The sequence below is a fragment of the Nycticebus coucang genome, chromosome 10, assembly GCF_027406575.1.
Source record: "Nycticebus coucang isolate mNycCou1 chromosome 10, mNycCou1.pri, whole genome shotgun sequence".
Lineage (NCBI taxonomy): Eukaryota > Metazoa > Chordata > Mammalia > Primates > Lorisidae > Nycticebus > Nycticebus coucang.
The window spans coordinates 27600994-27673082 of record NC_069789.1 but is presented as its reverse complement, the minus strand read 5'-3'; the positions used below and the strand labels follow the sequence as shown (position 1 = coordinate 27673082).

At 40.2% G+C, this 72089-nt stretch overlaps 1 long non-coding RNA gene and 1 pseudogene across 1 annotated transcript; one reads left to right on the top strand and one right to left on the bottom strand.

Moving 5' to 3' along the window:
- Positions 1–14634: 14634 nt before the first annotated feature.
- Positions 14635–67049, bottom strand: LOC128597447 (uncharacterized). The gene is made up of 3 exons (XR_008383259.1): positions 66770–67049; positions 62936–63055; positions 14635–14682 (listed from the first exon to the last, which is right to left on the bottom strand). It is a non-coding gene; the product is annotated as an uncharacterized LOC128597447 (long non-coding RNA).
- On the top strand, positions 22700–24445 carry LOC128597445 (serine/threonine-protein kinase RIO2-like; annotated as a pseudogene).
- Positions 67050–72089: the final 5040 nt, after the last annotated feature.

Here is a 72089-nt window from a genome sequence, read left to right as displayed (position 1 = left end):
AAGAACACAGTAAGCAGAGCAAGCAGACAGCCCTCAGAATGGGAGAAGATATTTGCAGGGTATAACTCTGACAAAGGTTTAATAACCAGAATCCACAGAGAACTCAAACGCATCAGCAAGAAAAAAACAAGGGATCCCATCGCAGGCTGGGCAAGGGATTTGAAGAGAAACTTCTCTGAAGAAGACAGGCGCACGGCCTTCAGACATATGAAAAAATGCTCATCATCTTTAATCATCAGAGAAATGCAAATCAAAACTACTTTGAGATATCATCTAACTCCACTGAGACTAGCCTATATCACAAAATCTCAAGACCAGAGATGTTGGCGTGGATGCGGAGAAAAGGGAACACTTCTGCACTGCTGGTGGGAATGCAAATTAATACATTCCTTTTGGAGGGATATATGGAGAAAACTCAGAGATCTAAAAATAGATCTGCCATTCAATCCTGTAATTCCTCTGCTGGGCATTTACCCAGAAGACCAAAAATCACAACATAACAAAGATATTTGTACCAGAATGTTTATTGCAGCCCAATTCATAATTGCTAAGTCATGGAAAAAGCCGAAGTGCCCATCGATCCACGAATGGATTAATAAATTGTGGTATATGTATACCATGGAATACTATGCAGCCTTAAAGAAAGATGGAGACTTTACCTCTTTCATGTTTACATGGATGGAGCTGGAACATATTCTTCTTAGTAAAGTATCCCAAGAATGGAAGAAAAAATATCCAATGTACACAGCCCTACTATGAAACTAATTTGGGACTCTCACATGAAAGCTATAACCCAACTACAACTTAACAATAGGGGGAAGTGGGAAAGGGGGGGGTGGGTAGAGGGAGGGGAATCGGTGGGATCACACCTGTGGTGCATATTACAGGGGTATTTGCGAAACTTGGTAAATGTAGAATATAAATGTTTTGGCACAGTAACTGAGATAACGCCGGAAAGGCTATGTTAACCACTGGGATAAAAATGTGTCAAATGGTTTATGAAGTGAGTGTATGATGCCCCATAATCATATCATTGTATACACTTATGATTTAATAAAAAAATTAAAAAAAAAATAAATAAATAAATAATGAAGCACAAGAAAAAAAAAATTAAAACTGGTCTGCTTGGGCAGTGCCTGTGGCTCAGTGAGTAGGGAGCCAGCCCCATTTACTGAGGGTGGCAGGTTTGAACCCGGCCCCAGCCAAACTGCAACAACAACAAAAAATAGCCAGGCGCTGTGGCAGTTGCCCGTTGTCCCGGCTACTCTGGAGGCTGAGCCAAGACAATCTCCTAAGACCAAGAGCTGGAGGTTGCTGTGAGCTGTGATGCCATAGCACTCTACTGAGGGTGACAAAGTGAGACTCTGTCTCTAAAAAAGAAAAAACAAAAAAACTAGTTTGCTGCCATATACACTCAAGACAAAAGAAAAAAAAAAACTTTCTGAAGCAAATGCTGAAGCCTTGAGGCATTTTACTCAAAATTTAAAACTTAGTTAGGCTTGTATAGGCTGGAGCCTTACATCCTACCCTGAACCCTATCTTCTTTTAATGTAATTTAATCCACAGTAATACCAGTTAATGTTTTGTCTTACTAAATTTAAGATGATACTCAAATTCTCTATTTTTGTCATTCTGAAATTAATCTTCTCCACTTAAATCACAGACACCATTTTCTGGAAAATAAAAACGTTCATATGGAGGTGCGGCGCCTGTGGCTCATTGGGTAGGGCGCCGAACACATATACCCAGGGTGCGGGGTTCAAACCCAGCCTTGGCCAAACTGCAAGAAAAAATTGCTGGGCATTGTGGTAGGTGCCTGTAGTTCCAGCTACTCAGGAGGCTGAAACGAGAATCACCTAAGTCCAGGAGTTGGAGGTTGCTGTGAATTGTGACGCCATGGCTCTCTACCGAGGGCGACATAGTGAGACTGTCTCAAAAAAAAAAGTTTATATAAAACCTCCATGCAAGTAATGATAATGAAATCAAATGAGAATACAATAATCAACTGCTGTACAGGGACTGTGTGTGAGTGACTAGAATTATATTTTCTCTAATATTGGATGTGTTACGTGCTTAATAGTGACAGTACCTGTTTTTACAAAAAGAATGCGTCTGTTGATTATGCTGAGATTTTTTTTCCTGTCGTAAAATGGAAGGCACATTAAAGAAGTTGCATTATGATCAGTGTTAAGGCCTTCACTGTTTGTGCTTTGAAACTGTTTCAGTGTTGGCCGGGCACAATGGCTCACATCTGTAATCCTAGCACTCTGGGAGGCTGAGGCGGGTTGATAGCTTAAGCTCAGGAGTTGAGATCAGCCTGTGCAAGAGTGAGACTCAGTCTCTAAAAACAGACAGATGTTGTGGCAGGCACCTGTAGTCCCAGCTACTTGGGAGGCAGAGGAAAGGGGATCGCTTGAGCCCAAGAGTTTGAGGTTGCTGTCAGCTATGATGCCATGGCACTCTATTGAAGGTGACAAAGTGAGAGTGTCCCCCCCAAAAAAAGAAAATGTTCCAGTGTCACGTCTAGTCTCACTGTGAATCTGTCCAATAATTATTCAATGCTCTTATCCCTTTGCCTTTTCGATACACCTTTATGTAATTATCTTATATTGGAGTATAATTTAATAACAATGATGTTATCATTAGATATTATTCTACTTGTTAGTAAAAATCAGAAATGAGCACAATCAATAGTAATTCATACTGAATTCTGTAGTGTTTTATCTCTCCTTTTTTTTTTTTTCTGAGACAGGGTCTTACTTTGTTGCCCTCAGTAGATGGCCGTGGCGTCACAGCTGACAGCAACCTCCAACTCTTGGCCTTAAGCTATTCTCTTGCCTCAGCCTCCTGAGTAGCTGGGACTACAGGTGCCTGCCACAATGCCTGGCTTTTTTTTCTTTTGTTAGCTGGCCAGTGCTGGGTTTGAACCCACCACACTCGGTATGGGGCTGGCACCCTACCCACTGAGCCACAGGCACCGCCCAGTGTTTTATCTCTTATTGGTAGATCTAATCCCACAGCTAAACTCACAGTGGTATTCTACTCATTTCTCTATTAAGGAAACATGTAGGGCATTGTCAGTATAGTAGTCTGAATAAGAATTATTTATTGACAGCCAAATAATTTGTGTTTGAATCCTGACTCAGGATAAATCCTAAGTCATATAAATTACTGAGGTGGCAGTTAAATGAGTACTCCGTGCCTAAGGCTCCTCATTACATGTAAGAATATCATCCCTGGTTTTGCACAGTTTGATATTCAGTCTGCAATCGCATGTAAACATATATAATAACTCTCACTCTAAGGGCCATATAAAAGATAAACATTGTGTAAATGCTGTAAAAAGGATAATAAATATACAAACATGATCCATCATTGCACACATGTGAACAGACTCCACACAGCTGAGCTGTGTATGCTTAGAAATGATTAGAAAGTGACAAAGATTTTTTTACTTGACCAAACTTACATCAGACTCCTGAACCTTCTACTACGCCTATCTGTAGACTTCCTTAAATCCAGATCTAGCAAAGAACCATGTTCAATCTAGCAAGAATCTCTTATTTAGCATCTTTCAGGTCTCTGGGGAATGAATGAGGAAGTTGTCTTCATTGCTTCTGAGCCATGGAGGTCCATGCCTGGAGCAGAGCAGCATCACACTCAGTTCTGACTCCTCAGATGCTTCATAAAGTCTGACAGCAGGAAGTTGTCCCTGTGATGGATTAGGGCATACTGAGGGGAATGGAATCCAGTCTCTAGCCACAGCACAAGACTCATCTCACCAGTTAAAAGAGAGGGAAACACAGGTATGGAGGGCCCAGAATGAGACTTTTGAAAGGCTTGGCCAAGTAGCCTTCAGGGCACCAACGTCTCCATCTGCACCAAGAATTCCCTGAGAAGGGCCTCTGTGCCAAGGTGGCAACACTTGAATCCTTACAGGTGGAGTTGTGACTACACCTGCCTCTATCCTATGGGCAGATCAATCCCTGTGGGGTTCTAGCTGTCCTCATTCCTGAAATTAGAAACTCAAAACAAATGGGGTTAATTGTTACCAAAGTTTATCTTAGGTCATGTTTAAAGGCATTTACTAGAGCAGTGTTTTGCAACCTTTTCTCTCACAGCACACTTGATTTGTTTTTTCCACTCACAGCATGCTTGAACCTACAGTTAAACTTCTGTGACACAAATTATGTTGATCAAAAAGAAAAAAAAAGAGTAAGTGTGAAGCATGGTAGCTATAATCCCAGCACTCTGGGAGGCCGAGGTGGGAGAATTGCCTCAGCTCACGGGTTTGAGACCAGTCTGAGCTAGAGTAAGACCCCCATCTCTAAAAAAATAGCCAGGCATTGTGGCAGGTGTCTATAGTCTCAGCTACCTGGGAGGCTGAGGCAAGAGAATTGCTTGAGCCCAGGAGTCTAAGATTGCTGTGAGCTAAGACGTCACAGCACTCTACCAAGGGTGACAAAGTGAGACTCTATCTCAAAAAATAAAAAGAGTTAAGAAGAATATACTTAAACTGTGCTGTGAATGTCTTTCAAAAATAATGTAATTAATGATCTTTAAAAATTTTTGCAGCATACCAGTTGAAAATTACTGCTTTAGAGATTGAGAAATTAGTTTTTATAAAACTCAGATTTCTTTCTGGGAAATCTGTATCTGTCAGAGTGTTGTAATCCTCCTTATTTCAACTTTCCTATTATGGTCAGAATCTTGCCATGCATGAGGATAATAACAAATTTTTTCAAGTGAAAGACTAGACTAAGTTGGAATCTACATAGAAGGCAAGTAAACTCATATTGGTAACTTATTCCAAGAAATGTGGGATGGCAGCCCTACCTCAGCCTCCAGAACTGCTGGGGACTTCCGCACTTTGAGGATGGGTTACTTTCCCACTGACCACATCTTGCCTGGTGGCCAAATGCTCCTGTCAAAAAACCAGTGTTGGCTCGGCACCCACAAATCATTGATTAGGGTGCCAGCCACATACACTGGAGCTGGTGGGTTCAAACCCAGCCTGGGCCTGCTAAACAACAATGACAACTACAACCAAAAAATAGCTGGGTGTTGTGGCAGATGCCTGAAGTCCCAGCTACTTGGGAGGCTGAGGCAAGAGAATTGCTTAAGCCCAAGAGTTTGAGGTTGCTGTGAGCTGTGCACCATGACACTATACTGAGGGTGAAATAGTAAGACTCTGTCTCAAACAAAACAAAACAAAACAAAACAAAAACTAAACAATGTCCAGAAAACTTGTGTGCATATACAAATATTAACTCAATTTAGATTAAACTTAAATGTAAAACCTAAAATCATAAAATTTCTAGAATAAAACTTAGGACTCTCTGGATGTTGCCCAGTATTTATTACTGAGAGCCCAAAAGCAAGCAAAACAAAACCACAAATAAATAAATAAGGCTCAAACTAAAAATTCTGCACAACAAAAGAAATCAAATCATCAGCAAAGTAAATATATGTTCTATATAATGGGGGAAAAGTATTTGAAAACTATATGTCCAAAAATGAACTAATATAAAAAAATCTATGAGAAACTCAAATCAGAAAGGATAAACAAACAAAAAAAAGCCCATTAAAGAGTGAAAAACACTCTACTAAAGGTGAGAAAAATAAAACTCTGTCTCAAAAAAAAGAGTGAACAAAAAAATTGTTTTTTTTTTAAAAAAATACATACAAATGATCAACATATTAAAAAAATGCTCAACTTCACAAATCAGGGAAATGGAAATAAAAATGAAATGATACATAACTTTGCCTGTGTCAGATGGCCATATTTATTTATTGATTTTTGAGACAGAGTCTCACTTTGTCACCCTCAGTAGAATGCTCTGGCGTCACAACTCGCTGCAAACTCCAACTCATGGGCTTAAGTGATTCTCTTGCCTCAGCCTCCAGAGTAGCTGGAACTACAGGCGCCTACCACAACGCCTGGCTATTTTTAGAGACAGGGTCTTGCTCTTGGCTGAGGCTGGTCTTGATCTCCTGAGCTAAGGTGACCTACCTCAACCTCCTAGAGTGCTAGGATTACAGGTGTAAGCCACTGCACCAGGCCAAAATGGCCATTTTTTAAAATTGGGGGAAAAAGCAGTAACTGTTGTCAAGGATACAAGGCAAAAAATGCTTCTATACAGTTAGCGAGAATGTAAATTAGTACAACCTCTATAGAAAACAGTATGAAGAATTCTCATATGATCCAACCATTTTACTTCCAGGTATATATCCAAAGCATGCAATGTAAGAACTCAAAGAGATATTTGCACACATGTTTTTGCAGGATTAATCACAGAGGTTAAAAGGTAGAGATAATCAAGATATTCACTGAGGTACAGTTAAAGAAAACATGGCATATACATATGATGAAATATCCTGCTATCTTCAAAAAGCAAACCTCATCACATTGTATAAAAAGAATAGACCTTCAGAATATTATGTTAGCTGAAATATGCTGGCAACAAAATGATGAATATTCCATTAATTTCACTTACATAAGCTATCTTAAGTAGTCAAACTCATAGAAAGAGAAAATAGAATGGTGTTTGTCAAGGGTGTTACTCAAGGGTTTAAGACAGGGTAAAATGAGTTTCTACACATTAGGTATTGCTTGGTAGATCTGAATGATTTAAAAGTTCTAAAGATCTGCATAACAGTAAGTAACAAATATACTTCACACTACTGAAATGTAGACTTCAAAAGATTTTTAAGACCGGCTGCAGTGGCTCAATCCTGTAATCCTAGCACTCTGGGAGGCCGAGGTGGGTGGATTGCATGGAGCTCACAGGTTCGAGACCAGTCCGAGTCAGAGCAAGACCTCATCTCTAAAAATAGCTGGTCATTGTGGTGGATGCTTGCTTGGGAGGCTCAGGCAAGAAAACTGTTTGAGCCCAAGAGTTTGAGGTTTCTGTGAACTATGACACCACAGCATTCTACTGAGCCAAGGTGGACAAAGTGAGACTCTGTCTCTCAGAATAAAAAAGATTTTTAGGAATACTTTTTGTTTTGTTTTGTTTTGAGACAGAGTCTCACTCTGTTGCCTTGGGTAGAGTGCCACAGCATTGTAATTGCTCACAGCAACCTCAAAATCTTGGGCTCAAGAGATCCTCTTTGGAAGGTGGTATTGGTGTGCTCCTACTTAATGGGCACAATGTATTGGTAGATGGCACGCCTCCTCGGTGTGGAACACAAGAACTCTATCTAACAAATGCAAACACTATAACCTAATTGTACCTCACATTAATCTGAAATTTAAAAAAAAAGAAAGAAATCCTCTTGTTTATCTTCTGAGTAGCTGGGACTATAGGCATGAACCACCACAGCTGGATAGGGTCTCTCTCTCCCACTCACTCAGGCTGGTCTTGAACTCCTGAGCTCAAGCAATCCATTACCTCAGCCTCCCAGAGTACTAGGTAGGATTCCAGGTGTGAATCATCCAGCATGATAATACCTTTTGTTATATGTTCTTTCAATAATACAATTTTAAAAAGATAACAAAAAGAGACAGTTTATAAATCTTTCCAAAAATTACCTTCAAATAACAAGTGTTTCTCTCACACACATAAAAAGATAGATCCATCGTTAAGCATATGGTGAAATTAAGACTATTTTTATGAGTATTCAACTAGATAAGATAAAACAAACATTAAAAACTAAAGAAGTGCTGGGGCTCGGTGGCTCACACCTATAATCCCAGCAGTCTGGGAAGCTGAGGCAGGTGGATTGCCTGAGCTCACAGGTTCAAGACCAGCCTGAGCAAGTGCAAGACCCCGTCTGTAAAAAGTAGCCAGGCATTGTAGCGGCACCTATTGTCCCAGCTACTAGGGAAGCTGAGACAAGACAAATGCCTGAGCCCAAGAGTTTGAAGCTGCTGTGAGCTATAAGGTCACAGCACTCTACCAAGGGCAACAAAGTGAGATTCTGTCTCATAAAAGGAAAAAAATCCTAAACAAGAAAATAAATATATAAGATAAATCATAAACAAAGTCTGTTAAGAAAAACACACACATATATTATTTGTCATATACATATGCCTAATATTTTGATTGAACCTTACATTGACTTAAAGTATATATATAGAGAGTGTTACACATTTTTATCTAACAGTATAAGACATAGGTAAACCAAACACACAATAAACTGATGTTAAGGAAACTAACCTAAAAAGAAACACAGTAATAAGGAGTTATAAAACAAGAATATTAGAAACATTAGCCCATAAAATTCTGTATGGAAAGTAATATAACATTAAAAAAGAATGTTTTTGTAGATAACTAGAAGGTTCAACTACGACCTATGATCTCTATGTATCTATGGAGAGCAGATATTTTCAATCACTGGCACATGGAGTATGAAAATACAATTTCACAGAAAATACACTATAATCAATAATAAAAGCCTCAAGTAAGAATATTTTAATGTATAGCACTTAAAAGGCATTAAAAATAATAGGTTTTGCCTGGACGCTGTGGCTCATGCCTGTAATCCCAGAACTCTGGGAGGCTGAGGTGGGTGGAGTGACTGAGCTCAGGAGTTCAAGATCTGCCTGAGCCAGAGCGAGACCCCCTCTCTACAAATGGTCAGGCATTGTGGAGGGCACCTGTAGTCCCAGCTACTTGGGAGGCTGAGGCAAGAGGATCACTTGAGCCCAAAAGTTTGCATTGCTGTGAACTATGACACCACGGCACCTACTGTGGGTGACAAAGTGAGACTCTGTCTCAAAAAAAGAGAGAGAGAGAAACCACAAAGTAGCTGGGACTACAGGCATGTATCCATCGAGGCTTTTCACGCTCCAGAAGATGCTCTGGTGAACATATGGCCCCTCCCACCCCCACCTAAATTACTCAGTGAACACCCAGCTATTTACATACACTTGGAAAGAGAAATTCCTCCTTCAATTCACAGAGCTGGAGCTAGAACTAAGGACACAGTAATACATGTAAATATGATGAAAGTGTGGTTTGATAAGTGTATTCTTAACTACGACGTTTTATAATTAAATATCTGTAACTATTGCATTTTATCTCATCCTGGACAATATTGCCTTATTGATTCTAGAAGTATTTGATGATGCAGGAACAGTAGAAATGTCCAGGGATGTATTTCAAATCAAGAATGGAACCTCTACTTGTTGTCAACAGGTCAGTTTTGTATCATTTTCATTTTAAATCCTCACTGTGGACTCTATTTGGGGGTACACCATTTCTCTCCTATGACTTATTTTAAGAAACAGAGAATACAACATGGGGGACTGGGGTTTAGTTTTTCAGATAAACTACTTCAACGTCAATGACATTTTGGCACACATGAAAGCCCTGGACGCTGTGGCTCATGCCTGTAATCCCAGAACTCTGCACAGCAGCAGTTGGGCCTCACAGTGTGGATTGTGCCTTCACTGGAAAAGTTCTATGATGCCTATCACCGTGGTTACATGAGAGTATATATCTTGGCCCCTTCTGCTGCCACTTGCCATTCAATATGGGAAACCTGAAAAGCTGATTCAAAGGTATGTTCATACTGACCTGTGGGATGCTATGCTCCTTCACAATGACTAGATAGAGTATTTCTCATAATATTTTACTTACAAAATTATCCTCTGCAGTTTCCCATGGGTGGTTATAATGTGTTTCTGGTTTTGTTTGATTCCCCAATTTATATTTGATACTCCTGTTAAGCAGGAGTTGCCCTAAAGTTTATCTCCTCCTTTCAAAAATAAATTCTTTTTTCTTATATCCTGTGATCCTCAAACATTGCTCAATTAGATGTCCCCTAAATTGGAAAATATGGGAACATCTATTTCCATGTCATTTTAACTTAACTAGCACCTGCTAAAACCATTCATTTTAAAAATTTGGAGGAAACTCAGAAGGCAGGAGATGACTTTGTGGGTTTTCACGTTAAAGTCTATTTTTTACACGTCTTCTCTCTCTTCTTTTTCCTGAAATGTGTGCTGAGTTCAGTTGACTTTAAGCATGTCATTTCTCTTCATACATTAATTAAAAAAACCAACATATCTCAATGTGTGTTTCCTGATGACACTATATAAAACAAAACACACGTTGACTTTAATTCTGTTGTGGCTGTTCAGAGAAGCAGTCAAGGAGGCTACCAGTTTATTTCAATAAACTACCAAAGCATCAGCCCAGATGGCTACTCTTCCAGTGAATTCTCCCTAGCTGCTTACTCGGGTTTAATGAGTGGTAGGAAAGGTTACTGTTTGAGAAAATATTATGAGGCAGTTTTTCGGAACATTCTACAGTCTGAGCACACTTGGGGGACAAGCAGACACTGGTCATTCAGTATGGTCACCTGAGGGGCAGCTCGCAGCATGGCAGTCCTGGGGGAGGAAGGCTACAGATGTGATGTCAACACCCTCAGAGGATTTCCTTTAGAGGGAACAGGGCCATATTAGGGATGGAAGATGTGTAAAGTAGAGAAGAGAGGATGTGTTGTGATCAGGGAAACCTCCTTATTCAGTCATGTCCTCTGGGGCATCAACTTGGATTCCCCTTGAACAATGGATAGGAATATTGGAGAAAGAGACTCAGGGTAGCTCTTGCATCAGGAGTCCAGGAGAGGTCCCAGTCTTCAGAGGTCTGTGCCTCCCCTGGAACCATGTACACTTCCCACGTCAGATCCATCACTCATTCATGATGTGATGCTAAAAGCCACTCAGCTTCCCTAACTGTCACAACCACTTAGTGGAAAAGAGGTGGTGCAGCACCTCCTCTGCCCACCCACGGGCTGATGTGGGGATCACAGGTCATAATGCCAGACGTTCCCTGAAGCTGCAGAGCATCATACCCACAGAAGGGATGAGAAATCACCCTCCATCTCCCACTGCCCTGGAGTGGTGCAAGCACTCTATCTGATGTCCGGTTTGTTCCCCCTGCCATTTAGGAAACACGAAGGACAACTAAGGGACCAGTCCTCTTTTTCATGATTCAACTGGATTGAGTCATTTTAACCTCCTCATGTCATAACAAATAAGCCTATTACCATTGCCATATGACAGTGCAGAGAACTGCAGATCAAGGGATCTCATGACCTTCTCAGGTGTAGGTGCCTGTCAATGGGCTTGGAACCCGTCCCTAACTCTGCCATCCCCAGCACCCTGCTCTCTGTCTCTCTGCTCTGTTGCCTTTCTGTGTGGTCTCATGTCCATGAAGGCATGACCCACACAGGCTCCCTGAATTCCATGATCTCCCTGAAACCCAGCTTTCATCAGATGGCTCTGCTTGGAAGTCAGTAAACAATGGGATCAAATGTTCAAAATCAGAATCAAATTTTACTAGTTCTCTCTGGACTTCTGTCAGGAAGATGCCTGCAGTTGTCCCTATTGTGAAAGCACTAACCGTGTTTTTTGCTGACAATGCCAACCCCCTACCCCCAACTCAGAGCAGAACTTTATACTGCATCAGTTTTGGTCACCTGGAAAACTTACTGTGGCCATGAAGGTTCTTCAGAATAGTGATTGGGGATTACTTGGTATTTCAGATGTAAGACAAACCTATGAAGAGTGTAAGATGTGTTTTTCATGGAGCAATATTTTAATTTTTCTAGCCATAAGTGCTGCTGCCACCACAGAATTCAATGTACATTTTCAAGTCAAGATTGGTTCACATTCGATGGCAGACAATAATTCAAGTTCATGTCTAGATATTACCTGGTTATTGACCATTGGCATAAAAATATCTTGCTGGACCATGCTTGGTGGGTGAGGCCTGTCATCCTTGCCCTTTGGGAGGCTGAGGCAGAAAGATCGCTGGAGCCCAGGAATTTGAGGTTGCAGTGAGCTATGATGACACCACCCACACTCTAGCAATCTAGCCAGGGAGGCAGAGTGAGACCCTGTCCTGCCCTATCCCTGAAAATATCTGCCTGAAGCAATGGTACTAAATGATTTTTTTTTTTTATTTAAAAAAAATTTTTATTTTTTTTTTTGAGAGACAGTCTCACTTTACCACCTTCAGTAGAGTGCCATGATGTCACAGGACTCACAGCAACCTCTAGCTCTTGGGCTTCCACGATTCTTCTGCCTCAGACTCCCAAGCAGCTGGGACTACAGGTGCCCGCCACAGCGCCCGGCTATTTTTTGGTTGCAGTTCACCCGGGGCTGGGTTTGAACCTGCCACCCTCGGTATATGGGGCCGGCCCTACTCACTGAGCCACAGGCGCCGCCCTAAATGATGATTTTTAATAAAGGCATCATCTCATCTAGCAGAGTTTGGGATTGACATCAAAATGAATCCGAGTTCTCTTATGATTCTTTCCTCTCTCCCCCATGTCCTATTGGCAACTATCAATAACATCTTCACTTACTGGGATACATTTGTTACAATTAATCTAAAAATTGATACCTGATTCTCTAAAGAGAATGATTTCCATTCAGGTTCACTCTTTTCACTGGGCATTTCTGTCAGTTGTGACACCCCAAAGCCCTGTTGTCCATTGTGTCCTCACGCAGTGCCCTCTCCCTGCCCTCAAAGGCCCCTTATTTTACCACTTTATCTCTGTTGTTGGTCCACAAATCCTGGCAACTATTGAGATTTGCACTGTTTTTATATTTTTGCGTTTTCCAGAATGACATGTAGTCAGAATGATATATAATGGAGCTGTTTTAGACTAACATTTCTCTCATCCATGTATATTGAATGTGCCTTGATCTCTCCATGATGGCTTGTGTAGATGTAACATTTCATCTGGCTTTTTATCTCCTTTGTTTCAGCAAACCAATGTTTCTCCTGCCCCTGCTGCCCTTCCGTCGTCCCACATTTCCCCCCCATTGCTCTCTATCCCCAGCCTGTTCCCCTGACCCCACTCATGCCACCTCCTCGCCTCTGGTGCCCCCTCAACCTATTTAGGTCATCAACCCCTTTCGAACATGGTCCCTGCCTGCCCCTGCCACTTCATGTCCCCTTCCTCGCCCCGGGTCCCTGCCCAACATCACTATTGCACGGTCCCTCCCCACCCCCCTGTTCTTCCCTGGTACCTCCCCTCCACAGCCCCCTCCCAGCCACATGTTCCTTCCTGGTGCCCTCCCTCCAGAGCCCCCTCCTAGCCCCGTCTTCCTGCCTGGTAGCCCCCATCCACAGTGCCCTCCTAGCCCCTTGTTTTTGGCTGGCCATGCCCCACCACAGCCCTCTCCCAGTCCTGAGCCGCTGCCCACCTGCAATTGTCTTGGGCCCCTCTTCTGGTGGAGATCCAACAGAATTGCCCCAGAGCAACCGGCCAGGCAACCCTCGCCACCTTCACACTGCCCACTTCGCAGGCTGCGTTGGTGGCGGTAGCCCCATTACAAGTCCAGGAAGAACCAGGATGTGGGGCCACCAGTCATTGCCTGGAATGAACTGGCCATGGACTGGAAGCACAGACAAGGACTTTACTCTGCAGTGTGCCTTTTTCTTGGTTGAAGTGAATGATACCCCTCAGCAAAAATGGGTCCTTTTCCCTGGGACCCAACATCATGGGTTTCTGTGGCCTCTGATGCTGCTGAGACAAGAGGCCTGTCCCTAGCTCAGGTCAACTTCCCCATGAACTTGTGCCTCCTCCTCTGAGGTATTCTTTCTCCTTGGAAGGTGGACTGCAGGCTAGCATCACTACCTTGTTTATGTTATAACCTTATCGATGGCCACCACACCCAGCCATTGATAAGGTTATAACATAAATTTGAGGTGACACAAACAGTATGACTATAGGAGATGTAATGGTAGAAAGACTCACCTTAACATTATTTGTTCTCCAGGAATTTGTTTTGGTGTTTCTCTTACCAGTAGTGTGAAATTGACTTTCGCTCAGCCGTACAAATGCTATGGAGTAATTTCCATTCTCATTAACATTTTGTGTGCCAATATTGAAGAGGGACAGCAGGGCAGTAAAGCAGTGCTGTTGAAAGTGTAAGGACAAGAACTCTAGGAGCAGACACAGTGGGTACATCTTACAAACGTGACAGTGGAGGTGCTGGTGTTTTATGCACATCAGTTCTCACTTATCATTGATAGGTCCTTGGAAACTGCAACTTTAAGCAAAATGACATTCCATATTCCATAGAAATTTAGCACTTATTTATATCAATTCATCTATAGTAAAATTGCTTTCCTTATAAAGTATATCATTTTGCTTAAAATCACAGTTACTTTGAACCTATCAGTGATATTAAGTGAGGACTTACTACATTTGTGTATATATGCATATAAGAATTTAATATATATGCATATACATTATATTTGTTATTTGGTTTAAATAATGCTGATGCAGTGTATATGTAAGTGTGTGTGTGCGTACACTGATTATATACAGTGAGGCATTATATCGGGTGTCCATAAAGTTTGGATGTAATTGCACACAAACTTTATAGACACCCTGTATTCTGAAGCATCATATCAATAAATACCTATATAATGCTAAAACTGTATGTATTTAAAACAATTTGTTATTGAATATTTATTTAAACAAGTGAAATAAACATCTGTGATAATAAAGATTTTGAATTTGAATTAGAAAAATAGAAATTGATACATTAGGATAATTCTATTTGATGACCATTTTCACTTGTGGGTAATAATTTTAAAATGACACATTTTGTGTCAAAATATACATACTATGGCATCTGGGCACCGTGAGTCTGGGGATATAGGACTCCAGGCATCTCTGGCTGGTGGGATCTGCCTATCATCACTCCTGAGAGGATACAGGGAGTCAGCGAGAGACTTCTGGACCCCAAGAGGAGGACTAAAACAGTGGAAAACCGGCAAGTGGTCGCGTGTGTTCAATCCGTCTAAACCCGCCCGCAACTGTAAGTTCAGTAGCAGTGAGACTGCAAACCAGAAAGGCCTTACCTGTGAACTGTTTTGGTGTCTTTGGACTTAGCACTCAGCTGAACTGCCTTGGGGAGAGCCTGAGCGGGAGTGCGGAGAACTTTGGCCTTTGTCTAGGGCCCCAGTCTGAGCCGCTGAGCCAGACGAAGCTAACAGTGTTTGGCTCTGGGTCACAGGCAGACATTGTGAGCGATCTGCCCCGGCAAGTTCCGCCCTCAGGGTTGCAGAGCTGGAATTGGGTGGGAGCTGGTAACCCAGCGACCAAGTAGCCTAAGGGCGGGGTCTGAGCCGCCTTGCAGCCCTAACCCTCGGGGGCAGAGGGAGACCAGTTTTGACACACAGGGTAAGTGGATAGCCACTTCAGCAGCTGATTCCAGCTACAAGCACTTCCCTGAGAAAGCTTCTGCTCAGTAAGTGAACAAGTTCAAAGTGCCTTTTAAGTGGGCTGAAGAGAGATTTAGGGTGTCTACCTGCTGGGGTTTGAGAAACCAGCAGCCTCCAGTCGTATCAGAACTGTGATTAACATCTCATACCCCAGAAGACCACGTGTTGCCCAGACAATATTCAATAACATATACATACTGCTTTGTTTTTGGTTGTGTTTTTTTTTTGTTCGGTTGTTTTTTTTGTTTATTTTGATGTTGTGGATTGTTATTTTGTTTTTTAAGTTCAACCTTTTCCATACAGATCCTTTTACTTTCTCAATTTTTCTAGTTTAATTATAATTTCCCATTGCTGCCTATTTCAATAATTAGAACTTCATTTTTGTTAGTGTTTCTACCACTATTATTTGGTTTTTCCAGCCAATTTTATCGCATAAAGTTTTCTGTTTGCTTGTTTTGGTTTGATTTATAGCATTTTTGTCTTTCCTTTGTCTACTTGGTGGAGGTGGGGTACTGTGTCTGATCAGGTTAGCAAAGAGCTGCTGACCTCAAGGGAACCAACCAACTGGGCATCCCCAGAAGGTGGCTTTTTTTTTTAAGGTTGTATCAAAGTACCCTACTGTACACCTATATTGCTCTGTCTCCCTCTTTCTGTGCCTCTCTTCTTTTTGTCAATATTCCTTTTACCCACCCCCTCTCCTTTCTCTAATTTTCTTTTTTTTTCCTTATCACTCGGTCCTCCTTTCTTTCATCCCTTTTTTGCTCTTAAACCTTCTCATGCTTCTGGTCCTGTAACACTTAGTCCACAGGCATGAGAACTTAAAGAGCAAGAGGAAGTGAAAGGAAAATTAGGGCAAGGAAACAGATAAAAGAAATCACCCATGAGGAAGAATCAGCAGAAAACTCCAGGAAACATGAAGAACCAGTCCAGAACAACCCCACCAAGGGACCATGAGGTAGCTACTGCAGAGGATTCCACCTATACAGAAATGTTAGGAATGACAGAAAGGGAATTTAGAATACACATGTTGAAAACAATGAAAGAAATGATGGAAACAATGAAGGAAACTGCTAATAAAGTGGAAAATAACCAAAAGGAAATCCAAAAATAGAATCAAGTCAGAGATGAACGATATGAAGAATATAAAAAGGATATAGCAGAGCTGAAGGAAATGAAACAGTCAATCAGGGAACTTAAGGATGCAATGGAAAGTATCAGCAACAGGTTAGACCATGAAGAAGAAAGAATTTCAGAGGTAGAAGACAAAGTTTTTGAGATAACTCAGATAGTAAAAGAGGCAGAAAAGAAGAGAGAGAAAGCAGAACGTTCACTGTCAGAATTATGGGACTTTATGAAGCGTTGCAACATACGAGTTATAGGAATTCCAGAAGGGGAAGAAGAATGCCCCAGAGGAATGGAAGCCACACTAGGGAATATTATAAAAGAAAATTTCCCAAATATCACCAAAAATTCTGACACACTGCTTTCAGAGGGCTATCGGACCCCAGGTCACCTCAACGCTAACCGAGCTTCTCCAAGACACATTGTGATGAACGTGTCCAAAGTCAAGACAAAAGAAAAGATTCTGCAAGCTGCCAGGAGTAAGCACCAGTTGACCTACAGGGGCAAATCCATCAGAGTGACCGCAGACTTCTCTAATGAAACTTTCCAAGCAGGAAGACAATGGTCATCTACCTTTAATCTACTTAAACAGAACAATTTCCAGCCCAGAATTCTGTACCCTGCTAAGCTAAGCTTCAAAATTGATGGAGAAATCAAATCATTTACTGATATACAAACATTGAGGAAATTCACCACAACAAGACCAGCTCTACAGGAAATACTTCAACCTGTTCTGCACACTGACCACCACAATGGATCAGCAGCAAAGTAAGAACTCAGAAATTAAAGGACAGAAAATAACCTTCACACTGATGCAAAAGATAAAACTAAGCAATGGACTCTCACCAAATAAGACGAATAGAATACTACCACACTTATCAATTATCTCAATAAATGTTAATGGCTTGAATTCCCCACTGAAGAGACAAGGCTGACTAGATTAAAAATCACAAGCCATCCATTTGCTGTCTGCAAGAAACACACCTGGCTTCAAAAGACAAATTAAAGCTCCGAGTCAAGGGTTGGAAGACAATTTTTCAGGCAAATGGAATTCAGAAGAAAAGAGGAGTTGCAATCTTATTTTCAGATACATGTGGATTTAAAGCAACTAAAGTCAAAAAAGACAAAGATGGTCACTTTATATTGGTCAAGGGAAAAAAACAACAAGAAGACATTTCAATTCTAAATATCTATGCACCCAATTTAAATGCTCCCAGATTCTTGAAACAGACCTTACTCAGTCTGAGCAAAATGATATCTGATAATACCATAATCACAGGGGACCTTAACACTCCTCTTACAGAGCTGGACAGATCCTCTAAACAGAAATTAAACAAGGATATAAGAGACTTAAATGAGACCCTAGAACAACTGTGCTTGATAGACGCATATAGAACACTTCATCCCAAAAATAAAGAATATACATTCTTCTCATCACCCCATGGAACATTCTCCAAAATTGATCATATCCTGGGACACAAAACAAATATCAACAGAATCAAAAGAATTGAAATTTTACCTTTTATCGTCTCAGACCATAAGGCACTAAAGGTAGAACTCAACTCTAAAAAAAATGCTCGAAACCACCCAAAGGCATGGAAACTAAAACATCTTCTGTTGAATAACAGATGGGTGAAGGAGGAAATAAAACAGGAAATCATTAACTTCCTTGAGCCTAACAACAATGAAGACACAAGCTACCAAAACCTGTGGGATACTGCAAAAGCAGTTTTGAGAGGAAAATTCATTGCTTTAGATGCCTACATTCGAAAAACAGAAAGAGAGCACATCAACAATCTCACAAGAGATTTGATGGAATGGGAAAAAGAAGAACAATCTAAGCCTAAACTCAGTAGAAGAAAAGAAATATCCAAAATCAAATCAGAGATCAATGAAATTGGAAACAAAAGAATCATTCAGAAAATTAATGAAACAAGGAGTTGGTTTTTTTAAAAAATAAATAAAATAGATAAACCACTGGCCAGACTAACAAGGAATAGAAAAGTAAAATCTCTAGTAACCTCAATCAGAAATGATAAAGGGGAAATAACAACTGATCCCACAGAGATACAAGAGATCATCTCTGAATACTACCAGAAACTCTATGCCCAGAAATTGGACAATGTGAAAGAAATGGATCAATATTTGGAATCACACCCTCTAGACTCAGCCAGGAAGAAATAGAGCTCCTTAACAGACCAACTTCAAGCACTGAGATCAAAGAAACAATAAAAAATCTTCCAACCAAAAAATGCCCTGGTCCAGATGGCTTCACAACAGAATTCTATCAAACCTTCAAGGAAGAGCTTATTCCTGTACGGCAGAAATTATTCCAAAAAATTGAGGAAGAAGGAATCTTCCCCAACACATTCTATGAAGCAAACATCAACAAACCAGGAAAAGACCCAAACAAAAAGGAGAATTTCAGACCAATCTCACTCATGAATATAGATGCAAAAATTCTCAACAAAATCCTAGCCAATAGATTACAGCTTATCATCAAAAAAGTCATTCATCATGATCAAGTAGGCTTCATCCCAGGGATGCAAGGCTGGTTTAACATACGCAAGTCCATAAACATTGTCCACCATATTAACGAGGCAAAAATAAAGATCACATGATCCTCTCAATAGATGCAGAAAAAGCATTTGATAAAATCCAGCATCCTTTTCTAATTAGAGCACTGAAGAGTATAGGCATAGGTGGCACATTTCTAAAACTGATTGAAGCTATCTATGACAAACCCACAGCCAATATTTTACTGAATGGAGTAAAACTGAAAGCTTTTCCTCTTAGAACTGGAACCAGACAAGGATGTCCTCTGTCACCTTTACTATTCAACGTAGTGCTGGAAGTTCTAGCAAATACAATTAGGCAAGACAAGGAAATAAAGGGAATCCAAATGGGAGCAGAGGAGGTCAAACTCTCCCTCTTTGCTGACGACCTGATCTTATACTTAGAGAACCCCAAAGACTCAACCACAAGACTCCTAGAAGTCATCAAAAAATACAGTAATGTTTCAGGATATAAAATCAATGTCCACAAGTCAGTAGCCTTTGTGTACACCAATAACAGTCAAGATGAGAAGCTAATTAAGGACACAACTCCCTTCACCATAGTCTCAAAGAAAATGAAATACCTAGGAATATACCTAACGAAGGAGTTGAAGGACCTCTATAAAGAAAACTATGAAATCCTCAGAAAGGAAATAGCAGAGGATATAAACAAATGGAAGAACATACCATGCTCATGGATGGGAAGAATCAACATTGTTAAAATGTTTATACTTCCCAAAGTAATCTACCTATTCAATGACATTCCTATCAAATACCAAAATACCAAGATTTGGAAAAAAGGATTCTGCGTTTTGTATGGAACCGGAAAAAAATCGCTTATACCTAAGGCAGTTCTCTGTAACAAAAATAAAGCTGGGGGCATGAGCATAACAGATTTTAGTCTGTACTACAAAACCATAGTGCTCAAGACAGCATGGTACTGACACAAAAACAGAGACATAGACACTTGGAATCGAATTGAAAACCAAGAAATGAAACTAACATGTTACAACCACCTAATCTTTGATAAACCAAACAAGAACATACCTTGGGGGAAAGACTCCCTATTCAATAAATGGTGTTGGGAGAACTGGATGTCTACATGTAAAAGACTGAAACTGGACCCACACCTTTCCCCACTCACAAAAATCGATTCACGATGGATAAAGGACTTAAACTTAAGGCATGAAACAATAAAAATCCTCCAAGAAAGCATAGGAAAAATACTGGACGATATTGGCCTGGGGAAAGTCTTCATGAAGAAGACCGCCATGGCAATTGCAACAACAACAAAAATAAACAAATGGGACTTCATTAAACTGAAAAGCTTCTGTACAGCTAAGGAGACAATAACCAAAGCAAACAGACAACCTACACAATGGGAAAGGTTATTTGCATATTTTCAATCAGACAAAAGCTTGATAACTAGAATCTATAGAGAACTCAAATTAATCCACATGAAAAAAGCCAACAATCCCATATATCAATGGGCAAGAGACATGAATAGAACTTTCTCTAAAGACGACAGACGAATGGCTAACAAACACATGAAAAAATGTTCATCATCTCTATATATTAGAGAAATGCAAATCAAAACAACCCTGAGATATCCTCTAACCCCAGTGAGAATGGCCCACATCACAAAATCTCAAAACTGCAGATGCTGGCGTGGAGGTGGATAGAAGGGAACACTTTTACACTGCTGGTGGAACTGCAAACTAGTACAACCTTTCTGGAAGGAAGTATGGAGAAACCTCAAAGCACTCAAGCTAGACCTCCCATTTGATCCTGCAATCCCATTGCTGGGCATCTACCCAGAAGGAAAGAAATCCTTTTATCATAAGGACACTTGTACTAGACTGTTTATTGCAGCTCAATTTACAATCGCCAAAATGTGGAAACAGCCTAAATGCCCACCAACCCAGGAATGGATTAACAAGCTGTGGTATATGTATACCATGGAATACTATTCAGCCATTAAAAGAAATGGAGACTTTACATCCTTCGTATTCACCTGGATGGACGTGGAAGACATTATTCTTAGTAAAGCATCACAAGAATGGAGAAGCATGAATTCTATGTACTCAATTTTGATATGAGGACAATTAATGACAATTAAGGTTATGGGGGGAACAGAAAGAGAGAAGGAGGGAGGTGGGTGTGGTGCTGGTGTGTGTCACACTTTATGGGGGCAAGACATGATTGCAAGAGGGACTTTACCTAACAATTGCAATCAGTGTAACATGGCTTATTGTACCCTCAATGAATCCCCAACAATAAAAAAAAAAAGAAAAAAAGAAACATTAAAAAATATATATATATATACATACCATTCATTGTCTTAATTTCCATTGTAATGTATAGAAAATAATTCAAACTTGAATCCCTTAACTAAAAGCCATATTTTGTTTTATATACTTTTTATTTCATAATTGAAAATGGCTGGTTTTAAATTTCATAACTTCCTAATCCCAAATAATACTTAAAAAATAATTTTTCTATTTCATGCAATCACACATTGGACATTTATACAAATATAAAATTATTTTTTTGGAACTGAAAATTCCATTAATAAAATCAAATACATTGTGCAAGTGGGATAAAAATGTACAGACCTCATCTAGCCTTCCCTGTGCAGCTGTATTTTTAATCATTTCTATCACATAGGAAGAGTTAATCATGGGGAGAATAAAACCTTATGGTGGTAATAATTTTGACTATAAAAGAACACTGATAATGTCTTTTGATGTTTTCAGATATACAACTCTTTCACCTTTAGTATAATGAACTTATTTTTCATTTATGCTCCCATCAAAAACTGCATATTTTTACAAACTGGTATTGGAATCTCAGCCAACACCTCTCTCCTCCTCTTCTGCATCTTCATACTTGGTCTGATCACAGGGTGAAACCCATGGACCTGACCACGTGTCACTTGGCCTTTGTTCATGTGTGTGAAGTTCTTCATCGTGCTATTATTGGGGTCTCAAGAACTCTTTGGGTCACTGAACTTTCAGAATAACCTTAAATGTGAGGCATTTTGCTATCTGAGCAGAGTGATCAAGGATCTCTCCATCTGCACCACCAGCCTCCTGAGCATGCTCCAGGCCTTCACTGTCAGCCCCAGCACCTCCTGGTTGGCCAGCTTTAAACATAAATCCACAGATTACATCATCCATGTTTGATTCTTTTTGTGGTCATACACCTTGTCTTTTAATCATAGCAGATCGCCTACACCGTAGATACTTATAATTTGACCAGAGAAATCTACTGAAGATAAACACTGCTCACTTTCCCCCATGGACCCTATAATCAGGGGACTTCTTTTTGCTCTGACATAACCAAGGCGTTTCTCCTTTGTAGGAATCATGCTACTCTCAAGTGCTGACATAGCGATTCTCCTGCTCAGGGACCAGAAGTGATACCAGCACCTTCACAGCACCAGGCTCTCCTCTAAAGCCTCCCCAGAGAAGAGGGCCACCCAGACCATCCTGCTGCTAGTGAGTTGCTTTGTGGTCATGTAGTGGGTGGATTTTATTATTTCAGTCTCCTCAACCTTGTTTTGGGCATATGGCTCAGTCATCAGGAACGTCCAAAAAATGCCACAGTTGATCCTTCGGTGCTGCTCAGTTCAAACAAAAGAACAATATTCTCCAATATATATAAAATAAGTGGCATAAAATAAAAATAATTCTCTGAAGAGTAGGTTTTTCTCTCCTCAGTTACCTTTTCATGTAGAAGATAATTCGTTTGATTTAATTACCATGTATAAAAATTATACTCTTATTATATATCATTTATTTGGAAACTGATGCTGTTTAAAAACTTTGTGATTGGACTTCCATCCGCTGCTGCCATGGGGAAGGTGAATGTGGGCACGTTGCACCAGGAAGGTGCATCTTGGCCAAGTTGTGGCCAGGATGACTTCAGGGTTCTGACTGCGATTCAAATGGGTATGAAGAACCATGAGATAGTTCCCTGGAGTTTGATCGCCTCTATAGCCAGCCTTAAACCTGGTGGCTGTAATAAAGTTTTAAGAGAATTAGTGAAACATAAACTCATAGCTTGGGAGGGTACCAAGACTGTCCAGGGCTATCAGTTGACAAATGCAGACTATGATTACCTGGCTTTGAAAACATTTTCTTCTAGACAAGTAGTTGAGTCTGTTGGAAACCAGATGGGTGTTGACAAAGAATCAGATATTTACATCGCTGCAAATGAAGGACAGCAATTTGCATTAGACCTTCACAGACTAGGAAGAACTTCCTTTGGAAATCTGAAAAACAAGCATGATTACCATAAACACAGGCATAATGTGTCTTAGCTTTATTGATCTCCTCTCTCTGCCTTGAAGAAATTTGCCCATATGAAGGTGTTATGTGAGAGGAAATTTCCAGTTCCAAAGCCAGTTGATTACAATTGCCATGAAGTGGTCATGGAGATCATAAATTGTTATCCTCTATGTCAGATACACCATGTTGAAGATCCTGCCTCAGTATATGATGGAGCCATGGAATTAATTGTAAGACTTTGGGATCATGGGCTGATGCATGGAGATTTCAATGAATTCAATCTCATTTTGGATGAAAATGATCGTGTCACCATGATCGATTTCCCACAGATGGTCTCAACTTCTCATCCCAATGCTGAACCGTATTTTGACAGAGACGTCAAGTGCATTAGAGATTTCTTCATGAAGCGTTTTGGCTGTGAAAGTGAGCTTTATCCAACCTTTAGTGATATCAAGATGGAAGGCTCTCTTGATGTGGAGGTTTCTGCCAGTGGCTACACAAAGGAGCTGCAAGCTGGTGACGACCTGCTGCAGTGAGTGGGCCCAGATGAGAGGGACACTGAGACAGAAGAGGGACCTCAGTTTTTGTTTTCTGATGGAGAAGTGTCAGAAAAATCAGAGGTTTGTAGTTCCAAAGATGAAAGTGAACAGAACTGTGTGGACCAGTCAGGTGGCTACAGATCATTTGAAGACCTGGAACAGATCAGGGAGGACAGTTCATCAGAGCAGAGTGCTGGTGCACACCACTTTGAAATGACTGACTTCAGCTAGGCTTTAGAAGAAATGAAAGGGCAGGTTGTTGACAAAAATTCCATACCTGAATTTTCTGAGGAGAGAAACAGAAATGAAAATTACCTGAGAGAATGTGGTCAGACACCTCAAGGAGAAGCCTCTGCTGACTCTGAGGAGTGTGTTGATGAATGCCCTCATCTAACTGCCTTCTGTCACTGAGTAAAGAATCCAGGTCTCTCAGAGATGAAAAAAAAATATGGGAGACATTAATTGGTGTAGAACAAGAACTCTGAGTGTTACTTCTCCTATGGGCCAGGGTTGTGAGTTGTTCAACAATTCCTCCGGAACTCGTGAAACAAGGTGAAACGTCAGTAGACAAATTAGCAGTCAGACGGTGATTACAGAAAGGAGAAGCAAATGTGTTTACCAAGCAACGAAGGGAAAACATGCAAAATATTAAATCAAGTTTGGAAGCAGCTAGCTTTGGGGGAGAATAATATATATTTTTGAAATTTTTTAAAAGTTACTCTAATCTGCGTTTAAGCCACATTTTATCTTCTTTTGCATCAAGGCTAATATATAAGTAGATGAATAAACCCTATTTCATTTATATAAAAAAACCCTTCATTTTATTTTATTTTATTATTAAATCATAGCTGTGTACATTAATGCAATCATGGGGAACCATACACTGGTTTTATATACCATTTGACATATTTTCATCACACTGGTTAACATAGCCTTCCTGGCATTTTCTCAGTTATTGTGTTCAGACATTTATATTCTACATTTAGTAAGTTTCACATATACCCTTGTAAGATGCACTGTGGGTGTGATCCCACCAATCACCCTCTCTCCACCCATTTCCCCCCATCCCCTTCCCTTGCTCTCCCCTTTCTCCTATTCTTAAGTTATAACTGGGTTATAGCTTTCATTTATTTATTTATTTGTTTGTTTATTATTGTTAAATCATAGCTGTGTACATTAGTGCAATTAAGGGGTACAATGTGCTGATTTCATATGCAATCTGAAATATTCTCATCAAACTGTTCAACGTTTGATGAGAAAATGCCTTCATGGAATTTTCTTGGTTATTGTATGTAGATATTTATATTCTGCATTTAATAAGTTTTGCCTGTACTCATTCTAAGATGCACCTTAAGTGTGGCCCCACCCATTACCCTCTCTCTACACTAACCTCCCCCCCTCCCTTCTGCTTCCTTGGTCCTTTCTCCCCATAGTCTTGTGCTATAGTTGGGTTATAGCCTTCATTTGAAAGCTATAAATTAGCTTCATAGTCGGGCTGAGTACATTGGATACTTTTTCTTCCATTCTTGAGATACTTTATTAAGAAGAATGTGTTTCAGCTCCATCAATGTAAACATGAAAGAGGTAAAGTCTCCATCTTTCTTTAAAGCTGCATAATATTCCATGGTGTACATATACCACAATTTATTAATCCATTCGTGGATCAATGAGCACTTTGGCTTCTTCCATGACTTAGCAATTATGAATTGGGCTGCAATAAACATTCTGGTACAAATATCTTTGTTAAAATGTGATTTTTGGTCTTCTGGGTATACACCTAGTAGAGGAAATATAGGATTGAATTGCAGATCTATTTTTAGATGTTTGTTCTCCAAACATCTTTCCAAAAGGAATGTATTAATTTGCATTCCCACCAGCAGTGTAGAAGTGTTTCCTTTTCTGCACATCCACGCCAACATCTGTGGTCTTGGGATTTTGTGATATACGCTAATCTTACTAGACTTAGATGATACCTCAAAGTAGTTTTAATTTGCAATTCTCTGATGATTAATGATGAGCATTTTTTCATATGTCTATAGGCCGTGCACCTGTCTTCTTCAGAGAAGTTTCTCTTCAAGTCCCGTGCCCAGCCTGAGATGGGATCACTTGTTCTTTTCTTTCTAATATGTTTGAGTTCTCTGGGGATTCTAGTTATTAAACCTTTATTGGAGACATAATGTGCAAATACTTTCTCCCATTCTGAGGGCTGTCTGCTTGCTTTACTTACTGTGTTCTTGGCTATGTGGGAGCTTTTTAGTTTGATTAGCTTCCAGTGGTGTATTTTTGGTGCTGCTTCAATTGCCCTCCTCATAAAATATTCGCCCAGAGTGATTTCTTCAAGAGTTTTCCCTGCACTTTCTTTTAGTATTTTTATAGTTTCATGAGTTAAAGTTTAAATCTTTAATCCAGTGAGAGTCTACCTTAGTTAATGGTGAAAGGTGCGGGTCCAGTTTCATTCTTCTAAGGGTTGCCAGCCAGTTCACCCAGCACCATTTGTTAAATAGGGAATCTTTCCCCCACTGAATCTTTTTAATTGGATTATTGAAGATTAAATAATGGTAAGTAGCTTGATTCATCTCTTGGTTCTCCATTCTGTTTCATACATCTACCTCTCTGTTTTTGTGCCAGTACCATGTTGTTTTAATCACCATCGATTTATAGTCTGAGGTCTGGTAGTGTGATTCCTCCTGCTTTGTGTTTATATCTGAGTAATGTCTTGGCTATTCAATGTTTTTTCTGATTCCATATAAAACGAAGTATTATTTTTTTGAGATCTTTAAAGTATGACAATGGAGCTTTAATAGAGATTGCATTAAAATTGTATATTGCTTTGGGTAGTATGGACATTTTAACAATATTGATTTTTCCCAGCCATGAGCATGGTATGTTTTTCCCTTTGTTAATATTTTCAGCTATTTCTTTTCTTAGAGTTTCATAGTTCTCTTTATAGACATCTTTCACATCCTTTGTTAGATAAACTCCCAAATGTTTCATCTTCTTTGGCATTACGGTGAACGGAATAGAGTCCTTGACTGTTTTTTCAGCTTGACTATTGTTGGTATGTATAAAGGCTATTGATTTATGGATGTTGATTTTGTAACCTGAGACACTGCTGTATTCCTTGATCTTTTCTAAGAGTTTTGTAGTAGAATCCCTTGTGTTTTCCAGATATACAACCATATCATCTGGGAAGTGTGAAATTTTGATCTCTTCTGACCCTATATGAATACACTTGATCGCCTCTTCTTCCCTAATTGCAATGGCTAAAACTTCCATTACAATGTTAAAGAGCAGTGGAGACAATGGGCAACCTTGCCTGGTTCCTGATCGGAGTGGAAATGATTTGAATTTAATTCCATTTGGTACAATATTGGCTGTGGGTTTGCTATATGTGGCCTCTATAAGTTTAAGAATTGTCCCTTATATACCAATTTTCTTAAGTGTTCTGATTATGAAGAAATGCTTGATATTATCAAAAGGTTTTCCTGTATCAATTGAGAGAATCATGTTTTTTAATTTGTTTATGTACTGAATTATATTTATAGATTTATGTGTATTGAACCAGACTTGAGACCCTGGGATAAAACTGACTTGGTCATGATGTATAATTTGTTTGATGTGTTGCTGGATTCTTTTTGTTAGGATCTTTTTGAATATTTTTGCATCTATATTCATTAGTGATATCGGTCTATAATTTCTTTTCTTGTAGGGTCTTTTCCTGATTTGGGGATCAGTGTGATGTTTGCTTCATAGAACGTGTTGGGTAGTATTTCTTCTTCTTCTATATTTTGGAACAGGTTAAGCAATATAGGTACTAGTTTCTCTTTAAAGGTTTGGTAGAATTCTGATGTGAAGCCATCTGGTCCTGGGCTTTTCTTTTTAGAAAAGAATTTTAGAAAAGTTCTGATGCTGTTTCAGAACTTGATATTGGCCTGTTCAACATTTCCACTTGATTCTGGCTAAGTCTTGGAGAGTGACATGCTTCCAAGTATTGGTCAATTTCCTTCAGATTTTCATTTTCTGAGAATAAAGTTTCTTGTAAAATTCATTAAGGATTTTTTTAATTTCTGAGGAGTCTGTTGTTATTTTGTCTTTGTCATTTCTGATTGAAGAGATTAGAGATTTTACTCTTTTTTCCCTGGTTAGGTTACCCAAAGGTTTATCTATTTTATTGACCTTTTCAAAAACCCAAGTTTTTGATTTATTGATCTGCTGTATACTCCTTTTGTTTTTAGTTTCATTTAATTCTGATCTAATTTTGGTTCTTTTCTCCTAGTAGGTTTGGTGTTGGAATGTTTTTCCTTTTCCAGTTGCTTGAGATGTCCCATTAAGTTGTTAACTTCCTCTCTTTCCGTTCTCTTGAGGAAGGCTTGCAGTGCTATAAATTTCCCTCTTAGGACTGCCTTTGCAGTATCCCAGAGGTTCTGATAATTTATGTTTTCATTGTTGTTCCAAAAATTTGGTAATTTCATTATTAATCTCATCTATGACCTAGGTATCATTCAGCATAAGGTTATTTAACTTCCATGTTTTTGTATGAGTGTGCAGATTCATGTTGTTCCTGAGTTCAACTTTTATTCCATGGTGGTCCAAGAAGATGCAAGGAATAATTTCTATTCCTTTAAATTTACTTAGGTTAGACTTGTGACCTAAGATGTGGTCGATTTTGGAGTATGTTCCGTGGGCTGAAGAGAAGTATGTGTATTCAGTTTTGTTGGGATGAAATGTTCTGTAGATGTCTGTTAAATGTTGGATGGTTAGTTTTAAATCTAAAATTTGTTTGCTTAGCTTCTTATTGGAGGATCTATCCAACACTGCCAAAGGAGTGTTAAAATCTCCGACTATTATGAAGATGGAGAAAATCAAGTTCAAGTCTGTTAGAGTTTCTCTTATAAATTTAGGAGCATTTTGGTTGGGTGCATGAATATTAATAATTGAAACCTCATCATATTGAGTATTACCTTTAACAAATATGAAGTGAGCATTCCGAGTCTTTCTTACTTTTTTTGGTTTAAAGCCTATTGTATCTGCAAATAGAATTGTTTTTTTCTGATTTCTATTTGCCTGAATTATGGACGACCATTCTTTCACCCTGAGTCTATATTTATCTTTTAAGGTAAGATGAGATTCTTGTATGCAGCAGATATCTGGCCTGAGTTTTTGTATCCAGTCAGCCCACCTGTGCCTCTTTAGAGGACAGTTTAAGCCATTCACATTAATGGAGAATATTGATAAGCCCGGCAAAATTTTGGGTATCGGGTTTTTCAAAAGTCCAGTGGACATTTTTAATCCTTTTGCCACTGTGGAAGTTGGAGTTTGATCAAAAGTTTCAGAGTGTGTTTACTTTTGTAGTAGAGGATTGTGCTGGTCATTAGGGAGGATAGGTCTGAGAATATTCTAACATCTGGTTTAGTTATGGCAAATTTCTTCAACATGTGAATGTCATTAAAGTATTTAATTTCTCCATCATAACTGAAACTCAGTTTAGCTGGATACAGGATCCAGGGTTGAAAGTTATTTTGTTTTAGGAGATTAAAAGTCAATGACCACCCTCTTCTTGCTTGAAAAGTTTCAGCAGAGAGATCTGCAGTCATTCTAATATTCTTCCCTTTGTGGGTTATGATTTTCTTACATCTGGCTGCTTTCAGAATTTTCTCCTTCATATTAAGTTTAGTGAAGTTAATTATGATGTGCCCGGGGGATGTCTTCTTCATGTTAAGTCGTGCTGGGGTTCTGAAACTGTCTGCTATCTGAATTTCAGAATCTCTTGGCATGTCTGGAAAATTCACTTTCATAATTTTTTGGAGAAGAGCCTCTGTGCCTTGTGAAGCCACTTCATCACTTTCAGGGATTCCAATGAGGCAGATATTACCCTTCTTCGAATTATCCCAGAGCTCGCTGAGAGAATGATCCATTTTTGCTCTCCATTTCTCTTCCTCTGAGAGTTTGGGAGTGTTCAAAAGGTTGTCTTCAATGTCTGAAATTCTTTCTTTTGCTTGCTCCACTCTGTTACTGAGGGATTCCGCTGTATTTTTCAGATCTTTGAGGGCTGCAAATTCTTGCTTCTATGTGTCAAAATCTTTGGTGGTTTTGTCTTTAAATTTGTTGAATTATTGAGACAACTTTTGAATTGCTCCTCGAATTTCTAATTCCAACTTTTCCTCCATTCTATCAACCTTGTTTGCAATCCAAATGCTGAATTTGATTTCTGACATCTCAGCCATCTGTTTATGAATGGGATCTTCAGTTACATCTGTCATATCTTTCCTTGGGGGGGTTGATCTACTCTGGTTATTCATGTTACCAGAGTTTTTCCACTGATTATGCCCCATTATTATTTTACACTGTTTGACTAGATGTGTGGATAAAGAAAAGTTGGGTTCGGGGTTCCAGGAATAGTGATTAACCATCCCTTTGCCAAAACGCTGGGACTGGTGTCTGTACCTTTTCACCTGGAGCTTTGCCAATGACCTGTACAGTGCTACGGCCTGAGAAACTGGGGACCTGCTTAGTGTGGTGGGGCTAAGTGGCTCTGTCTTGTTTTCAACTGGGGACCTGCTTGGTGTGGGGGGGCTAAGTGGCTCTGTCCAACCCTAGTGAATCAGTTACTCTGGGTTGAAGTCTCAGCTGTGGAGCAATACCAGCAATTAAGTCACCCCACCCCCCACAAGCAAAAATTGGAAAAGGAAAATCAAACCTACAACCACACACCCAGGGTTCCACTTGAATAGTCTTCGGGTGATTGGCCCAGTTCAAGAGGTCCAAATCAACTATTTCAGTCAGCACCTATCTCAGGTGGGACAGTTTAAAAGGTATCTGGCCACTAGATCACAGGTGTGTGCTGACAACTCAAATATGACTTGCTCCGGTGCTCTGTGAGGTCAGGAGGACCCACCCAGAAAATAGATTAGTCTGGGAAGGTTGATGCCTCCTTCCCCACCTTGCACCTCTGTCATACTCAGTCACTGATAACCCGGCAGGGCTGTGACCCAGTTGCCTCCAATGAGCAGATACTTCAGGGGTTTGCACCTGCCTGAATCACAGGGAGATCTATGTCAGCCAGGCCACTGCTCTCTGTCACTATCTGGCAGGCGGTAGTGAGGCCTGACAACCTGGCATGCTTAATGGAGGCTGGGGCTGTTCACTCAGTTCCAGCCCCACCCCTGATTGATGTTACTGACAGAACAACTTTGTGGAATTTGTTTCTGTCCCGGCTAAATTCTCCTGCAGAAGAGAAGCTTTTCTGAGTTTACAGAACCTGCGCCTCTGGTCTGTGCTGCTGCCTGGTCTCAGCTGTAGTTTGTATTTACAGCATGGTTAGCTGTCAGTTTTTAGTTCACAGAACCTGTTTCTCAGGTTCTGTCTGTGCTGCTGCCCAGTTTGGGCTGCAGTTTGTATTCCAGCCTTTGCCTTTCCACCTTTGTCTGGGTAATGATCCCCTGAGTGCTGGGTGTGTCTTAGGCTCAGTAAAGCAGTCCTCTGTGTAAGCCTTGCCTTGGGAATCTGCCAGCTCTCTGCATGCATTTTCTAGTCCCAGTGCTCCACTCAGGCCAGTACTGCCTCAGGCAAACCCTTTACTCATGGGGCCTGTGTTTCAGTCCCAGATCTGTTCCACCAATGGCTGTCACCAGAGAAGATTCCTGGCTTCCTCTGGTTGCCCAGGGAGACAGGGGTTGTGACTCCAGAATATCCATTGGTGAGCCCTATTGTTGCCAAAAACAGCTGCTGTTCTGTGCCTCAGAGCACCACCGCACCTGTATGGTTCCCTCTCAGGTGACTGTCCTCTCCTCACTCCTGTGCCATGGAATCAGCACTGACCACCAGCAGTACATGCCATGTCCACACCTCTTGAGAAAATACCCAAGAATCTGGACTCCTGGGGGACAGGCTTCCAGCATGTGGCTGCTGCCCTAACTACTGAGCGACGGGAAGCCCCAGAGTTCAAGTATTGATAAAAGAAAGCATTTTCATTGGAGCCAAAGGACATACATTTATATAATTAATTCTATCAATACTGAATTTAAGGTACTGAAAAACAGTAAGTCTGCCCATAATCAGGTCTCATACATTAAAGTGGAAGATTGCCACTTTATAGTTCATGTTTTGAGCGAAATATTATATATTCATAGATACTATTTGGTGCAGATGTCTAAAAATACTCAAATGTTATCATTATTCATAAATTACTTGACAAATTAAATCAGAAAATATGGGCACTTTCCAAGAGCACAACTAAATTAAAAAAAGAATTCATAGGAGTTATTAAATCAATAAGCCGGTTTTCCTTCAGAAACTTTATAATTATGTGGACCTCAAGGCTTTGAGGACTGTTCAACTTATCCTTTTTGACTAAACAAGGAAAATTACTAAATGAACTTATCCCAAACGTAAATTTTTTCTTTTTCATTTCTCTCTCTTTTTTTTTTTTTACTAGAGACAGAATCTCACTGTACTGCCCTCTTTAGAGTGCCGTGGCGTCACTCGGCTCACAGCAACCTCCAGCTCTTGGGCTTACACGATTCTCTTGCCTCAGCCTCCTGTGTAGCTGGGACTACAGGCGCCCACCACAACGCCCAGCTATTTTTTTGTTGCAGTTTGGCCGGGGCTGGGTTTGAACCCACCACCCTTGGTATATGGGGCTGGCACCCTACTCACTGAGCCACAGGCGCCACCCCAAATGTAAATTTTTTCAAATGTGCAAACCAAATTATTTTCAAATTGTAATTTCTTATAGAGTATGAAGCAAGGTGAGAAGTTCATCTCTAGAGCCTGTGTAATACAGACAACAGAGAAATAAAGAATGCTGAGAGAAATTAGTGTCCATGCTATAATTGGATACCTAGCTAAAATGTCTTTACAAAATAAAGGTAACATTTTATTTTTGGAAATAAAAAATACATGAATAATGTAAAACATTGATAAATTTTAGTACCAATAGGAGCTTCTTTAGATAGAGAAGTTTCCTGATATGAAGTTCAGGGAAGCAAATTAAAAGATAACAAATTTCTTTCTTGTTTTTTTTTTTATGGTGAAAAGTTGTGTACTTAGAATTAGCCAGCTGGACTTTGTTCAAATGATCCCAATTTTATTGGCAATATCCAAAGCATCATAATCAGAAGCCAGTGGAGCATATGCCTTCTTCTCACCATCAGGCCTGATGAGGGTATTGACCTTGGTCAGCTTCTTCACATCGTTTGATTCGGTACTTATTGGCTTTGACATCTACAATGAACTCAAGTGGGTTGTTGTAATGATTTTGCCTGGCTTTGTTGTCTGGGAAATACTGTCCTCATAGAGTGAAACTGTAAGTTTCCCTTATGCTATATTTCTGAAGTGAGCTTAAGAAACCTGCATTAATTTTTAATTAAGTATTACAAGAAAATAAAACTACACATCATCGTCCCTTATGAATATAGACAGAAATCCTCAAAATTTATAGCAAACTAATTGAAACAACGTTAAAAACATTATTGACCATTTTTACTCAGGATTTTACTCAAATGCAAATGTAGCTTAATATCCAAAGATTGGTCAATATAATACAGCAATAGAATACCAAAATGTATTATTCTGATGAACACAGAACAACATTTGACAAATCCATACACATTTATGATAAACTCTAAACTGAGTAGCAACAGAAGGGGACGTCCTAGGGCTGCTGAAAGGCATCTATGAAAAACCTACAGCTGATTTACATGCAATGATGAAAATCTCGGTTTGGCTCAGTGCCCATAGCTCAGTGAGTAAGGTGCCTGCCACATACACCAAGGCTGGCAGGTTCAAACCCGGCCCAGGTCAGCTAAACAACAATGACAACTGCAAAAAAAAAAAAAAAATAGCCAGACATTGTGGTGGGTGCCTGTAGTCTCAGCTAATTGGGAGGCTGAGGCAAGAGAATTGCTTAAGCCCAAGAGTTTCAGGCTGCTGAGAGCTGTGCTACCACAGCACAATCCCCAGGGTGACATAGTGAGTAGTGTCTTGAGATATAAAATCAATGCCCACAAATCAGTTGTCTTCATTTATGCCAAAAATATTCATGCTGAGAATCGAAGAATCAAGTCAAAGAAAATCAAATCAATTCACCTTTTAAAGTAGTTCCAAAGAAGATGAATGCCTGGAAATATATCCAACAAAGTATGTGAAAGATCTTTATAAAGAGAACTGTGAAAATATGAGAAAAGAAATAGCAGAAGATATTAACAAGTGGAAGCACATACCATCGGTCATGGCTGGGAAGAATCAACATTGTTAAAATATCCATGTACCCAAAGCAATCTACAGGTTTAATGCAATCCCCATCAAAGCACCAATATCATACTTTGAAGAACTTTTTTTTTTTTTTTGTAGAGACAGAGTCTCACCTTACCGCCTTCAGTAGAGTGCCATGATGTACACAGGACTCACAGCAACCTCTAGCTCTTGGGCTTTCGCGATTCTCCTGCCTCAGCCTCCCAAGCAGCTGGGATTACAGGCGCCTGCCACAACGCCTGGCTATTTTTTGGTTGCAGTTCAGCCGGGGCTGGGTTTGAACCCCCCACCCTCGGTATATGGGGCTGGCGCCTTACTCACTGAGCCACAGGCACCACCCACTTTGAAGAACTTTTAACAATAGTACTTCATTTCATATGGAAACAGAAGAAAACCTGAATAGCCGATACAATTCTTAGAAACAAAGAGAAATCTGGAGGCATCACATCACCAGACTTCAGGTTATACTTCAAGTCTATAGTCATCAAATCAGCATGGTACTGGCACAAAAATAGAGATATCAATCTATGGAATAGAATTGAGAAGTTAGAGATGAACCCAGCCACATATCGCCATTTGATCTTTGATAAACCAAACAAAAGCATGCACTGGGGAAAAGAATCCTTATTTAACAAATGGTGCTAGGAGAACTGTTTAGCCACATGTATGAGACTGAAACTAGACCCACATCTCCCACCTTTGCCAAAAATTGATTCTCATTAGATAAAAGATTTAAGTTTAAGACACAAATCAATAAAAATTGTAGAAGAGAGTGTGGAGAAAATGCTTGACAATATTAGCCTCAGAAAAGATCTATGAAGAAGACCCTCCTGGCAATTGAGGCAACCTCAGAAATAAATGGGATTTGATCAAGCTAAAAAGCTTCTGCACAGCAAACACACAGCCTGTGGAATGGAAGAAGTGAATCTGACAAAGGCATGATAAGTAGAATCTACAGAGAAGTCAAATTAATCAACAGGAAAAGAGCAAACAGTCCAGCCATGGTGGCTCACATCTATAGACCTGGCATTCTGGGAGGCTGAGGTGGGTGGATCTCCTGAGCTCAGATGTTTGAGACCAGGCTGAGCCAGAGCGAGATCTCATCTCTAAAAATAGCTGGGCATTATGGCAGGCACCTGTAGTCTCAGCTAATCAGGAGGCTGAGGCAAGAGAATCACTTCAGCCCAAGAGATTGAGGTTGCTGTGACCTGTGACACCATGGCGTTCTACTGAGGGCAACAAAGTAAGACTCTGTCTCAAAAAAAGAAAAGAAAAAGAAGAGAAAAGAGCAAACAATTCCATTTATAAGTGATCAAAAGACTTGAACAGAAACATCTCTGAAGATAGCAGATGAATGGTCAAACAAATACATGAAAAAATGCTCATTGTCTTTAATCATCTGAGAAATCAAATCAAAACCACTCTAAGATATTGCCTAACTCCAGGGAGATTAGCCCACATCACAAAGTCCCAAATCTGCAGAAGCTGGTGTGGATGTGGAGAGAAAGGAACACTTCTACACTGCTGGCAGGATTGAAAACTAATACAACCTTTATGAAAAGAAGTATGGAACTAAAGAACTCAAATTTGACTTCCACTTGATCCTGCAATTCCATTACTAGGCATCTACCCAGAAGAACAAAATTCATGTTTACCACAAAGACATTTGTACCAGAATGTTCATTGCAGCTCAATTAACAATTGCCAAGTCATGGAAGCAACCCAAATGCCCATCAACCTATGAATGGATTGACAAGGAATACTATTTAGCCATAAAAATATGGAGATTTTACATCTTTTCTATTTACCTGGAAGGACTTGAAACACATTCTTCATAGTAAAGTATCTCAAGAATGGAAAAAAAAATCCTGTGTACTCAATACTATTATGAAACCAATATATAAACAACTACATGCCCATTATGAATGGTAAAACACAAATATAGTCTACCTAGTGGGGAGGAGGGAGAGTGATTGGTGGGAGTAGTGAAGGCAATTGGTGGGATCTCACTTAATGTGCACAATGTGAGGGTGTTCATCACACTCCCTGGGTAAGGAGCTCTTCTTCAACTTAAACTTTACCTTAGAATAGAGAATAGTGTACTTAAAAATTTGTGCCCTCATATTCATTTGAAATTTTAAAAGATCAAAAAATGGAAAATAAATCCTTCAGTATTTTTTCCATTTTTACATATTTAAATGATAATAGTTTGGATATATTGGGTTAAATGAATTATTACAACCAATTTTACCTTTTTATTTTCTTTCATATGGCTACTAGAAAAATTTAAATGACACACAAAGCTGACATTCTATATCTTAGTACATGCTGCCTTAGAGGATTGCCTCTCTTTTCATAGCTAGGGCTACCTCCTCAAAGTCTAGAGGCCAGATTTATTATAAATTGTGCTATTTATTTTTTTACCATTGGGGATTCGTTGAGGGTACACAGAATCAGGTTCCATTGATTGCTTTTGTTAGATAAAGACCCTGTTATATTTGTGTTAAACTGAAAATTTAAAACAATTGCCATTATATTGTTTCCATTTGTGATTAATATATGAATGTACTCTCATATATAGATATAACATTATATCCAAGGCTAAATGCAAATGCTACTCTGAGTGGGATCAGGTTCCAGAGCAGAGAGGAAACCCAGCCTAAGAAAGTGCTGCATTCGAGTACCCATCATCCTGGCCCCCTTCAGCCCTGAGACCCATTGCATCTCCTGCCCCCTCAGGGCCTGGTGGTGTGTGGCTCCAGCAGTTAAGGTGGAAACTGTCCTATCAGACGTGTAGCCAGAGAGGGGAGTGGTCTTCTGATATAAGGCGGTACCTTTGTCTCTCTGCCTGCCGGTTCTGCTGATACAGAACTCCATGGCTAATTCTCTTCTGCTTCCAGAGGCCCCAGGTTGCTCCACTACAGCCTCTGTAAACTGTAGGGACCATGCAAGCCATAGGGAGGACTCTTGGACAACTCAGAAGCTGGGAGTCATTAGTATGCCTAGTCAGTGTCCTGAGAGGGCAGGGGGGCTGGGTGGAACTAGATGAAACCACCTGTGCTGGGACATGTTTCCCCAAAGATCCAGAGTCTACTGTTCAAGTCCATCTGGTACAGCTTACTCCACATGCTGGAGGTGGGCCAGCAACACAAACCCAAGTGTCCTATCCCCTCCTTAAACCATGACTTCCCCAGAGCCCTCTCTGGGCAGCTCTGTGCTGGCAGCCCTGTGACTTCCCCTAATTGTACAGGAACGACAGGAGTGTGGCAGAGTTCCTGCATAGGTAGAGCTGTGGTCCATGGGGCCTTGTTCCTCCTTTCTCCCCAGGGATCACCCATCCATTACAACCTGAGTCTTTCAGATATTTGGGAAACAGGGTCTCAAATTCACCATCTTTTCCCCCTAACCTAGCTCCTACTAGGGCTAGCAACAAGTCCCTAAAATTTCAATTCCTTCTCTACATTCCCAAATGCCAATTTCCTCTCTTAAGTTCAAAATATTATGGATTACTTGTTCCTTATGCAGCATTTCAAATGGACAGAGCATTTTGTCATTTTTATGCAAAGAAATTAAAGACTTTTTTTGTTGTTGGGGATTCATTGAGGGTACACAGAAGGAGGTTACATTGATTGCTTTTGTTAGATAAGAACCCTCTTATATTTCTTTTCCTCTCCCCAAAAGGTGAACCCTATCCCTTGACCCCCCATGCCCTCCCTCCTTCCTTTTCTCAGCTCTTCCTGTCCCCCAAGCCCACTGTGTACTAGGACATTAATTGTCCTCATACCAGAGTTGAGTACGTAGGATTCTTATTTCTCCATTCTTGTAATGCCTTACTAAGAATAACGTGTTCCACATCTATCCAGGTTACTACAAAGGATGTGAAGTCTCTGTCTTTTTTAGTGGCTGGATAGTATTCCATGTTATATAAATACCATAGCTTGTTAATCCAATCTTGGGTTGGTGGGCATTTAGGCTGTTTCCACATTTTGGCTGGTGATTGTAAATTGAGATACAATAAATAGTCTAGTACAAGTGCCCTTGTGATAAAAGGATTGTTTTTCTTCCGGGTTTCAGAATCCCAGCAGTGCGATGGCAGGGTCAAATGGGAGGTCTAGCTTGAGTTCTTTGAGTGTTCTCTGTACTGTCTTCCAAAAAGGTTGTATTAGTTTGCAGTCCTACCAGCAGTGTAAAAGTGTTCCCTTCTCTGCACATCCACGCCAGCATTTGCAGTTTTGAGTCTTTGTGATGTGGGCCGTTCTCACTGGGGTTAGATAATAACTCAGGGTGGTTTTGATTTGCATTTCTCTAATTATTAGGGATGATGAGCATTTTTTTCATATGTTTATAAGCCACTCATCTGTTTCCTTTAGAGAAGTTTCTATTAATCTCTCTCGCCCGGTGATCTAAGGGATTGTTGGCACTTTTTTATGTTTGCTACTTTGAGTTCTCTGTAGAGCCTAGTTATCAAGCTTTGTCTGATTCAAAACATGCAAATATCCTTTCCCAATATGTAGATTGTCTATTTCCTTTGGTTATAGTCACCTTAGGTGTACAGAAGCTTTGCAATCTCATTTAGTCCCATTTGTTTATTTTTGTTGTTGTTGCGATTGCCACGGGAGTCTTCATCATAAAGTCCTTCCCCAGGCCAATAGCTTCCAGTGTTTTCCCCACACTTTCTTTGAGGATTTTAATTGCTTTATGTCTTAGATTTAGGTCTTTTATCCATCTTGAATCAATTTTTGTGAGTGGAGAAAGGTATGGGTCTGGTTTCCATCTTTTACATGTGGATATCCAGTTCTCCCAGCACCATTTATTGAATAGGGATTGTTTCCACCAGTGTATGTTCTTGTTTTGTTTATCAAAGATTAGGTGGTTATAAGATGTTTGGTTCATTTAGATGTTGTTCTGGATTTCTATTCGGTTCCAAACGTCTATGTCTCTATTTTTGTGCCAATACCATGCTGTTTTGATCACTATGGCCTTGTAGTACAGCCTAAAGTCTGGTAGTCTGATACCCCCAGCTTTGATTTTATTGTTAAAAGTTGCCTTGGCTGGGCGGTGCCTGTGGCTCAGTGGATAGGGCGCTGGCCCCATATACAGAGGGTGGTGGGTAGGGCACTGGCCCCATATACAGAGGGTGGTGGGTGTTCTTATGGGTTCATAGTTTTCTTTATAAAGGTCCTTCGCCTGTTTTGTGAGGTGTATACTTAGGTATTTCATTTTCTTTGGAGCTACTGAGAAGGGTATTTTGTTCCTGATTTCTTTCTCATCTTGGCTGTTATTGGCATATACAAAGGCTACTGATTTGTAGAAATCGATTTTATATCCTGAGTCATTACATTTTGATCACTCCCAGGAGCCTTGTGGTTGAGTCTTTGGGGGTTCTCTAAGCATAGAATCATATCATCAGCAAAGAGGGAGAGTTTCACTTCCTCTGTCCCCATTTGGTTGCCTTTAATTTCCTTCTCTTTCCTGATTGTATTGGCTAGAACTTCCAGCACTATATTGAATAGTAGTGGTGAAAGAGGACACCCTTATCTTGTTCCAGTCCTGAGTGGAAAAGCTTTCAGTTTTACTCCATTCAGTGTAATATTAGCTGTGGGTTGTTGTAGATGGCTTCAATCAATTTAAGTAATGTACCACCAACGCCTATATTCCACAGCATTCTAATTAGGAAAGGATGTTAAATTTTATCAAAAGCTTTTTCTGCATCTATTGAGAGGATCATATGGTCCTTGTTTTTGCTTGTGTTGATATGATGAATTATGATTATAGATTTGCATGTTAAACCAGCCTTGCATCCCTAGGATGATCCTACTTGTTCATGATGTATGACTATTTTTATTTTATTTATTTTTTTATTAAATCATAGCTGTGTACATTAATGTGATCATGGGGCACCATACACTTGTTTCATAGACCGTTTGACACATTTCCATCACACTGGTTAACAGACTTTCTGGCATTTTTCTAGTTATTGTGCTAAGACATTTACATTCCACATTTACTAAGTTTCACATATACACTTGTAAGATGCACCACAGGTGTAATCTCACTAATCCCCCTTCCTCTGGCCACCTCCCCCCTCCCTCTGCTCCCTTGCCCCTTCCCCCTTATTCTTAGGTTGTAACTGGGTTATAGCTTTCATGTGAGAGCCCCAAATTAGTTTCTTAGTAGGGCTGAGTACATTGGCTAATTTTTCTTCCATTCTTGAGATACTTTACTAAGAAGAATACATTCCAGCTCCATCCACGTAAACATGAAAAAGGTAAAGTCTCCATCTTTCTTTAAGGCTGCGTAATATTCCATGGTGTACATATACCACAATTTATTAATCCATTCATGGATCGATGGGCACTTGGGCTGTTTCCATGATTTAGCAATTATGAATAGGGCTGCAATAAACATTCTGGTACAAATATCTTTGTTATGATGTGATTTTTGGTCTTCTGGGTATATGTCTAGTAGAGGAATTATAGGATTGAATGGCAGATCTATTTTTGGGTCTCTAAGTGTTCTCCAAACATCTTTCCAAAAGGAATGTATTAATTTGCATTCCCACCAGCAGTGTAGAAGTTTTCCCTTTTCTACACATCCACGCCAACATCTCTGGTCTTGGGATTTTGTGATATAGGCTAATCTTACTGGAGTTAGATGATATCTCAAAGTAGTTTTGATTTGCATTTCTCTGATGATTAAAGATGATGAGCATTTTTTCATATGTCTGTAGGCCGCATGCCTGTCTTCTTCAGAGAAGTTTCTCTTCAAATCCTTTGCCCAGCCTGCGATGGGATCACTTGTTCTTTTCTTGCTTATACATTTCAGTTCTCTGTGGATTCTGGTTATTAAACCTTTGTCGGAGATATAACCTGCAAATATCTTCTCCCATTCTGAGGGCTGTTTGATTGCTTTACTTACTGTGTTCTTGGCTGTGCAGAAGCTTTTTAGTTTGATCAGGTCTCATTAGTGTATTTTTGAAGCTGCTTCAATTGCCCGGGGGGTCCTCCTCATAAAATACTCACCCAGGCCGATTTCTTCAAGGGTTTTCCCTACACTCTCTTCTAGTATTTTTATAGTTTCATATCTTAAGTTTAAATCTTTAATCCAGCGAGAGTCTAATTAGTTAATGGTGAAAGGTGTGGGTCCAGTTTCAGTCTTCTGCAGGTTGCCAGCCAGTTCACCCAGCACCATTAGTTAAATAGGGAATCTTTTCCCCACTGAATGTTTTTAATTGGCTTGTCAAAGATCAAATAGCGGTAAGTAGCTGGATTCATCTCTTGGTTCTCTATTCTGTTCCAGATATCTACTTCTCTGTTTTTGTGCCAATACCATGCTGTTTTGATCACTATCGATTTGTAGTAAAGTCTGAGGTCTGGTAGTGTGATTCCTCCTGTTTTGTTTTTATTTCTGAGTAATGTCTTGGCTATTCAAGGTTTTTTCTGATTCCATATAAAACAAAGTATTGTTTTTTCAATATCTTTAAAGTATGACAGTGGAGCTTTAATAGGGATTGCGTTAAAATTATATATTGCTTGTAGTATGGCCATTTTAACGAGGTTGATTCTTCCCCACCATGAGCATGGTATGTTTTCCCATTTGTTAACATTTCCAGCTATTTCTTTTCTTAGAGTTTCATAGTTCTCTTTATAGAGATCTTTCACGTGTTTTGTTAGATAAACTCCCAAGTATTTTATCTTTTTTGGCACTGCTGTGAATGGGATAGAGTCCTTAACTGTTTTTTCAACTTGACTATTGTTGGTATATATAAAGGCTACCAATTTACGAATGTTGATTTTTCTATCCTGAGACGCTGCTGTATTCCTTGATCACTTCTAAGAGTTTTGTAGTAGAATCCCTAGTGTTTTCCAGATATACAATCATATCATCTGCGAAGAGCAAAAGTTTGATCTCTTCTGACCCCATATGAATACCATTGATCGCCTTTTCTTCCCTAATTGTGGTGGCTAAAACTTCCATTACAATGTTAAAGAGCAATGGAGACAATGGGAAGCCTTGTCTGGTTCCTGATCTGAGTTGTATGACTTTTTTAATGATAAGTTTTAATCTATTTGCTAGGATTTTATTGAGAATTTTTGCATCTATATTCATTAGTGAAATTGGTCTATAGTTCTCTTTTTTGGTTGAGTCTATTCCTGGTTTTGATATCAGGGTGAAATTTGCTTCAGAGAACATGTTGGGAAAGATTCCTTTCTCCTCATTTTTTGGAATAGATTCTGCAGTATGGGCATAAGCTCTTCTTTGAAGGTATGATAGAATTCTGGTGTGAAGCCATCTGGACCAGGGCATTTTTTTGTTGGGATTATTTTTTATTATTATTTTTTTTTATCTCAATGCTTGAAATTGTTCTATTTAGTCTATTCGTCTATTGGTCTTCATCTTGATTAAGTCTAGGGAGTGGGTGTGAATCCAAGTATTGATCCATGTCCATTATATTATCAAATTTCTGGGCATAGAGTTTCTTGTATTCAGAGATAATCTCTTGCCTCTGTGCCATCTGTTGTTATTTCTCCTTTATCATTCTTGATTGAGGTTATTAGATATTTTACTTTTCTATTTCTAGTCAGTCTGGCCAAGAGTTTATTTTGATTCACTTTTTCAAAAAACCAACCTTTTGTTTCATTAATTTTTTGAATGACATTTCTCTTTTCAATTTCATTAATCTGACTTAATTTTAGCTATTTCTTTTCTTCTGATCAGTTTAGGGTTAGATTGTTCTTTTTCCAAGTACACAAGGTGGTTTGTGAGTGTGTTGATACGATCTCTTTTTGTTTTTCGAAGGTAGGCACTAGTGTGATAAAATTTTATCTCAGGACTGCTTCTGCTGTATCCCAAAGGTTTTGGTAGCTTGTGTCTTCACTGTTGTGTTTGAGGAAATTGACATGTTCCTCTTTAATCTCTTCTTGGACCCAACTATCATTCAGCATAGACAAGCAGACACTGGTCATTCAGTGTGGTCACCTGAGGGGCAGCTCATAGCATGAAAGTACTGGAGGAGGATGGCCATAGATGTGTATGCCAAGACTCTCAGTGGATTTCCTTTAGAGGGAACAGGGCCACACTAGGGATGCAAGATATTTCAAGTAGAGGAGAGAGGATGTGTCATGATCAGGGCAACCTTATCCAGGCATGTCTCTGGGGCATCAATTAGGATTCCCCTTGAATAATTGATAGGAATATTGGAGAAAGAGTCATCAGAGCTTTTGCATCAGGAGTCTAGGATATGGTTGAGAGGTCCCAGTTGTCAGTGGTCTGTGCCTCCCATGGACCCATGTACACTTCCCATGCCAGATCCATCACTTATTCATGTAATGCTAAAAGCAACTTAGCTTCCCTAAATGTCACAACCACTCAGTAGAAAACAGGAGGTACAGCACCACCTCTGCCCACCCACAGGCTGATGTGGGGATCCCAGGTCATAATGTCAGATGTTTCCTAACAGCTGCAGAGCATCATACTCACAGAAGGGATGAGAAATCACCCTCCATTGCCCACTGCCCTGGAGTGCTGTGAGCACCCTACCTGGTGTCCGGTTTGTTTCCCCTGCCATTTAGGAAACACAGAGGATGACAAAGGGACCAGTCCTCTTCCTCATGATTCACCTGGATTGAGTCATTTTAGCCTCCTCATGTCATAAAAAATAAGCCTATTACCATTGTCATATGACAGTGCAGAGAACTGAGGACAGAGGGATCTCATGACCTTCTGAGGTGTAGGTGTAGGTCCATTGGGCTTGGACCCCATCCCTAACTCTGCACCACCAGCACCCTGCTCTCTCCCTCTGCTCGGTTGCCTTTCTGTGTGGTCTCATCTCCATGAAGGCATGGCCCATACAGGCTCCCTGAACCCCACGATCTCCCTGAAACCCAGCTTTCATCAGATGGCTCTACTTGGAAGTCAGTAAACAATGGGATCAGATGTTCAAACTCAGAATCAAATTTTACCAGTTCTCTCTGGACTTCTTTCAGGAAGATGCCTGCAGTTGTCCCTATTGTGAAAGCACTAACCATGTTCTTTGCTGACAACACCACACTGCCCCTCACCCCCACCTCCAGAGCAGAGCATTGTACTGCACCTGTTTTGGTGACCTGAAAACTTACTGTGGACATGATGGTTCTTCAGAATAGTGATTGGGTATTACTTGGTGTTCCGGATATAAGACAATGTATAAAGAGTGTTAAGCTCTGTTTTTCATGGAGCAATATTTAAATTTTCCAAGTCATAAGTGCTGCTGCCTCTTCCTCATGATTCACCGTAAGTGCTGCTGCCACCACAGAATTCAATGTACATTTTCAAGTCAAGATTGTTTCATATTTGATGGCAGACAATAATTCAAGTTCTTGTCTTGATACTACCTGGTTATTGAACATTGGCATAAAAATATCTTGTTGGGGCATGCTTGGTAGATGATGCCTGTAATCCTTGCCCTTTGGGAGGCTGAGGCAGGATCACTGGAGCCCAGATCTTTGAGGTTGCAGTGAGCTATGATGACACCACCCATGATCTAGCTTTCTAGCCAGGGAGGCAGAGTGAAACCCTGTCCTCCCCCATCCCTGAAAATATCTGCCTAAAACAATGGTGCCAAATGATGATTTTTAATAAAGACATCATCTCATCTAGAAGAGTTTGGGGTTGACATCAAAAAGGATCCGAATTCCCTTATCAATCTTTCCTCTCTCCCCTATGTCCTATTTGCAACTATAAATAACATGGGATACATTTGTTACAATTAATCCAAAAATTGATACCTGATTCTCTAAAGTTAATCATTTCCATTCAGGTTCACTCTTTCCATTGGTCATTTCTGTCAGTTGTGACACACTCAAAGCCCTGTTTCCCATTGTGTCCTCACACAGTGCCCTCTCCCTGCCCTCAAAGGCCCCTTATCTTATCACTTTATCACAGTTATTGGTCCACAAACTCTGGAAACTATTAAGATTTTCACTGTTTTTGTAGTTTTGCGTTTTCCAAAATGTCATGTAGTCAGAATGATAAATAACAGAGGTGTTTTAGACTAACATTTCACTCATCTATATATATTGAATGTGCCTTGATCTCTCTGTGATGGCTTGTGTAGATCTAACATTTCATCTGGCTTTTTATCTCCTTTGTTTCAGCAAACCAATGTTTCTCCTGCCCCTGCTGCCCTTCAGTCGTCACACGTGTCCCACCCATCCCTCTCTATCCCTAGCCTGTTCTCCTGACCCCATTCATGCCACCTCCTCACCTCTGGTGCCCCCTGGACCTATTTAGGTCATCAATCTCGTCCCGTCCAAGGTCCCTGCCTGCCCCTGCCAGTTCATGTCCCCTTCCTTGCCCCCGTTCTTGCTCTGTCAGTTGTGACCCTTACTGTCACACGGCCCCACCTCAGCCCCCTTTTCCTGCCTGTTGGCCCCCCTACTCAGCCCCCTCCCAGCCCCCTGTTCCTGCCTGGTGGCCCCCTTCCACAGCCCCCTCCCAGCCCCAGGCCCTTGCCCATGTGCAATTGTTTTGGGTCCCCTTTCTGGTGGAGATCCAACAGAATTGCCCCACAGACAACAGCCAGGCCACACCCCCCAGCGGCATCCTGCCCACTTTGCAGGCTGTGTAGGTGGTGGTAGCTCCTTTGCAAGTCCAAGAAGAATGGGATGTGGGGCCACTACTCATTGCATGGATTGAACTGGCCATGGACTGGAAACACAGGCAAGGACTTTATTCTGCAGCATGCCTTTTTCTCACTTGAAGTGAAAGATACCCCTCAGCAAATGGGTCTTTATTCTTGGGAGCCAACATTGTGGGTTTCTGTGGCCTCTGATGCTGCTGAGACAAGAGGCCTGTCCCTAGCCCATGTCACCTTCCCCAGGAACTTGTGCCTCTTCCTCTGAGGTATTCTTTCTCCTTGGAAGGTGGACTGCAGGCTAGCATCACTAGGTGATGTGAAATGGGCAGGATGTAGGTGGGGAGGGTTGCCTGGCTGGTGGCTCTGGGGCAATTCTGTTGGAGTGCCAACAGAACAGGGGCCCGAGGCTGGAAGGAAGCTGTGGAGGGGCGTGTCCTCAGACCAGATGCAGCTACATCCCTAACCTACTGGTCGACTACCACAGCTGGCTTCCACAAGTGTTTCAGGCTCAGAAGTTGCCCATCAAACACCATCAGGACCACCTCGAATTTCCTGCCCAGCTGAACGGTACAGAGCTGATATACTGGTGAGGCCACAGCTCCAGCTGGGAGACAGAGCCAGAAAGTGGCAAGGCCAGGAAGAATCCACCCTTGGGGACTACACCACCCTAGGATTTCAAAAGAAAGACACTGACTGGGTAAAAAATCGTCTTAGGATGGCGCCGTATACAGAAAGCAGAATTCCTGGCAGGCGCTGCATTTGGACCGGAGGCAGGCGCCCGGAGACCGTGCTGGGGCCCCGGCGGCTGAGGTGCAGCTCCGGGCCACCTGCTCTCTCCATGAAAAACCAGCTCCACGGACCCCCAGCGCGGGCACACTTGTCGGCTTCCTGGGCAGCGGCAGTTGGGGACACCTGGGCGGGATCCCAGCCTGGTGCTTGGTGTGGGACAACGTGGGCACTGAGGTGAGCACATCGACCGGAGCAGGGGCCATGCCCTGCAGGAGCGCGGAGTGGCTACAGGAGCTGGAGGTGCACAGCAGCGCATTGCTGCTGCTGCTCCACTGCCGCCCGCTGCAGCTCTTCCAGTCATCACACACTGAAATGACCATCAATCTAGCCATCCAGGGCCGCATGCTACGTGGTCTGTGCAAGGGCAACCTGCCCATCAGCTCCACCATCCGCAACCACTCCCGCAAGAAGCGCAAGTTTTGCCGCACTCTGCAAGGCGGCCACTGTGCTGCTGGAGGACCAGACCAAGGCCGAGTGGCAGCCCCAACCCAGCGCTCCAGCCTCGTGCCCAGTCTGCTGCTGCTGAAGCTACGCGACTATGGCTGCCAGGCCTACTACTTCCAAGGTGGTTTCAACAAGTTCCAAACAGAGTCCTCAGAGCCCTGCGAGACCAACGTCCTCACCCAGTGAGATGGGTGCCATGAGATGGACGCCCCCTGCCCCAGCACCCCCATAAGATGGCTATTGCATTGCCGCTGACATGCACTAGAGATGGATACTGCCTGCCATGGACGTGCACTAGGGTGCAAAAAGCTGGATAAAATTAAGGGTAAAGGACAAAATTAAGAAATACCCTAACTCTGAAATGATGACAGGTACCATCACTCTTAGATTAATCTGGATCTGGGCGGAGCAAAACAAGATAAGAACAGATGGGTCAAGTGCCATCATCATAAGAATTAATGAGCTAAGTACTATAACAAATTGTTTTACTTATCCATTAGTTGCTAGATCTGCTAAATGGAACCATTTAAAGGCTTATTTATAGGCTTTCCACCTATAATTCCCCCATTCTTTTTTATTGTGGTTTTGAGCATTTATATCACTCATCATTAATACGAAAACCACAGCATATCTTTCATTTTCTTGCTTAGTTTAGTTCCCTTACACACAATATATAAAATCAAACACAAAATTAATAACAGCGCAAATGATCCTACGGAACTTCCAATCAGACCATTAACTTTTGGCAATGGATTTAACTGTTCTATTCCATCAGCAATTCCTTTTAAAATCGTATCTCCATCTACTTTTTCCAATTTATGCTGAAAAGTAGAATACACTTCATGTTGCAAATTAACAATATCAGCAGTTAAATTTTCATGGCTTAATGTTGTGTGAATGGCCATTTGGGTGGTGGATGATGCGTTGGTAAAACCTGCTTTTGAAATAGTATAAGGCAAAGAATGACTACAAGCTCTTAGTGGCAAGTAGCAAACTTCTTTATTTCTGACCAACTTAAATAGCCAGTTCTGCACAGACACTATTAATAGATAATCACACAGTGGCTTCAGGGGTCTATAACAAAAAACAAACCATCCTTTTCCCAGAGCCTGCTAGACTACTGATCAACTGATATACATTCTTCTACTCACCCACGGACCAATATGTCACAAGAGCACAGCAGGGGATACGGTTGATTGTATTACCAGTCTTCGGAGGCCTGAGACTACATGGAGGCAGAAACTTATTATCTTGCTAAACCACAGCCTGCTGGTTCCAAACACTTACTGATGACATGCCTTGCATGCATCAGCCTCTTGTCATATCACTGAGGGTGGACTTTTACCTCCAAACCCTTCAGGCTTAGCAGCTGCCGTGTCACTGGGGCTGGACTTTTACCTCCAAAGCATCCACGCTTAATGGCTCATTGTTTGAGTTCAGCCTAGGCCCCAGCATTACTGTGTGAAGCAAGAAACTGTTACTGCTCTCTCTCAGGCAGGTGGGCACAGAGATATATAGGCTTTTCGCCTATAGTTTAACAAATGTTTTTTCACTTTTTCCCAAGGGAACTTAGTTTCATTGTACATAACAGGGGTGTTGGTGTAAATGCCAGTGACACAAAGAGACAGCCACGCAGCCTCAGGTGCAGGCTTACTCCTATAATGTTAATGAAAGGAGGCAAGAAACAAACGACTACACATTCCAAGATGGCATGTAGCAAAGTTCTTATTCAGGGGTCTCATTTTATACATTCCTAGTCACGTATACACTTAATCTATAATCTACTAATTTCACCATTACCTCATTTTACCTATCTAAAACTAACTTGTGGGGAAACATCATGTCACCATATCAACACAATCACTTCTGCATTTAAAATTCTTTTCTAGACATTAACTAATCTCCTGAGCAAATATCTAAATAAAGATCACAAAGATCAGAAAAGCCACAGGGTAACAGAGTTAATGGAAAAATACCTTCAAGCATTCAGTTTACCCCACATGAAATAACAACTGTGTTTCTCCACAGGGCAGAACACCTATACACCTTTAGACAATGTTTTTAACATATGTCAACTCTCTGGCCCACATCTCTGAGGAGGGGCGACATGCCCTTTGGCATCAGGTTTAATGGTGCACAATTTCAGAGACTCAGTTTGTGAATTTTAACCCCAAGCAAGCCAGCTCTGTGCGTGCCTCAGGGGGGCCCAGGTTTCCTAAGCCTCTGTGTTAGCAGCAACCATTTTTAACTCACACTGAGCTCACTTCGTGTGCTTGATGTAGGATATGTTTATTTCTAAGTATTACCCTATACAGGGGTAATACAAAAAAAAAAAATGACATATTCTAATCACATTTCAATTTTATCTGTTTTTTTAAACTGACCAATTCATCACCTATGTAACAACAGCTTGTTCTAAATCTGATAATTCATTATATATTTCAGTATCAATCTATTTTAGGGCAGTCCATAATTGTTCAGAGTTCTTATGCCAATCAGCCACAAAGTTTTGAGTCTTAATATTTTCAGTGAATGCAACACCAGCAGTAGCAGCGGCAACAGTAACAGCGATAACCCCAAGATGGCAGCAATGAGCAGACCGATGAAATGTCTGCTTCTTTTCAGGATCTTATCAGCTACAAGTTGCAGAATAGAAAATGCTGGGAACTCCTGCCAAGGTCTGTTTAAGTTGATCGACAGCCAAACTCCAGCGTGAGGTCTCAGCAAGTACAATTGTTCCTCAGATGGATTAAAACTCAAAGAATTGTTAACACAAGTAAACAATTGCCAAGTAGAACAAAATAATTCTCCTTTATTTCAAATAACATTTAATTTTAGACACACAAAAGAAAGTTGTAAACAGGCTTGAATGTACTTGGTGTCATTTACCACAAACTTCATTTCATATTCTTGGAGGTTGTTACGGAAAAATAAGCCTCCAGTCCAAGCCTTAAGAGGTTGTAAAGCTACAGCATTTTTCCACAAATGCATTTGTTTAGGATATGTGGCAATTCCAGGTAATGGGGGTGGGGGGAACCCTCCGTTCATCCATGAAATATACTCAGAAGCTGAAGCTGACGCTTTACTCTCATTATATAAAAATTTTTAAAGACAAAGTTGATTCCAAGTCTGATCTTAAGTAAGCCCTAGGTCCCCAATCCATGACTTCTCCACCTGCGGTATAAATAAGCATTAGTGCAAAATTTCCTTCACATTTGGTCCAATGTACCCATTCATTCTGAAAACACGCATTTACAAGGTGATAATTCAGGATTGGAAGAAATCTTATCAATACGAACCTTGTCTAGAGACTAAACACTTAACAAACATTTCAGATATTTGTTCTTTGTTTTCAGGCTTATGTCTATATACACTAGAACACATTTTAATAGACATGTTTAGGCAATGGGAGTGGTCTCCAAAACATACAGGAGGACCAATCACCCCAGTAGTGTAATTAGAAATTACCATGCCTTCTTCATTAGGTTGGAACGGCACTCTGGTGTCATAAGAACCAGGAAGCCAAGAATAATCATTAACTTAAATAGTAACAGTAGGTTCCAAACAACTAACACCTCAAAGTAAAGGAGGGTTAGAAATATAAGTTCAATATTCATATTTTTGTCCTTGAGTCTGGACAGTTAAAAGGGCCATCATTGCCAGAAATAGATTGGAGGCATTCATCTGCTGGTGGGTGTAATTCACCAGTTTCTCGGCTTGATGGCACAATTTCATTACCCGACCCCAAGTCATCAGGGGTCATTCCTTTGTCCAAGGCAGCAGGAATTGTCTCTCCTTCCGTGTTGCTGCCAGTTTTAGTCCATTCAAGTGGGACATCATTTGTTTCTCCGATTTCCGGGTGTGTGTCTCTGGGCCCATGTCAGAGTTTCAAGTTTTTATCTGGAACCTAAAGTTTAGTATTTCCTGTAAAAATATAAGCATAGCCTCTACCCCAACATATAACATGTGTCAGGGTCCATGAGTTTGTTATTATCCTTATAATAAATGGGTTGATTTAATGGAGTAGTAGTAGTTTTGATCCAATGCTTATGAGATGGAGTCTCATTTTTGTCATTCATATTCAAAAAATTTAAAGTAAAAAGAGCTGAAGATAATCTATTTCTCGGGTTGATATTATACTGTTCTTCTCCTTTCTTTTAACAGCATTTGTTTTATAGTTTGACTTTGTCTTTTGATAATGGCCTGTCCTGTATTATTACCAGGAATTCCAGTAATATGCTTTATATTATGTAATTTTAAAAAAGCTTGAAATTTGCTCGAAATATAAATAGAACCATTATTTTTTTAAAGTCAAAGATTTACCCATGACTGAAAAGGCTTCTAATAAATGAGAAATGACAGCATCAGCCTTCTCAGATGTCATTGCTGAAGCCCAAGAAAAATGAGAATAAGTATCTACAGAATCATGGATATATTTTAATTTTCCAAATTCCTGAAACTGAGTAACATCCATCTGCCATAAATGATTAGATAATAATCCTCTAGGATTGACTCCCATAAGTAAATGTGGAGCTGTTAAAGGCTGACAAGTAGGGCAAGAATGTATTATAGCTCTTGCAGTATGTTATGTATTATAGCTCTTGCCAAGAAATGTTATGTCTCCTTTTTTTTTTTATTGTTGCTCTAAGTTACTAATTTTTTTTTATAGTTTTTTTTTTGTTTTGTTTTGTTTTTTTTTCTTTTATTGTTGGGGATTCATTGAGGGTACAATAAGCCAGGTTACACTGATTGCAATTGTTAGGTAAAGTCCTCTTGAAATCATCTCTTGCCCCCATAATGTGTGACACATACCAAGGCCCCAACCACCTCCCTCCTTCCCTCTTTGTTTCCGCCCCCCCATAACCATAATTGTCATTAATAGTGCTCATATCAAAATTGAGTACATAGGATTCATGCTTCTCCATTCTTGTGATGCTTTACTAAGAATAATGTCTTCCACGTCCATCCAGGTGAATACGAAGGATGTAAAGTCTCCATTTTTTTTAATGGCTGAATAGTATTCCATGGTATACATATACCACAGCTTGTTAATCCATTCCTGGGTTGGTGGGCATTTAGGCTGTTTCCACATTTTGGCGATTGTAAATTGAGCTGCAATAAACAGTCTAGTACAAGTGTCATTATGATAAAAGGATTTCTTTCCTTCTGGGTAGATGCCCAGTAATGGGATTGCAGGATCAAATGGGAGGTCTAGCTTGAGTGCTTTGAGGTTTCTCCATACTTCCTTCCAGAAAGGTTGTACTAATTTGCAGTCCCACCAGCAGTGTAAAAGTGTTCCCTTCTCTCCACATCCACGCCAGCATCTGCAGCTTTGAGATTTTGTGATGTGGGCCATTCTCACTGGGGTTAGATGATATCTCAGAGTTGTTTTGATTTGCATTTCTCTAATATATAGAGATGATGAACATTTTTTCATGTGTTTGTTAGCCATTCGTCTGTCGTCTTTAGAGAAAGTTCTATTCATGTCTCTTGCCCATTGATATAAGGAATTGTTGGCTTTTTTCATGTGGATTAATTTGAGTTCTCTATAGATCCTAGTTATCAAGCTTTTGTCTGATTGAAAATATGCAAATATCCTTTCCCATTGTGTAGGTTGTCTCTTTGCTTTGGTTATTGTCTCCTTAGCTGTACAGAAGCTTTTCAGTTTAATGAAGTCCCATTTGTTTATTTTTGTTGTTGTTGCAATTGCCATGGCAGTCTTCTTCATGAAGTCTTTCCCCAGGCCAATACCTTCCAGTGTTTTTCCTGTGCTTTCTTGGAGGATTTTTATTGTTTCATGCCTTAAGTTTAAGTCCTTTATCCATCTTGAATCAATTTTTGTGAGTGGGGAAAGGTGTGGGTCCAGTTTCAGTCTTTTACATGTGGACATCCAGTTCTCCCAACACCATTTATTGAATAGGGAGTCTTTCCCCTAAGGTATGTTCTTGTTTGGTTTATCAAAGATTAGGTGGTTGTAACATGTTAGTTTCATTTCGTGGTTTTCAATTCGATTCCAAGTGTCTATGTCTGTGTTTTTGTGGCAGTACCATGCTGTCTTGAGCACTATGGCTTTGTAGTACAGACTAAAATCTGGTATGCTGATGTCCCCAGCTTTATATTTGTTACAGAGAACTGCCTTAGCTATACGGGTTTTTTTCCGGTTCCATACAAAATGCAGAGTCATTTCTTCCAAATCTTGAAAGTACGATGTTGGTATTTTGATAGGAATGGCATTGAATAGGTAGATTGCTTTGGGAAGTATAGACATTTTCTTTTTTTTTTTTTTATTGTTGGGGATTCATTGAGGGTACAATAAGCCATGTTACACTGATTACAATTGTTAGGTAAAGTCCCTCTTGCAATCATGTCTTGCCCCCATAAGCTGTGACACACACTAAGGCCCCACCCCCCTCCCTCCATCCCTCTTTCTGCTTCCCCCCCATAACCTTAATTGTCATTAATTGTCCTCATATCAAGATTGAGTACATAGGATTCATGCTTCTCCATTCTTGTGATGCTTTACTAAGAATAATGTCTTCCATTTCCATCCAGGTTAATACGAAGGATGTAAACTCTCCATTTTTTTTAATGGCCAAACAGTATTGCATGGTATACACATACCACAGCCTGTTAATCTATTCCTGGGTTGGTGGGCATCTAGGCTCTTTCCACATTTTGGCGATTGTAAATTGAGCTGCAATAAACAGTCTAGTACAAGTGTCCTTATGATAAAAGGATTTTTTTCCTTCTGGGTAGATGCCCAGTAATGGGATTGCAGGATTGAATGGGAGGTCTAGCTTGAGTGCTTTGAGGTTTCTCCATACTTCCTTTCAGAAGGGTTGTACTAGTTTGCAGTCCCACCAGCAGTGTAAAAGTGTTCCCTTCTCTCCACATCCACGCCAGCATCTGCAGTTTTGAGATTTTGTGATGTGGGCCATTCTCACTGGGGTTAGATGATATCTCAAGGTTGTTTTGATTTGCATTTCTCTAATATATAGAGATGATGAACATTTTTTCATGTGTTTGTTAGCCATTCGTCTGTCGTCTTTAGAGAAAGTTCTATTCATGTCTCTTCCCCATTGATATAAGGGATTGTTGGCTTTTTTCATGTGGATTAATTTGAGTTCTCTATAGATCCTGGTTATCAAACTTTTGTCTGATTGGAAATATGCAAATATCCTTTCCCATTGTGTGGGTTGTCTGTTTGCTTTGGTTATTGTCTCCTTAGCTGTACAGAAGCTTTTCAGTTTAATGAAGTCCCATTTGTTTATTTTTGTTGTTGCAATTGCCATGGCAGTCTTCTTCATGAAGTCTTCCCCCAGGCCAATATCTTCCAGTGTTTTTCCTGTGCTTTCTTTGAGGATTTTTATTGTTTCATGCCTTAAATTTAAGTCCTTTATCCATCTTGAGTCAATTTTTGTGAGTGGGGAAAGGTGTGGGTCCAGTTTCAGTCTTTTACATGTAGACATCCAGTTCTCCCAACACCATTTATTGAATAGGGAGTCTTTCCCCCAAGGTAAGTTCTCGTTTGGTTTATCGAAGATTAGGTGGTTGTAAGATGTTAGTTTCATTTCTTGGTGTTCAATTCGATTCCAAGTGTCTATGTCTCTGTTTTTGTGCCAGTACCATGCTGTCTTAACCACTATGGCTTTGTAGTACAGACTAAAATCTGGTATGCTGATGCCCCCAGCTTTATTTTTGTTACTAAGAACTGCCTTAGCTATACGGGGTTTTTTCCGGATCCATACAAAACGCAGAACCATTTTTTCCAAATCTTGAAAGTATGATGTAGGTACTTTGATAGGAATGGCATTGAATAGGTAGATTGCTTTGGGAAGTATAGACATTTTAACAATGTTGATTCTTCCCATACATGAGCATGGTATGTTCTTCCATTTGTTAATATCCTCTGATATTTCCTTTCTGAGGATTTCATAGTTTTCTTTATAGAGGTCCTTCACCTCCTTCGTTAGGTATATTCCTAGGTATTTCATTTTCTTTGAGACTATGGTGAAGGGAGTTGTGTCCTTAATTAGCTTCTCATCTTGACTGTTATTGGTGTACACAAAGGCTACTGACTTGTGGACATTGATTTTATATCCTGAAACATTACTGTATTTTTTGATGACTTCTAGGAGTCTTGTGGTTGAGTCTTTGGGGTTCTCTAAGTATAAGATCAGGTCGTCAGCAAAGAGGGAGAGTTTGACCTCCTCTGCTCCCAGTTGGATTCCCTTTATTTCCTTGTCTTGCCTAATTGTATTGGCTAGAACTTCCAGCACTACGTTGAATAGTAAAGGTGACAGAGGACAACCTTGTCTGGTTCCAGTTCTAAGAGGAAAAGCTTTCAGTTTTACTCCATTCAGTAAAATATTGGCTGTGGGTTTGTCATAGATAGCTTCCATCAGTTTTAGAAATGTGCCACCTATGCCTATACTCTTCAGTGTTCTAATTATAAAAGGATGCTGGATTTTATCAAATGCTTTTTCTGCATCTATTGAGAGGATTATGTGATCTTTATTTTTGCCTCTGTTAATATGGTGGATAACGTTTATAGACTTGCGTATGTTAAACCAGCCTTGTATCCCTGGGATGAAGCCTACTTGATCATGATGAATGACTTTTTTGATGATAAGCTGTAATCTATTGGGTAGGATTTTGTTGAGAATTTTTGCGTCTATATTCATGAGTGAGATTGGTCTGAAATTCTCCTTTTTGTTTGGGTCTTTTCCTGGTTTTGGTATCAGGGTAATGTTTGCTTCATAGAATGTTTTGGGGAAGATTCCTTCTTCCTCAATTTTTTGGAATAATTTCTGCAGTACAGGAATAAGCTCTTCCTTGAAGGTTTGATAGAATTCTGGAGTGAAGCCATCTGGACCAGGGCATTTTTTGGTTGGAAGATTTTTTATTGTTTCTTTGATCTCAGTGCTTGAAATTGGTCTGTTCAGGAGCTCTGTTTCTTCCTGCTGAGTCTAGGGAGAGGGTGTGATTCCAAATATTGATCCATTTCTTTCACATTGTCAAATTTCTGGGCATAGAGTTTCTGGTAGTATTCAGAGATGATCTCTTGTATCTCTGTGGGATCAGTTGTTATTTCCCCTTTATCATTTCTGATTGAGGTTACTAGAGATTTTACTTTTCTATTCCTCGCTAGTCTGGCCAATGGTTTATCTATTTTATTTACTTTTTCAAAAAACCAACTCCTTGTTTCATTAATTTTCTGAATGATTCTTTTGTTTTCAATTTCATTGATCTCTGATTTGATTTTGGAGATTTCTTTTCTTCTACTGAGTTTAGGCTTAGATTGTTCTTCTTTTTCCCATTCCATCAAATCTCTTGTGAGATTGTTGATGTGCTCTCTTTCTGTTTTTCGAATGTAGGCATCTAAAGCAATGAATTTTCCTCTCAAAACTGCTTTTGCAGTATCCCACAGGTTTTGATAGCTTGTGTCTTCATTGTTGTTATGCTCAAGGAAGTTAATGATTTCCTGTTTTATTTCTTCCTGCACCCATCTGTTATTCAACAGAAGATTGTTTAGTTTCCATGCCTTTGGGTGGGGTGCAGCATTTTTGTTAGAGTTGAGTTCCACCTTTAGTGCCTTATGGTCTGAGAAGATACAAGGTGAAATTTCAATTCTTTTGATTCTGTTAATATTTGTTTTGTGTCCCAGGATATGATCAATTTTGGAGAATGTTCCATGGGGTGATGAGAAGAATGTATATTCTTTATTTTTGGGATGGAGTGTTCTATATGCGTCTATCAAGCACAGTTGTTCTAGGGTCTCATTTAAGTCTCTTATATCCTTGTTTAATTTCTGTTTAGAGGATCTGTCCAGCTCTGTAAGAGGAGTGTTAAGGTCCCCTGTGATTATGGTATTATCAGTATCATATTGCTCAGACTGAGTAAGGTCTGTTTCAAGAATCTCGGAGCATTTAAATTGGGTGCATAGATATTTAGAATTGAAATGTCTTCTTGTTGTATTTTTACCTTGACCAATATAAAGTGACCATCTTTGTCTTTTTTGACTTTAGTTGCTTCAAATCCACATGTATCTGAAAATAAGATTGCAACTCCTCTTTTCTTCTGAATTCCATTTGCCTGAAAAATTGTCTTCCAACCCTTGACTTGGAGCTTTAATTGGTCTTTTGAAGCCAGGTATGTTTCTTGCCAACAGCAAATGGATGGCTTGTGTTTTTAATCCAGTCAACCAATCTATGTCTCTTCAGTGGGGAATTCAAGCCATTAACATTTATTGAGATAATTGATAAGTGTGGTAGTATTCTATTCGTCTTATTTGGTGAGAGTCCATTGCTTAGTTTTATCTTCTGCATCAGTGTGGAGGTTGGGTTCTGTCCTTTAATTTCTGAGTTCTTACTTTGCTGCTGATCCATTGTGGTGGGCAGTGTGCAGAACAGGTTGAAGTATTTCCTGTAGAGCTGGTCTTGTTGTGGCGAATTTCCTCAATGTTTGTATATCCATAAATGATTTGATTTCTCCATCAATTTTGAAGCTTAGCTTAGCAGGGTACAGAATTCTGGGCTGGAAATTGTTCTGTTTAAGTAGATTAAAGGTAGATGACCATTGTCTTCTTGCTTGGAAAGTTTCGTTAGAGAGGTCTGCGGTCACTCTGATGGATTTGCCCCTGTAAGTCAACTGGCGCTTACTCCTGGCAGCTTGTAGAATCTTTTCTTTTGTCTTGACTTTGGACAGGTTCATCACAATGTGTCTTGGAGAAGCTCGGTTAGAGTTGAGGTGACCTGATGTCCGATAGCCCTCTGAAAGCAGTGTGTCAGAATCGTTGGTGATATTTCGGAAATTTTCTTTTATAATATTCTCTAGTATAGCTTTCATTCCTCTGGGGCATTCTTCTTCCCCTTCTGGAATTCCTGTAACTCGTATGTTGCAACGCTTCATAAAGTCCCATAATTCTGACAGTGAACGTTCTGCTTTCTCTCTCTTCTTTTCTGCCTCTTTTACTATCTGAGTTATCTCAAAAACTTTGTCTTCTACCTCTGAAATTCTTTCTTCTGCATGGTCTAACCTGTTGCTGATACTTTCCATTGCATCTTTAAGTTCCCTGATTGACTGTTTCATTTCCTTCAGCTCTGCTATATCCTTTTTATATTCTTCATATCATTCATCTCTTATTTGATTCTGTTTTTGAATTTCCTTTTGGTTATTTTCCACTTTATTAGCAGTTTCCTTCATTGTTTCCATCATTTCTTTCATTGTTTTCAACATGTGTATTCTAAATTCCCTTTCTGTCATTCCTAACATTTCTGTATAGGTGGAATCCTCTGCAGTAGCTACCTCATGGTCCCTTGGCGGTGTCGTTCTGCACTGGTTCTTCATGTTGCCTTGAGTTTTCTGCTGATTCTTCCTCATGAGTGATTTCTTTTATCTGTTTCCTTGCCCTAATTTTCCTTTCACTTCCTCTTGCTCTTTAAGTTCTCGTGCCTGTGGAAGTTGCGCGCAGGTTTAGATGGATTGAACACACGTGACCACTTGCTGGTTTTCCACTGTTTTAGTCCTCCTCTTGGGATCCAGAAGTCTCTCGCTGACTCCCTGTATCCTCTCAGGGGTGATGATAGGCAGATCCCACCAGCCAGAGATGCCTGGAGTCCTATCTCCCCAGACTCACGGTGCCCAGATGCAAGGAAGCTGTTACTCGGCTGCCATCTTGCTCCACCTCCATTATGTCTCCTTTTTAAAGCTCAAGCATTAGTATGATGTAATGTATGCTCATGTTGAGAAGATAAAACTGAACCCACTAACTGATCAATAGTTTGGCCAATGAAATGAGTCCTTATATATTGGAGTAAGCTCTAACATGAGTAATATATATAGGATAAGATCTATGTCTAATTAACTCATGAAGGCATGAGAACAATAAAGTAAGTTCTTGTGAATTAAATGGCAAAGTAACAGTTTCAATAGTTTTAACAATATGAGTAGAATACAGTGTATCAGAAATAATGTTAAGGGGACGATCAGGAAAATCTTTTAGAAGTAATATAATACCAAATAGCTCTGCTTTTTGTACAGATGAATAAGTGGATTGTTGTACTTTATGAGTATGGGGACCTAAATATCCATATAGTCCCATTTTATTTCCATCCATGTAAAATGTTTCTGCATGTGAGATGGGTTCTAATTTTACTATTTTAGGCAAAATCCAAGAAGCATTTTTAAGAAACTGAATTCTTTTATCTGGAGGACAATGATTGTCTATTATTCCAATATAATCTGATAATGCAATTTGCCATTCAGCATTCAAAATAAGTAAATCAGAAATTTTATTATTAGAGGAACAACAATTTTTTCAGGATCTCTTCCTATTAATTGTCTTAAGCAGTGTCTTCCTTTTAATATTATAAAGGCCACTTTTTGTATGTAGGTTTCCATCCTTTTGGATGCTTTCTTAGGTAAAAAGCACCATTCAACAAAGGCTGTTTCTTGCACAATCAGTCCTATAGGAGAGTGCATTGATGAAAAAACATAGATATAAAAATTATTCATTTGAGAGGTTTCATTTAATTGAGCATCTTGAATATGTTCCTCAACCCACTGTAATTCTTTTTCAGACTCAGGAGTAAGCTGTCTAGAGCTGTGAAGATCAGAATCGCCTTCCAAAACAGAAAATAAATTAATAAGAGAATAAGTGGGGATTCCTAAAGTTGGCTGTACCCGATTAATATCTCCTAATAATTTTTGAAAGTCATTTAGAGTTCAACGAGAATTTCTTCTAATCGGCAGGAACAATATTTTGAACAGAAATGAGATATCCTAAATATTCTCAAGGTTCCTAAGTTTGAACTTTATCTTCTGTCAATTGAAGACCATATTCTTTAAATTTGGAACACGCTAATTGATATAATTCTTGTAATTTATTAGGGCATGGATGAGCCAACAATATATCATCCATATAATGTAAACACATGGCCTCTGGAAAAGATTTCCTAAGTTCTTCTAAAGGTTGATCTACAAACAGTTGACACAAGGTGAGGGTTTAAGCATACCTTGAGGCAGTCAATATCGTCCAGTGGAAGCTCCGAGTGGGCTTTTCATTGTTTAAAGCAGGAATGGTAAAAGGAAAACGTTTCGCATCTTTTGGTGCAAATGAATATTAAAAAAGCAATCTTTTAAGTCAATAATAATTATAGGATAATGTTTTGGTATTAAAGTTGGATTAGGAATTCTGGGTTGAAAAGTACCCCTTGGTTGAATGACTGCATTAATTTTTCTTAAATCTGTTAACATTGTCCATTTGCCTGATTTCTTTTTAATTACAAATACTGGGGAATTCCATGAACTGGTCATGGGTTCAATATGTCCAGCTTGTAATTGTTTATCAATTAATTGATGTAGCACTTCTAATTTTACCAATGGAAGAGGGCACTGCTCCACCCAAACCGGTTTATCTGTTTTCCACTGCAAGGAAAGGGCAAAGTGCTGGGCAGAGGCTCCTAAGAAAAATCCTCTGATAAGTCATGGCCAATTCGAGTTATTTCAGGCTCCCTAGAAGGGCTGGGCTGAGTTGGATTGTAGCCCATATTAAACATTATATTTTTAGGAACCTTTGAAATTGTGGGGATAGTAAGCATAGCTCCCCATTGTTGTAATAGATCTCGACCCCACAAGGTAATGGGTATGGGTGCAACATAAGGGCAGATATGAGCTGCTTGTCCTTCAGGTCCTTGACGATGTAAATCAGAAGCACTTTGTTCAATATTATTTGTTGTCCCAAGCCCGACAAAAGTAGCTTTTACTCAAACTTTTGACCAACATTCAGGCCACATGTGAGAAGCAATAATAGAGACATCTGCTCCTGTGTTCACTAGCCCCTCAATTTGAATATTATGTTCAAATGTCACCTTACATTGAGGGCAAGCATCATTCAGGAAAGTATGTCAAAAGACATGTTTTCCTGTGCTTTCAAAACCACCTTCCCTGGTAACAGGAGCTGTTTTGCCTTTATGATATGGTAAAATTAATATTTGAGCCACATGATGTCCTGCAGAGAATTGGATATTTTTTGTGGCTGAAGCCCCTTCATCAATTATTCCTGGGTGTACACAAAGTCCTTCCATAGTAAAAGTGCTTCTTCCTAGTATTAATCCTAAAATCCCTGAAGGTATGGAACCATAAATTCCAGTGGGTAATTTTTTAGGAAATTCCCCACTGTTAAAGCTAACTTCCGTTAACAAAGGGAGAGCCAAGGCTGCACTTCCTTGAGTGGCATGAAATAAATCGTGGACATAGACTTTGTTAACAGAATCTAGTTCTGATTCATTTGCATGTGAGCCTGGCCTTCCCTCACTGGAAACTGCTGAAGAAGAGAGCTCAACTTGTTTGTCTGGGGGGCCTTGAGCTAGCCTCACATTGGAGTTTCCCTGATTCTGGGTAGAAGGCAAAATATTGCCACCTTTGTCCTTAATTGAGCAACACTCATTTTGTCCAATGTCTGCCTTTACCACACTGCCAAATGCCTGGTGGCTTGGTCTTGGTTTTAGTTTCACTTTTACCTTTTCTACAATTTTTTCCAAATGTGGTCAAATTTTCCAGTTGTAACATTTAGATCTCATAGTACTGGGATGCAAAGCTGAGGCTAATAGATTAGCTTGGAAAGTGCGTGATCCTACCTCGCAACAAATGTGAATATATTGATCAATGGTGACATTATTCTGATTTTTGAGTCCGGCCATGACTTTTTTGCAATCAATGTTAGCATTTTCAAAAGCTAGTTGCAGGAGCAACATTTTTTGGGCATCTTCTCCAGGCACTGATCTCTCAATTGCTGATTGTAAACGAGCAATAAATTCAGTATATGGTTCATTGTTTCCTTGAAATATTTTTGTGAAAAATTGTCTTATCTGCCCCTTTTCATCGAGATGCTGCCATGCAGTAAGGCAATTATCTTGAATTTGAGCCAGTAATTCATTAGAATACTGTGTTTGAGCATTTATACCATCAAAGGCTCCAGTTCCTGTTAACTGATCGAAGTTAAAAGTAGGATTTTCAAGTCTATTACAACGAGATTGTTTTTTTGCTACCTCCATCCACCAGGACTTAAATTGAATGTATTGTCCTGGGCTCAAAGTAGTCTGTGCTAAAGTATCCCACTCTACAGGAATAAATAAACAGTTTGCACAATAGGATCTTAAAATCCTCATAACATACGGCATGTTAGGGCCATAAGTATGAATATAATCTTTTAATATATTTAAAACTTGTAGTTGAACAGGAATATTACTAGTTTTTACCTGCCCATCCTCAAGCACTTCCCTAAGTAGTGGGAAAGTGAAAGCACTGGTGGACTGAGCATTAGAAGCTTGGAGAAGTGTGGAGGAAGACTCAGAATTTTGGACAATATTAAAAGTTACCGTATCAACGGGAAAATGGAGTTTAGTAATGAATTAAGAATCTAAAGGATTTGGCCACACTGGATAGCAACCTGGAGGAGCAGTGGGGGGGTCAAAGGTTTATCTTGTAAGGTTGGAAAATACTTACTTTCAGGGGGGTTTGAATAACGTTTTTCAATGGCCTGGCAACACTGGGTTAACTTTTTCTTAATTTCAGTCATGTCGTTGCTATCAGAAAAATTGGTTATAGTACAATCTGAGTCACTTTCATTTAGATCTTTCTCTGACTCTTTCCTAACTTTTGGATTTTCTGGTTCATCATACACAGGCTGTTCTATATTCTGTCCCTCTTTCGGAGGCAGGGGAGAGAAATTTTCAAGACATTCTGCATCAGAACTAGATTGTAAGGGTTCCAATACCACAGTTACCAAGTGATAGGTGGCCCAAATATCTCTACTTATACATTCTCCTCTCTGCTGGGCGCGGCTAAGAGATTTGCCTACACTCTTCTAAACGTTTAAATTTAACTGATTTTTCTTTTCTGGAGTAAACCAGTAGCAATGTTTAGCTACTACCTGAAACAGTCCTTGCAAGGTCTTTGTTTCGACAGTGGTACCTGTAGACTTTAACAGAGTCTTTAACACGGCCCTATACTGGTCCTGCAAGGACTGAGAATTTCCCATTATTTCCTTATTCTTTTGCTGGAGGTCTCGCGTACTTACAGCGCAATGACCTTCCTTCCAGTTTTAAAGTACCAGGCTTACCTTAAGCTGACAACCGCTGAAACAGAGATGCAATCCCCAGGAAGCGGGCCCGTGCTGTCCTCGCGAAGCTCACCCTGCTCGCTGCACCAAAATGTTGTGTGAAATTTGTGTGGTGCGGTGCTGCAGAGATTAAGACCTGCAATTAAATTGTATGGCAAATAAGGAAGGCTATAGCTCTCTCATGGCATGCAGCAACTTTATTTCTTCCATCAAAGCTTATATAGGCAATACTAATCAATAAACATATGACTTAAACTTTAGCCCCAGGCCTCTCACTCTCTGGCACCTATGGGTCTACGGATTGAGTGATAACCACTCCACTAATATCATCTAAAGCTATTCTTACACTAAGTAATCAAAAACAAAACCACAAAACAAGGTTCTGGGGGAATAAGCTGTTTGAATGCTTGACCTTTAACAGACCATCTGGAGGCAGTCATTCATCTTTAGGGAGTAGTATGGAAATTCCTGAGATATACAGGTATCTGCCTATAGGCCTGCCCTGACAAAGCCAGGCCTTTAGTCACTTCTATGTAACCAGACCTTTAGCTACATTCAGGTTTTTTTCCTTTCTAACTCACAAAAGACTTCAAACTTGCCTTCATAAAATGGAACCATTTAAAGGCTTATTTATAGGCTTTCTGCCTATATGCCTGAACAAGATGGAGATCTTACCTCTACTAAAAATAGAAAAGTAAAAAAATTAGGTGGGAATGACAGAGTATACTTAGGAGGCTGAAGCAACCAGATTGATAGAGCCAGGAGTTTGAGGTTGTCAGACCAGCCTGAGCAAGTGCCAGATCCCATCTCTAAAAAATAGCTGGGCAGTGTAACAGGCGCCTGTAGTCCTGGCTAATAGGGAGACTGAGACAAGACAATTGCTTGAGCCCAAGAGTTTGAGGTTGCTGTGAGCTATAATGTCACAGCCCTCTACTGAGGGCGACATACTGAGATGGTCTCAAAAAAAAAAGAAAGAAAGAAAAGAAAAAATATCTGCTCTCTATACACAGTCATAGTTGAACCTTGTAGTTATCTACAAAATATTCTTTTTAATGTTATATTAATTTCCATACAGAATTTTATGGACCAATGTTTCCAATATTCTTGTTTTACAACTCCTCATTACTCTGTTTCTTCTTAGGTTACGTTCCTTAACATCAGTTTATTTTGTGTTTGGTTTTCCTATGTGTTATGTTGTTAGATAAGAATTTGTAACTCTATCTATATACTTTAAGTCAATGTAAGGCTCAATCAAAATATTAGGTGTCTGTATATCAAATAATACATGGATGTGTTTTTCTTAAACGTTATGATTTATCTTGTATATTTCTTTTCTTTTCTTTTTTTTTTTTTTGACACAGAATCTCACTTTGTCACCTTTGGTACAGTGCTGTGGCATTATACCAAAGGTTGGAGTCACAGCTCATGGCAACCTCCAACTCTTGGGCTTAAGTGATTCTCTTGCCTCAACTTCCCAAGTAGCTGGGACTTTAGGCACCCACCACAATGCCCAGCTATTTTTTTATTGCAATTGTCATTGTTGTTTAGCTGGCTTGGGCTGGGTTCAAACCCATCACCCTTGGTGTATGTGGCAGGTGTTGTGACCACTGTTCCAAAGGATTATTTTCATGAGAAGTACTTATAAACATAAAATAGACCTTTTTTTTTTTTTGAGACAGAATCTCACTTTGTTGCCCTGGTAGAGTGTCATGGCGTCACTGCTCACAGCAACCTCAAACTCTTGGGCTTAAGTGATTCTCCTGCCTCAGCCTCCCAAGTAGCTGGGTCTACAGGTGCTGCCACAACACCCAGCTATTTTTTTTTTTTTGAGACAGAGCCTCAAGCTGTTGCCATGAGTACAGTGCCGTGGTGTTACAGTTCACAGCAACCTCCAATTTCTGGGCTTACGCGATTCTCTTGCCTCAGCCTCCCAAGTAGCTGGAACCACAGATGCTGCCACAACACCCAGCTATTTTTTTTTTTTTGAGACAGAGCCTCAAGCTGTTGCCATGAGTACAGTGCCGTGGTGTTACAGTTCACAGCAACCTCCAATTTCTGGGCTTACGCGATTCTCTTGCCTCAGCCTCCCAAGTAGCTGGAACCACAGATGCCTGGCACAACACCCGACTATGTTTTGGTTGTAGTTATCATTGTTGTTTGGCAGGCCCACGCTGGATTTGAACCCGCCAGCTCTGGTGTATGTGGCTGGCACCTTAGCTGCTTGAGCTACAGGCGCCGAGCCTCACTATTTTTTTGTTGTACTTGTCATTTTTGCTTAGCTGGCCTAGGCTGGGTTTGAATCTGCCAGTCTGGGTGTATGTGGCCAGCGCCCTACCCTCTGAGCTATGGGCGCCGCCCAGAATAGATATTTTTATTATTATTATTATTTTTTTTTAGAGATAGAGTCTCACTCTGTCACCCAGGCTAGAGTGCCATGGCCTCAGCCTAGCTCAAAGCAACCTCAAACTCCTGGGTGCAAGAGATCCTCCTGCCTTAGCTTCCAGAGTAGCTGGGACTACTGGCACCTGCCAAAACACCCTGCTACTTTTTTTTTTTTTTTTAGTAGAGATGGGGACTCGCTCTTGCTCAGGCTGGTCTCAGACTCCTGAACTCAAGGAATCCTCCTGCTTTGGACTCCAAAAGGACTAGGATTACAGGGGTGAGCTACCCTGCCTGGCAAGAAAATAAACCTTTAAAAAAGTTTCATCCACTGCCTTGTGGGAAAAAAAGTGATTTACTTAAATACTGTGTCTAAAATGTATAATAAAGAACAAATGCTGTGAATCACAAAGGTTAAGCTGGCATTCCCGAATGTCCAAATGGAACAATTATTTTTTGCAAGCCTGAGTTAGGCTGGGGGAACAAGGTGGTAAATTTCAGACCCTCCTTTGCATACCTTTGGAAAATGTAGAGAAAAACTAGTCCTCCCGTGGAGTGTTAAAATAATTAAATAAAAAGGGACTGAAATGGCTCTAGTGGCCTCGGTTCCTATATAACAAAAAGTCCCAAAATCTAAAATTGCATTTTTTGTATATTACTAGCTTAAGTGGAAACAAAATTCAGGCTTAACGAACTACAAACCTGCAATTAAATTCTGATTACAAAACCAGAAAATTTTCACCCGGACAGGAAAGCCAAAACCCTTCCCTCACCTGGCCCCGCCTTAAGACTTTCTCCAGAAGGACCCACCCCAGACCTCGAAAGTCCTCCAGCCACCTGTGGAATCTCCGTCCTGCTATCCCAGCATAACAACAAGCCTCCAAGAACTCTGGTGCAGCCGCCATCTTTGCCCAGGTGGCTATCAGTCCCCTGTCATTAAATTTTGCATGAACCTCTTCTGGTCTGGTCTCTGGGTACACAGCCCTTTTCAGTACCCAATCAATTATTTAGTTTGGTTTGCTTCCTCCTGCACCCTATAAAACATAAAAGCCTTGCCTTCAAGCCCCTCTGGAGAATCCCCGACCACAAACCATGGCTGGGGGCGTCCCCATTTAAGAATATCTGTTTTAACTGCCTCAGTTTAATCTTTAACTGGAGAGAGGGGACAGAGCACCCCACAGTTCACAGCTCCTCCCACGTAGGAACCCCACACACTGCATGGGGATTCTTCTCTAAGGAGTCTCCCTTGTTCCCGCACAATCTCGGAGAGATTCAGGGCTGCGGGGACTGAGCTGCCCTGAGTAGGCTCTGGGCCAGAGAAGACTAAGGGCCGACCTGCGCCAGCGCCCAAGTGTGTCCACAGACCCCAGGACAGCCCAGGTCCCATCCCAGCACAACGTGTTCCAGCTGGTTCCAACCAGCCCTGTCCGGGGACACCCCGACGCTCACACTCACTATTTCTTTTCTCACAAAGTGTCCCAGGATCCTCCCCACCGAACTTCCAGTGCTTGCAGGGTTACAGGATAAAAGAGGCAGTGCCAGTCATCTGGGCCCCCAGGAGCGGAGGAGAAAGAGGAGTCGCCAAGGATCCGAATGGGGCGGGGTAAGAGACTGTAGCCCAAGAGACTGCGGAAGACCCGCCCTCTGTTCCCTCTGCAGCCTGTGATTGGACAATTTGCAACTGAGCGCCATCGATTGGATAAAGCCCTAGGCTACGCCCCTTAGACGCCAGAGTTAACAGGTAATGAGATAAATTCACTGCTGCATCTTCACCCTGGCGCCGCTTGGGGGACTTTTGCGTTTAACTTTGTTTCTAAACTTATATCCACCAGCCTGACATAGAGAGACCGGGTGTCTCTAAAAATAGCCGGGTGTTGTGGCAGCTGTTAAAAGTAGTCCCAGCTTTTGGGAAGGCTGAGGCAAGAGAATTGCTTGAGCCCAGGAGTTTGAGGTTGCTCTGAGCTATGACACCACTACACTTTACCTACCTCTCCACAAAATGAGACTCTGTCTCAAAAACAAACAAACAAACGAGCAACAACAACAAAAACAACAAACCTTACATCTTGTCCTTGGCCAAAAAAATCTAAATAATGTAAAAAAGTCATTTATCCTTAAGCTAATTTCAACATTTCATTGGTCTCATAATAGATTCTCTCGGGTTTATTTTAAGCTAGTAATGATTTTGCAAAATCCGAATGGGAAAACATAAAATAGTCAAACTCAAAAAAATAAAAAGAAAAATAGTCAAACTCCCTGGAAAAGAAACACAATGAAATTTTTTGGTCCTACTCAAAATTAAAACACATTAACACATTCTATAATTAAAACAGTGTGCCATAGGCTGGGGACAGTGGCTCACACCTGTAATCCTAGCACTCTGGGAGGTCTGCTTGAGCTCAGGAGTTGGAGACCAGCTGCAGCAAGAGCAAGACTCTATTGAAAATAGAAAAATTAACTGGGCCTGGTTGGGGGTTCCTAGTTCCAGCTATTTTGGAGGCTGAGGCATGAGGATCACTGGAGTCTAGGAGTCTAAGGTGCTTGTGAGCTAGGCTGATGCCATAGCACTCTATCCTGGGCAACAGTGAGATTCTACTTCAACCCCCCAAACAACACCCCACTTCCACCCAAAAAGCCCAGTGTGGTATTAATACAACAATAGCAAACAGAGCAGGAGAGCAGAAAATCCAGAAATCTACCTAAGCGCATAAAATAAGTTATGCAATAAAAACTGCAGAGGAGCAGTCTTTATAAATACTGGGTATATGAGAACTGTTTATGAAAATGAATTCATTCTTCACATGCTAGTGTAAGGTACAGGACAAATAAGGGAGAAATGTAAATGATAAAAAACTGAAAACACAAATAGTAGTGGAAAATATTGGTAAAATTTTCTGCAAGCTGTGAGAATAAATCTGTGACTCAAACCAAGACATGCTCATAAAAGATTGATCTATTCTTATATAAAACCAGAATATTGTGCATGGTAGGAATATTAGTGGATGAAGAGGATCCAGCTACCAATATGCAAAGACAAGTATAGGTCCACCAAACTTTGTCAGAAGGCTGGGATTCTGAAGAACAGTGAGAATAGCCCCTCCAAAACTGTTCTGCTCTTCCATTTCCAAAATTAGTTTTATCATTTGAGTTCAAAGTGAAGATCATGTTAACACTTAAACAAAAACTGGCAGAACCCATGACCTGTAGATAATATTTCAATTCAAAAATTAATCTCCTAAATTAATATGTCTAGACTACTCAAGGTAGGCATCTTTAGGGTGGGAGTTAACTTTACAAAACAGTAAGAATTGGAGACAGTTGGTTAACGTCAGGCAGGACCTAAACAGACCAGACCAGCTGTTTCATGTTTGCCCTGGACTGACAGACTTCATTTTATTTTCACTACATATGCTTTCAGGAAGCACTGTAAATAAAAAGAAAAATGTTGAATGGGATATCTATTTGCAACTTGCGTAAAAGATGAAGGGAAGTACACAAGTGTTTGTTCCAGAAAATAAGAAAATCTCAAAACATATGGTCTCATGGCATTAAAAAAAGGGGAATCAATGTGAAGAGGCTTGCGATGACCTGAGATGAGACAATTTGAACTAAAAAATAAATATAGATAGCAGTGTATAAGACCCCATTAAATACACAAAAAATAATATTAGGAAAATATTATTTATGTTTTCTTTGTTTCCTGGGGCCACATCATCATTTGACAATTAATATAATAAAAAATCAGGCTTTTATTTTTCCTTTTCTCATAGGCTAGCTTTGAATGTAATGAAGACTCATTAGAAAATGCAATTTTTTTTCTTTTCTTTCTTTTTTTTTTTTTTGAGATGGTGTTTCACTATGTCATCCTTGATAGAGTGCCATGGTGTCACAGCTCACAGCAACCTCAAACTCTTGGGCTTAAGTGATTCTCTTGCCTCAGCCTTCTGAGTATCTGGGACTGCAGGTGTTCACCACAACACCTGGCTTTTTTTTTATTGTAGTTGTAATTGTTGCTTTGTAGGCTCTGGCCAGTTCCAGCCCGCTGCCTCCAGTGCATGTGGCTGACACCCTAATAGCTGAGCTATGGGCACTGAGCCTCTTTTTTTTTTAGAAGTAAAAAATTAGCTATGAAGTTTGTAAAATACACGGTCATTATGGTAGATAGAATAATGGCTCCCCAAATACGTACATTTCCTAATTGCTGGAACTTATGAATATGTACCATACAGGGCAAAAAAAAAAGACTTTGCAGATGTGATTATACTAAGGAACATAGTCCTGCTTACTCATTTTATTTATTTATTTAGGTTTCAAAGTATAAATTTATTTTATCTTTCAGAAGGAGGGAAGGAGTGAGAGAGCTGAAGAGAGTGAGGAAAGAAAGAAATGTGGCTTTCCAAAGAAAGAAAGCAAACTGCTGACCATTTTATATTTCTGACTTCCTGAAGTGGAAGAGGGTAAAGTTGTGTTGTTTTAAGCCACTAAATCTGTGGTAATCAGCTACAGCAGCAATAAGAAACTAATAATCATTATACAAAAATCAATCTTTTTTTTTTTTGCAGTTTTTGGCCAGGGCTGGGTTTGAACCCACCACCTCCGGCATATGGAGCTGACGCCCTACTCCTTTGAGCCACAGGTGCCACCGTAATCAATCATCTTTTAATATATATAGGCAACAACTGAAAAATGAAAAATTAAAAAAACTAAGAGAAAATGAAATTCTTAATAGGAGAATGAGTTCTACTACATGCAGAGGAGATACTAAAATTAGAAACCCCCTGTTTTGTAACCATCAGTGAAAAAAGTGAAATTAGCAAATACAAATCAACAAATGTTTAACAATTATATGAAAGGAAAAGGCAGACATTTCCATGGACCCTTTGTTCGTCCTTAACATAAATAAAAGTGGAAAAACCAGATAAGTGCATCCAAATTGTTATACTCAAAGCGAGCAGAATAGAGAAACGACAGCCCACTGAGTCCAAATTAAGCAAGGATCATTTATTGAACGGCCCAGCCGAGAGCGAGGTCACTCCTCAAAGTCTCTCAACCCCTGGAAGCAGGGGTGGAAACCTTTATTTATTTATTTATTTATTTATTTATTTATTTATTTATTTATTTATTTTTATTGTCAAATCATAGCTGTGTACATTAGTGCAATAGCCTGTACCCATTCTAAGATGCACCATAGATGTGGCCCCACCCATAACCCTCCCTCCACCAAAACCTCCACCCTCCCTTCCCCTTCCTTGGGCCTTTCCCCATAGTCTTGTGCTATAGTTGGGTTATAGCCTTCATGTGAAAGCTATAATTTAGCTTCCTAGTAGGGCTGAGTACATTGGATACTTTTTCTTCCATTCCTGAGATACTTTGCTAAGAAGAATATGTTCCAGCTCCATCCATGTAAACATGAAAGAGGTAAAGTCTCCATCTTTCTTTAAGGCTGCATAGTATTCCATGGTATACATGTATGACAATTTACTAGTCCATTCGTGGGTCCATGGGCACTTGGGCTTCTTCCATGACTTAGCAATTATGAATTGGGCTGCAATAAACATTCTGGTACAGATGTCTTTGTTATATTGTGACTTTTGGTCTTCTGGGTATAAACCTAGTCAAGGAATTATAGGATCGAATGGCAGGTCTATTTTTTAGGTCTCTAAGTATTCTCCAAACATCCTTCCAGAAGGAACGTATTAGTGGGCATTCCCACCAGCAGTGTAGAAGTGTGCCCTTTCCTCCACATCCACGCCAACATTTCTGGTTTTGGGATTTTGTTATGTGGGCTACTCTTACTGGGGTTAGGTGATATCTCGGAGTAGTTTTGATTTGCATTTCTCTGATGATTAAGGATGATGAGCTTTTTTCATGTGTTTGTAGATTTTGCGTCTGTCTTCTTTAGAGAAGTTTCTCTTTAAGTCCCTTGACCACCCTGAAATGGGGTCACGTGTTCTTTTCTTGCTAATAGATTTGAGTTCTCTGTGGATTCTGCTTATTAGACCTTTATCGGAGGTATAACCTTCAAATATTTTCTCCCATTCTGAGGGCTGTCTGCTTGCTTTACTCACTATGTTCTTGGCTGTGCAGAAGCTTTTTAGTTTGATCAGGTCCCAGTAGTGTATTTTTGATACTGCTTCAATTGCCTGGGGAGTCCTCCTCATAAAATATTCACCCAGGCCAATTCCTTCAAGAGTTTTCCCTGCACTTTCTTCAAGTATTTTTATAGTTTCATGTCTTAAGTTTAAATCTTTTATCCAGTGAGAGTCTATCTTAGTTAATGGTGAAAGGTGGGGGTCCAGTTTCAATCTTCTACAGGTTGCCAGCCTGTTTACCCAGAACCATTTGTTAAATAGGGAATATTTTCCCCATTGAATGATTTTAATTGGTTTGTCAAAGGTCAAATAACGGTAAGTAGCTGGATCTATCTCTTGGTTCTCTATTCTGTTCCAGAAATCTACTTCTCTGCCTTTGTGCCAGTACCATGCTGTTTTTATCACTATGGATTTATAGTACAGTCTCAGGTTTGGTAGCATGATTCCTCCTGCTTTGTTTTTATTGCTGAGTAATGTTTTGACTATTCGAGGTTTTTACTGATTCCATATAAAATGAAGTATTATTTTTTCAAGGTCTTTAAAGTATGACAATGGAGCTTTAATAGCAATTGCATTAAAATTATATATTGCTTTGGGCAGTATGGACATTTTAACAATGTTGATTCTTCCCAGCCATGAGCATGGTATGTTTTTCCATCTGTTAACATCTTCGGCTATTTCTT